This window comes from Macrobrachium nipponense, chromosome 1 (genome assembly GCF_015104395.2).
Source record: "Macrobrachium nipponense isolate FS-2020 chromosome 1, ASM1510439v2, whole genome shotgun sequence".
In the NCBI taxonomy this organism is placed as follows: domain Eukaryota; kingdom Metazoa; phylum Arthropoda; class Malacostraca; order Decapoda; family Palaemonidae; genus Macrobrachium; species Macrobrachium nipponense.
This window is the reverse complement of record NC_087200.1, coordinates 3613817-3678816: the sequence shown is the minus strand read 5'-3', so window position 1 is coordinate 3678816 and position 65000 is coordinate 3613817. Positions and strand designations below refer to the sequence as shown.

At 40.2% G+C, this 65000-nt stretch overlaps 3 protein-coding genes across 3 annotated transcripts; all 3 read left to right on the top strand.

Moving 5' to 3' along the window:
* The first annotated feature begins 9356 nt into the window (after nt 1-9356).
* LOC135220365 (uncharacterized) lies at nt 9357-38354 on the top strand. Its single transcript, XM_064257583.1, has 4 exons — nt 9357-9405; nt 10526-10658; nt 25617-25782; nt 37941-38354. The coding sequence occupies exons 1-4, from the start codon at nt 9357-9359 to the stop codon at nt 38352-38354; spliced, it is 762 nt and encodes a 253-aa protein (XP_064113653.1).
* Nucleotides 38355-38508: 154 nt separating this feature from the next.
* On the top strand, nt 38509-39081 carry LOC135220364 (uncharacterized). Its single transcript, XM_064257582.1, has one exon. The coding sequence runs from the start codon at nt 38509-38511 to the stop codon at nt 39079-39081; it is 573 nt and encodes a 190-aa protein (XP_064113652.1).
* A 2522-nt stretch (nt 39082-41603) lies between these two features.
* On the top strand, nt 41604-43033 carry LOC135220363 (nascent polypeptide-associated complex subunit alpha, muscle-specific form-like). The gene is made up of 2 exons (XM_064257581.1): nt 41604-42005; nt 42257-43033. The coding sequence occupies exons 1-2, from the start codon at nt 41604-41606 to the stop codon at nt 43031-43033; spliced, it is 1179 nt and encodes a 392-aa protein (XP_064113651.1).
* The last annotated feature ends 21967 nt before the right edge of the window (nt 43034-65000 follow it).

Below are 65000 nucleotides of genomic sequence, written 5' to 3'. Positions count from 1 at the left end.
CCACAGTTCATTCACATCCTTTTTTGTAATACCACAACTTGCACCCAAATCAAATGTCCTTTGTCTGACTTCTCACAGCACGTCATAAAGATACTGAAAAGCAAAGTGGTGATAAAGCACCTTTTCTTAGGCACTTCAACACCAAACTAACTACTCTCCCGTTGAAATACGGCAAAACTCCTCATTTGCATCGAAAAACTTTTAAACAACTTCAAAAGCATGCATTCTCAGCTCTTGCCACATTGCATCTGGCAGTTGAATTATAAGTTTATCTTCTACCCCGGACATGCTTCGTACAGCTTTTTCCCATTGCTCTCAAACTTCTCATGATGAGCATTTGGTCCACACACACTTTTCCTTCTTTGAGACCACACTGCGCTTCCCTTGTCAATCCATCTTCCATTCTTATTTTATAACATAAAGAATCGTTTCCATTCACCTTCCATGGTAATAAAGTAATACCATGCCTCTGTAGTTCTTAGTCACCTTTATTAATTACTCTTTCTGTTAAACATGGGAACACTTATTCCAGTTACCCATTCCTTTGAGACTTTTCCCTCATCTAGTAATGCAGTTGTAAAGGATTTCCATAAAAATCCTCTCAGGTTCTCAGGATAGCGCTTTCAAATTGGCACTTTTTTAAAAACAAAATAATATCGTTGTATTAAGAAATTAGCAGAAAGGAAAATCAGTGTTCATTCTTATTTCCTTTTAATGAAAAGAATAAGTGATAAGATCCAAACTTATCTTGCATTAAATTATAGATGGCATAGTCATTCTTATATAAAAGAAACACATACACACACACACAATCATTGTGAAAGAAACTATTGACCGACACTGAACAAAAAACAATCGCCTACGAGACTTCAAACAATTATTCGACAGTAGGACAAGTGCTAGAAAATCATGATATCCACTATCGATATCAACTAAACATCACTGGAAGAAAGACTATATAAGTGGTCCCTAGTTCCCTTGTCAAAGCCACTGCACTAATAAATAATCAGAATTATTCACTGATATTCCCACAACACAGCAGTACAAGTGTGTCAATGATCTTGTAAGTTAAGCTCCAACTTTAGCAGCAGAAATTTCTGATGAACTTCAGACATCAGGTAATCAGAGGCTGTTCGAAATCCTTCTATATTCCCAAGGACGAATGGGACTTCGGAGTATGTAGAGGGACACACACACACACACACACACACACACAGCTGTCACCTAAATAGGGAAAAAACGTCAGTTATAGAAACCATAAAAAGACACGTAACATTATTCTTCAACATACCTCCCCGACAGTCATTATACACGTTAGTATCATTCAGCAAAAATCAATCAGTTTCGTACAAGGAATGTACTACTTCCTACATTTGCTTGGGAATGCTAGCCAGCCGCTTGGTAAAATCTGAGAGGTTATTATCAGACCAAGATTTGCCAAGGTTGAGAGCCCCAGCAAATCACTGATAAGGTATATTTTTTTTTCCATCACACACTTAAATTCCATTCAGTTATAATTTTAACCTGTTCTGTCGGTTTCCTTACATCCTTACCAGCCACTTTGTACTAACCTCTTCCACTCTTGCGCCACTCAAAAGTGCCGTCAAGGAAACATCAAAATGCTCAGTTAACTATTCTGCAATTACCAAAAAGCCTCCTTTGCATTAAATTTTGAGAGCTATTTGTTCATATTCTCTCCGGTAGTATCATTATTTACCTAATTTTTTTTCCCATCGCCATTCTGATGTATGTCTGTACATTCTCTTCTGCCATACAACGACATCTGATACAATCTCTTCTCATCTTTCACAAACACTGCCTAATGATTCTCTGACTTCATTTTGGAATTTTACAAACTATGCATGTGTTCTTTACGCATCATCCACCTTTCTCTGATATGCAGTTATCTTTTCAGTCTTATCAAACTTAATCTTTGTGATCATATTTAGAGTAACATTTTGAGTTCTAGATTTACAACCGAAAATTGTATTTTTTTCATTTTTCTTCATACAGATTATGAGCTGATATCTCCAGTTATTCTTATGTCCTTAAGCGTTGGGTTTTCCTCACCATTTTCTCTTCCTTGTTATCGTTAAGAATACTCTTATGTGGGAACGATTTATTTCAACAGTTAAATCCCTTTCCAAACACATTTCCTCAACACGCTTTCCAGTCTTGGAACCCCATACCAACTAACTATACCAATTGTTTCTCTGTCGTATACCTTTGCAGCTAATTTTACATAGAACCAACACTTTTTCCTTGCTCTCCGAACCCAGCCAGGCAAAATTCTCTCACCCTCAAACTCTCTTTCACTCATTCTTTTCCATTTGTGAGACATATAAACTTATTGTCACGACCGTTTCTCCTTGACACTCTACTTGCTCATGTTTTGCTTTCTTCGCTTATCCACAGTTTTTCTGACACAGGAGCTGTAACCCGTTATATAGCTCTACTTCTCCCACAGCAACCGCAGACACAAGTACCTGATGCCCTTCCACCATTGAATATATATATATATATATATATATATATATATATATATATATATATATATATAGATATATATATATATATATATATTGTGAGTGCGTGTGTTGGCGCACGCTTATACTAAATTGCCTGCATAAATTGAACGGCCGAAGCCTAAGTGCAAATAAGAGTTATTGAAGTAAATATATTGAAGATGCACTGTCGTATTACCTTGACTAGAGGCAGAAAACAGAAAATCTAAGGCAATGCATATCAAAACATGTCAATTAATATTGCGAATGCAGAGCATAGAACATCCCCAAATAAACTTTGACGTGATTTAGAAGCAGTAGTCTCACACCAGATGCCATAATCGACTTCAGATGAACGCCATAGCTGGGATCAAAAGAACTTTGATTGCTGTCACACATTTTTAAGATGTATTGATACACTTAAAGCTCTTTGATAAAATAAGAGCACCACCTCTTTACGTACATCAATGATGAATGTAGACCTCCCAGTGTGGTCGCATGGCCCTGTTCTTTTGGCTTTTAACAGGTCGTATTTCCCGCTTCCTTTGATGGAGTGCTCGTCGGTTTAGGGCGCGTTTTGACAGCCTCCGTCACAAACCCACAAGTTTATTGCAGGCCCGCATTTTACATATTCACTTTTTACTTAGCTATTGTGATTATATATATATATATATATATATATATATATATATATATATATATATATATATATATATATTATATATATATATATATATATATATATATATATATATATATATATATATGAATAACTTGATCACGATGTATATAAAACGTGATGCTATGTATAAATAAAGGTTTTTTGCCACGAAGGAAAAAATGAAAAAGCGTAATACATATATAAAGTATATATATATATATATATATATATATAAATATGCAAATATGCATAGGTACATACATGCAATGTGGTAACAATAATGAAGAGCCATTGGTTATTAAGAGCAATAATGAAATGTTTCTGTAGACTAGTAAGAATTTTCCAAAATTTTTAAACAGCTTCTCTAAACGATTAATGTACCGTTTTATATATATCAGGGACTAAAATGTTTTCACTGAAGACTATCGCCAAAACTGTGCGGTGCATCACTAGATGTTATTTTGAAAATTATTTAGTAGAAAATGAAATTTGTGATTTGCGTTGCCACTCGAATCATTCGTGATGGTCAGTCATTACCTTTGGTGTGCAACTTAATCGTGTAGCGTGATGACTGCCTGAAATTTTTAGTTCTCTAATGAACTGTGTTGTTGTGTGTGTGTGTGTGTGTGTGTTGTTATGTACTTGGTGGCTGATTTAAAAAAAAATGCTCTTTTGATAATCAGATATTCAGGAAGTTCGCTGCAAATCTCCGTGCCAGTTACGGAAGACAGGTAACAGTCATATCTTCTTTCAGTGCGCCCTAATAATAAGTTATTTTTCTCATCATTAAAGCCCCATTGAGTCGAACCATAGGGGTCCCTTATGGTCAGGGAGAGATGCAGATTTGAAAGGGGTGGCTGCAGGGTGTGGGGGCTAGGGAGGGGTGGGGATGAGATATGTTGATGTATCGGGGTTGGCTTTGAAGGTAAGGCGGAGGTGTAGGGGAAGAAAGGAAATGTTGAGGTTATTTGGTAGAGTATATCGAGTATATATGGGTATGAAGAGGGGCTATCTAGCGCTGCATTGAGTGTGTTGGTGAAGGGGAACACCTTTTAGCGGGATGGTTAATGCTTTTATAGGGAAGGAGGAGTAGCGGAGGGACTCGCTGATGACCAGGGAAGCGGTGGCGTCGAGACAATCATGAGTCACAGAAGCCAACCAAGAAGGTGAAGACAGCGACAACGACTTTCATCTGTCTTGCTCTGGGCTCCATAAATCTCCGCCATCATAGAAGGCTGACAGTCTGAATTCCGCCTCGTCTCTCGACTCATTGTTTTCTGATTCGTTGGTCTCCTCGCTGGGTATTTTTCGTTTTCATTCTCCACTTCTCCAGCTTTGGGGTGACAAGGTAGAGTTGTATCTGCGCGCGCAGGCAACCGGAAAATGTTAACGATGATGCATAGAATTATTTTCGTAGTATGATCACTAGCATGTACTCCTGCAAGCATATAATCAACCAAGCCAAATATCAGAAATGTTCTGTAAATATCTTTATAGCATACATATTATATATATGAGTAATATATATATATAATAAATATATAATATTATAATATATTATTAATATTTTTATTAATATATATATATATATAGTTGGTGGTGTGCTGTGTGTGTTGCATATATATTATCGGTGTGTGTGTATTGCATTATATTGATTTTGTGTGTTTGTGGTGTACATGTATGTATATAAATATTATATATATATAATATATGTATATTATATATATATATATATTTATATATATATATATCCTATATTTATATAGATATATATTTATGTGTGTGGTGTGTGTGTGTATGCATTATATGTATGGTGGTGGTGTACATGTATATGTATATAAATATTATATATATATATGTGTATATTATATATAATATATTATGTTTAATGTCAGAGGTTTTTGCTGATATTATCTCTTGCTGTCAGTAATATAGAAACAAGTTAATTAAAATATCTGCTATATATTCAAGGAGGGGTGAATGAGGTCGAAAAGTCAAGAATGCGGAAAGCATCATGTAAAGAGATAAGGAAGACGCAAAGACACCTTGAAAAGACAAAAACGAGTTAGTTTCATTCATGCGTTGGTGCTCCCCCGCCATTAGCGTGTATTTTCCTGACAACATTTCAGCTGAGGAACAATTAGGTTTAATGAAATGTGCTCGTGTCCGTCCGTCCGTTTCCCTGCGAATCTTTGAACCGTTTATATATATGTGTGTATATATTTTATATTATATATTAATTAATAATATATATTAGATATATATATTTAATATAATATTATAGTTTAGTTGCCGGTGTAAGTCTACTTTTGTAATACCCTGATAAACCTTTCACTTGGAATTTTTTCTTGTGTCATGTATTGAATAGGAACCTTTTAATTTATGGTTGACACTCAAACACATTTTTTGCACTTCCTACCCTAAGTTTTCTCATTTTATTTTTTTATTGTTATATAAATATTTCGACATCTGTTGCGATGAGAGTGCACACCACAAGAGAATCTTAATGAAAGCCTCATAAACTCGTATCAACTCTAACATTCGAATTTACTCTCCATTTATAGCCATATAAACTAGTCATTTAAAGTCAGTTTTTCAATCTTTAAATGTCAAGTTATATTCAGAGTTGGCTGTCGATTATCATGCAGTCATGTTCGAGCTCCTGAAATGTTCTATGTCCAAATGAAGAATTCATCTGTGGGATGGAATGGGTTTAATGTATAGGAAAACAGATTATTTATTAGTAAAATAAAATAGTGCAGACTAGGGGTATTAGAATAGAAATACAACAAACACTATATGCCTAGAAACAAGGATTTTTCAACTTTCGGTTTAAGGGGCCATAAGTCCTAATGTTGCTGTTCACTATTGATATAATTTAGCATTCTTAACCAGCTTGCTATAAATCTTATGAATTTTAGATCACAAAAAATGAAGACAGGTATTGTTAAACAGCAAACAGGGTATAATATTCATGGTGTTGACACTGCATCGTAGATTTTTTTGTAGGTTGACTGGACACGTGGGTGCTGGTTTCCTGTTAGGGCAACTAAGGAATGAGTACTAGCCTGTCAGTCTAAATATTTAGAGATTGCAGTGTCTCTCTAGGATTTGTTGGGCTATGGACCCCAAGAATGCTTGAGGACATCTTGCTTATATGCCATCAAATCTCCATGGAGAGAGGGAAAGAGCAGACGGGTTGGTGGGGGCGGGGGTGGAATTTATTTTGTTCGTAAAGTTTCTTAATGTCTATGAGGATTTCGTGAGGTATTGAATCCAAAAAGGCCTACACTCACTTGTTCCAGGGAAGAATGGCACCAAGAGCAGAAAAATCTATGGCTAAATTACGGATTGGTATGGGCAGTCATTCGTCATGCTTTCTAAATTGCTTATAATCCTATCATTTTTTATCTAGGCTGATATAGATAGATAGCAATTTATTGACCACATCATATACAGTTATTAAAATTACAACCTCTTGAATATGGTCCAACAAAAGCACATAACATTGCACATAGAAATATTTTAGAATAAAAAAAGAGACACATTATTTAATACTAGAACAATTGAAGCCAAGTTATATCATATTATCAGTAGTTTGATATTTACAATTAATGATGTTGACGTATGTAGTTTTTTCTGATCATCTGTAGATGAGGGCAAAGTAGCAAGAAGGAAATGTCCAAAACTGCCTATTTGCTAATTATCCAAGGTGTCTTTTCGGCACCTATTGTTGGCTCCCGACTGTCTTCGTCATCTTTAGTTTCAGACTTAAAAAGAAGTCCTATTATTGTCTTAATTCATTGCTATTGTTGCTTACAGAATGGTAAGCACAGTTATCAACTACCAGTGCCTTCTCAAAGCAGTCAGAACTTTCTTACTACCTGTTATGTGCACTTTTACTTCTAATTTTGAATTAGAGAATAATTTCAAATAATGGTTTTTACTTGATTCTGTTACTAATATGATTTCCATATAATGTGCTTTCACGTACGCTTTCATAAGAGTCATGTGCTGACCCTTTAAACTCTATGGCGTAAGTTCAAGGCTGTGAGCAAATCTACAGACACTTTAAAATGGTCGTAAAGGAATTTGATAACCTCAGTATTGTAGACAAACATCCTTAAGTAACCTGTATAATCCTCACCTACTCAACAGGTCCTAGTAAGGTTTTATTTTTTATTTTTTCGTTTAAATGTGGTCAGTAATCATTCAGAAAAGGTGCCTGAGCTGCAGTGTCCCCTCGAAGGTGTCTCTTTCTTGTCTGTCGAGACTGAAGTAGCAACTTTTAATTGTATCGATTTTGATAGTAACTACTGAACGGTGATTTAATCATCGTTTAGGTGTTCCTCTGTTATGGGAACAAGAAAATGGTTTTTTGTGTCAATTTCGCTCAACTTCTTCTTTTTTTTTCCAGCATCTTGTATAGGCATGATGGTTCTTTATCGTGATATGTGGTATACATTTCCTTCCCAGTCCACGTTTAAATTTATTGCAAGGACTTGCTTTGTTTGGATATTTTGGGACAACCTCTTAAGTGGCAGTACATTTCCTTGGAATAAGGATTAAGTTCTGTTGTAAAATCTCATAAAACTGTGAGCCAACATGCCCTCTTTGCATGCAAGTTTGGGCTCTTCATTATCTTGGTAACCACAGCATGACATGTATATTACCACAATGCATACAAATTCCTTTGTAAAGTAGTAATACCTTTAGAATAAACATCAGTTAGTGAGGTTATCAGTGTGAAAAATGAGCTTTCAGTGATTAACTGTGACAATAATTTGGCTGTAGCTAACAAGCAAACCTCTAAAAATTATGAAAACAAAGTCAGATTATCTCACCGTTTGCATTTCTAAGGATGAAGTTTTGGGAATGCCAAGCCTGTGCTTGGATTCTACTTGTCATTGGGTTCATGGCGATTCATTAGGTGTATCTTCATTTTTCTGCCCTCAATCAGAGGGACCAAAGGACCTCAGGGAGCAGGAAGAAAACTATTGTGCCGGCTTTGTCTCTCCGTCCGCCCTCAGATCTAAAAAAAAACTACTAAGGCTAGAGGACTGCAAATTGGTATTTTTGGTCATCCGCCCTCCAATCATCAAACTTACCAAATTGCAACCCTCTAGCCTCAGTAGTCGTTATTTTATTTAAGGTTAAAGTTAGCTATGGATCGTGCATCTGGCAGCACTTTCCCGAGCCATAGGACGCACTCTCACTCTACGGCATCTGGTGAGCAGCTGGAGACCTGCCTGTCATAGTTAGTGGTTTAATACAGCATTATACAGTTGTACAGAAAACTTGATTGCTCCCATATTTTACTTGTAGTTATAGTCAATTACAAACTTGGTAGTAAGTTCTCTCTTCGTCTGTCACTTTTGATCTCATATCCAGATATCAGCCTATCCAAGGAAGGCCGTATCATTGTTTTTTAAATTTACAATTGCAAGGACGCTGCACATCCCTGTGGACCCAGCTCTGCTTTGTGGTGCACAGCCATTATTTCCATCTTGAGGTTTTGAGGACTGTTTTCTAGATGGCTACGTTTTTGGTTTGTGTCATCATTAGTCCTATATCATTAGTTTTTCAGGCATTCCCTAACCATGTTCCTGAGTACTAATAACTCTTTCTTTCTCTGGAGGCCAAGAGATTCGTGCTTTGGTCTTCTTCTTTCCCATCGTTATCCCTACATCAAGGGGTCGGTTGCTTGATGCGCCTTCTTCACTGCCTTCCTCACAACATCATAGTTTATTCATGGCAAAATGGTTTTTACGACCGCATGCCCTTACTGTTACCAACCACAGTTATTGGCGGTGGGCGTAGCATTTTACTAAAAAGTAAGACTGCAAGGCAACAGTTTTCACAGTTATTGGCGGCAGGCCTAGCCTTTTACTAAAAAGTAAGACTACGAGGCAGCAGCTGTCCTCTTAGTCGCTTTTTACGACACTCAAGACCTATGGTTGTGGTATTCTTACAGCCCTGCCAGACTCATGCTTTGGTATCCATCTCTAAATGACAGTCCAGCTTGATTAAGAGAAAGGAAGAGCCAGAGTCTGAATTATTCTTAACCTCGAGACTTACCAACATCTTATAAAGGGATCGTACCGCTGCGGCTGTGCAGTTTAAAGTGTCCAGATTTTGCGACCTAATAAATGATGTAGGAAAGTCTAGACCCTTTCCTTAATGCACGGATTATGGATATCATTCTGACGTCCCCAAACAGACTACAGTCTCAGACTAAAGGTACTGAGAGGCCACATTATCTCCTTGTGAGATGTCTCTTATTTATCTTATTATACCCCGGGATAGGATTGTCTTGATGAATTTACTGTGTTTAGAAATATTTCTTAGTCTTACATCTATATACTCTGAATATCCTTTAGTCAAAAGTTTTTTAAAAAAAAAAGGCGGTTTTCATTCTTTTTACTCATAAAAAAAGAAAAAGTAAGCTGGTGTTTCTTGTTGCTCAAAGATAATAAAGATACATACTTTTTCGTTACTGCTACTCATACCTAACATAAACAAACCCTGAACACATGTTTCAAACGGCCTCTTTAGTTCATGTAGCAAAGGACGTCACCTTTGTCGATAGATTAGTAGAGAAACGAACACAACCTTGACAATAGGGGTCAAGCCTTCTATGGAGCCGACCCATCCATCTCAATCAACTGCCATTTCTGGCAGCCATTCATTCGAATCGCCTATTTTTAGCCGAGGAAGGACTGGCTGATTCTCTCTCTTCTCTCTCTCTCTCTCTCTCTCTCTCTCTCTCTCAGGTATATTTACAAAACGCATTCGTTTTTGTTTATTAAGATGTTTCTCCCACCGTCAACCTCGATGTGTAGAACATAGGATAATCCCACATGAAAAATTATTTCAAAAATCTACTCGTACGATTTTTCTCTTGGTTTTATGTCATTTTTCGTTCGATCTTTCGTTGAGACTTTTTCCCTCTCTCACTCTTTTCACTTTAACGTGACATGCTTTATAAACTTTTCAGATCATTTCCATGACATCTTTAAGATTTTCGGTGTCATCCTCATAAAGGTTTCCTGGTGTCGGAGGCATTATTATCCTTATAAACGGGACAACCAAGAGGCCCTTATGAAATAGTAGTAAATCTCGTAGAATAACTCCTGTCAGGTCATAACTCATCACTGCCGTGACCATCACAAGCAGCTATTACCTAACATTATATGATCATCGTCTTATCTCCTGTATGTATCCTGTCCAACATTGCTGATACTCATGCTTATCATTATCATCATGAAATATTATATATCTTCATCTAATGATGAGGGTTACCAAAATTAAAAGTAAATATTTGGTGTATTCTGCCTTCGATGACTGTTACGATAAACAGAATTAGCGTATTCATCATCATCCATTTGTTATCACAATCACCATCTTCGTCAGTCACGATTAGACGATACCATCATCATCATCGTCATCATCATCATCGTTGCTGCAGTTTTTATCTACGTGAAGGTTCAGAGGTGAGAATTAATTCCTCCCTCTCCTCATAATTAACACATTCCTTCCACTCCCCCCCACCTCTGCATCCCCCTTCTCTAATCCACCTTCTGTTCCCCTCACCTTCCTCATAATCCTCCTCCTCCTCCTCCTCCTCCTCCTCCACTTGCTGTAGCTCTCATACCAACCTTAGAAACCCCCCCTCCCCCACCCCTCTCCGATTCGGCCTTCCTATAATTAAAACTTTTCCAATTACCGGAAATACTAGTGGCTTGATCCCCTCCCTGTGGCCTTCCTCCTGAACCTTCCCCCTTCTTTCTGAAGGGAATTTTGTAACTTCTGGATTCCAGACGTCCTCTTGGGACCCAATTCATTACCTGCAAGTAGTAATTAAACACAGGTGAGAGCCACATCTGATGATAGATTATGAGAAATAAGTTTATTCTTTTTATAGTCGAGTGCTGTTTTTCCTCTCATTGTTTTGACTGCAGTTATCCTTTGGTCTTGATATCATCTATTGTTTCCGTCTTCACTTTGATGTCTTTTGATTTGTGTTCCGCGGAAAACGTTCCCTCTTTTGTAATGCTGGATGTGATGGTATGTGAAACGCATTGCCTTCATGTTGTAGCATTTTTTTTTTTAATGTAACAAGTGACAGAATAACATTTTTGATTTGTTGAATAATAGTTATATCTGAACTTTCGTACCATATTTTTATTGTTCTTGTTATTGTTTCAACTACAGATGTGAGGTACAGATGTTTAGAATAGTCTTCAAGTGAAATATTCATGTTTAAAAGACGAAGCATCAATTATCCGATCTCGTCCCACTGCCTGTAGGTGCGGTCTAAAAACCGGTCATTGTAGGAACCAAAACGCCGCAGAATATTCCAACTGCCTTACGACTGCATTCACGACCGGTTCCTTTTGAACGTTGTTGCTTCTCGATTCATAAGTTAAAAAGGTGAAAGGTCAGCTTTTAAACTGTTCAGTACGCCCATCCTCTCTCTCTCTCTCTCTCTCTCTCTCTCTCTCTCTCTCTCTCTCTCTCTCTCTCTCGTTTTGCAGTGTAAATGTCAGGCATTTTTCCTGTTGGATGTGTATAATGGATTTTTCAACGATGCAAGCACAATAGGGTTTGAAGAAGACTAAAGTTTTTTTGTCCATTGTATCAAAAGCACCTCTTTTGCTTCCATTGTCATTGCTTCTAGGCGGTGGTTTTGGTTGTTTCTACGCTACGCAAGGTTTTGAAAGTAATTTATGTAAACAAGTTTGACCGTTGTGTATATGTTTTAGTATCTCTATAACTTGAATGTAAGAGTGCGTTAGGTTTTACCGTTTTAACATTCTATTGTTGGGAAAGGGTTCCCTTTTCCTCGTGTTATTAAATCACGAGGGAAAGGTATTAGTAATTTTCTTTTTAAAGCCTTTTTTTTTGTATCAGTGAACATTATCCCCTAGGAGGGGTTGCGTTTATGCAATAGTTCCTACTCCATTGACTTTCTTATCTGTTAGAGGAAAGAAGGAAACTACTGTCCAGAAAACGTACACAGATTCAAACAATACACAGTTTACACAGGAATAAACACCGTTAACGTAGTTTGAAATAGTGTTCGAGAATATTACCGTACATACAAATCCGAGCTCAAATTCTTTGTATGTAACTAATTTTTTTTTTCAATGTAGGGGTATATTTCAAGTCTCTGATAAAGCTTGCCTTCTTTATTAGGTATTGATGTATTTTTCATTTAAGAGATTTTTGTTCCTAACATATTTTACTTAAAATCTTAATTTTGATGTGTAGATAGAATTACATGACTATATAGTATATATATACATATATTATATATATATATATAGTATATATATATATATATATATATATATAATATAAATATATATATATATATATCATACATATAACTATATGTACACAGGCAGTCCCCGAGTTAGTGGGGGTTCCATTCCCAACAGGGGCGTTGTAAGCCGAAAATTACCGTAACCCAAATCATCATAATCATAATGTGATAAATAACAACAGGACTGTAAGTCCAGGTTACAGCTCGATGTAAAGCAGGTTAACAGTGCAATGAGCCAAACACCTTAAGCCCGGAATGACTTAATCATAACTGGTGTAAACCTTGGGACTGCCTGTAATTAGAAGGGCACAGGATTAATAGCAATAATTGTAATAGGCGAGAAGCCTGGACGATGAAGTTTGAAAGTGGAGAAAATAATGGGGTGTGAGCGTAGGTAAAGACATGAACAAAATGGGGATTCCAACAGCTCAGTATGTATTTTGACATATATGCAGACATTTATATGTTAGATGGATGTAGCTGTGTACTCATAAACAAAACATATGTATAATGTATAGTGTATATGTGAATGCGTATATGGAGATCAATAATAGGACACATTTTCACTTGCAACATTAAGTGTAAATCTCATCTTTAACGCTTTTGGAAATTTTAGGTTTTCTATAATGTGACGTCCTTTAAAGAACACCCCGAGATTCCCTGGAGATCGAGAATTGCAATTGATGGCTTCCCTCCGACCACAGAAATTCGAAATTCTCTGGCGGTTGGGTCAGCTCTTATCAATGAAGCCAGTTAACGAATTGCTCTCTCTCTCTCTCTCTCTCTCTCTCTCTCTCTCTCTCTCTCTTCTCTCCACACACACACACACACACAGAGTGAACTTCCTCGTTGTGTTGCAAGTATCGTCGATAAGTTTCTGAGAAATTCATTCAAGTTCATGTTGTGAGAAGGTGAAAGTAATTAAATTTTTTGGGAAGAGGTTATGTCTGAGAATTAAGGAAATTACTTTTTTAAAGTTGTGTGATTGCTTCGTCCGGACATACATATAAATATTTTTTATAAAAGCGCAAACATTTGTGCACTCACGAAATCTTCTATATAAAAGCATATACACGAAAAACCACACACACACACACACACACACACACACACACATATATATATATATATATAATAAATTTAAAGAGGAATGTAGAATAATTTGTTATTCAGAGAAAAGCGTTGACTATCTAAACTATCTAAACAGTGTCATTACAATAAGCAGTGTTATGCCGGTGATGTGGTTTAGTAACCGTCAGTACAGAACCTTTAAGCCACTAGTCTTTCTGTAATTATGCAGACGATTTTAACATATCTTAAATCGCAAGTAAATCCGAATGTTTTCCATTACTTCCTAGATCACCTAGCCATATTAAAAAAACACAAATAGTTTTGGATTTTGTCGATAAATTCCGCATATGGGTTCATTGTGACGTAGACCTAAAGGTGGTCGTAGAAAGTAAAAATTGCTCTGGTAGCATTGTGGCAAGAGTCGACAGCCTGTAGTTGATTTGGACGACTTCCTTCCCAATTGTGAAGGGAGTTGAAAACAAAACCTCAAAAGCAAATGCTCTTTGAAATTTTTGTTTGACTGTACCCGATATTGTCCCACGTCAAGACAGACGAGTCTTCAGCAAAATGATAGTTGATCGTTGAGGACCACCCTTGGAGACACAGCGGTCGTTAGACAAAGTGAGGCTCGTGCGGCTGGGTAAACTAAAATGTTGCCGTTCCTCCCGGTTTGCTGAAACTTCCAACAAGCTCCCAGTCAGCAATTCTTTATACGGGCTGCTCTACGAGCAAGAGCCCATGCTGGCACAAGGCCAGCTTAATCTCAAGCAACAACAACAGTCAGCAAACTTCACCAGAGACGTCTTCTTGTTGTTCAAAATAATAACCTTACGTTTCCAATAAATCCTGTCTGTCACCGGTCCGCTAGGGAGATGTTCACAGTAAACTGCCTACAGACTTTGCAATTTATTATATCAGGCGAATTGTGTCCAGTCTGTCCCTCAGACTTCTAGAAATAATAGCAGCCCGTTAGAGCAAAAGAAATGATAAACATTGGAGCGAGAACAAGATCAGAGTGAAATGGAATCATGGGAAAAAGTGACTTACGTAACTTTTTTCACTCAGAAAAAATCAGCCTTTTTACTGTATCTTCGCCAGTTTTTGTAATTACTGCTATTATTGATTTGAAGTTCGACAAGTAGGTCAAGTATTTGGTTCAATTTCATGGATTGTGTGTAGTTTTCTGTTGGTATTTTTTTCTAATTTGTAGCATAAAAACAAAAAAATTGAATTATTTTTTACGGAAATTGACCAAAAGGTATGCCTGATATCCAACAAAAATGATGAGATGATGTGATAGATGAGGAAATAATGTTTAGGGACAAATTCGATAATTACATCAGGACGAGCGACAACTCATTAGATTTGGGGAGGTTAGGGATGTACCTGACTTTCTTTGAGAAGGCCGATGGGGCGGGCAACCCATTTCCTTCATCTTTCCCAGGTCTGAATGGAAAAGAAAACTGAGTGGGGAGAATAAAGATGGGGGCTTTATGTATTTCCCACCTTTCATTTGAAGCTGGTGTTTTTGCCTGTGACTCGCTAAACAACTGGTTCTGTTCTATCGTCTCCAGTCTCAGCCATGAAATTTAATTTGGATATACGGACAGGTATTGCCTGTTGGGTTAAGTTCTAGACGGTAGTCTTGCCGTGCCTCTACGCCATTTGAGTATTACTAGTACTCTGATTATATTTAGATAAGGTTAACTCATTCGTTCGATTGACATTTTTCTTTTTGAACCTTCAAAATGAAGTGTTAGCATAATGACTTGTAAGCTGTAAAATTTGCTACGTAGAATTATACTGAAATGCCAGTCGAACCATGCCAATACCAAAAAACATGTTATCAAGATATTGGCACTCCGCCCTATAATCCATCTCTGAGGTGGGGTACACCGCTCTCTTTCCAGAGCCTAAAGAAAATAAAAAAACACGGACATCCGGCCTCTCAGTCTGGAACGAAAATCGAAATTCAGGAAAGGATGAACTGAACTTTTTTTTTTTTTATTTTTTTTTTTTGGAAAAAAAAAAATGTAAGAGTGAAATATTAACGAACAACTTTCCCTTGGAACCAATCCCTCAGACGTAATTTGGGGTCAACAGAGAAAAAGCTCCCATCACTTTTTTCTTCAGTTTCTCTTCTTATTCCCTTCACTTATATCACCCCCCCCCCCCCCCCAGGGCAGGGCCCCCCGCCCTGCCCCTTCGGCGCCTCTACCCCATCCCTTCCTCCATGACATTTTCCGAGAGTAGCGAAAACTTTATACGACCCCGTTTATGTGAAAGGTCCTTCAGGGAAAACAGGAAACGTAAAATGGCGACTAAGTTTCGCGCAGCAAGAAAGCAAGATATCGCTCACCCAAACGGTGGTTGACATAGCAGATGGGGCTCTCGAGAGGTAATGACTCTGAAATGGTAACGTATGGCTGTTGAGAAGGATAATAATGTTCGCCCGGTTATCATCGTCTATTTTTTTTTTTTTTTTTTTTTTTTTTTTTTGCACATATTCATCAGCCACCCACTTTATCTTCATATATATATATATATATATATATATATATATATATATCATATATATATATATATATATCGAGCTACAATGTCCTTTAATATCTAATTCGCTCTACTCGGAATTAAATATATTTTTCATATATGCTTAACCGAAGGGGAATTTTTTCTCGATAATAGATTTGCCTGGACCAGGGCGCGAACTATGGATCCTTTCAAAACCCAGGAACGTCAGTGAAGCTTTTCCTACTACACCACCGCGAGAGGTTAAAAAGTTCATGTCGCCTCTCACCCTCATATACTTCGCGCGCAGGTAATTAGTTGGTTTGGAGACAACATCAACCCACACCTCGACTCCGGTAGTGTTTGTAGTGCTTTTGACAGCACGTAGCCAATCTATAAGTCATATCACATTTCCGTGATTCATATACATATATCGAGCTACAATGTCCTTTAATATCTAATTCGCTCTACCTCGGAATTAATATATTTTCATATATGCTTAACCGAAGGGGAATTTTTTCTCGATAATAGATTTGCCTGGACCAGGGCGCGAACCTATGGATCCTTTCAAACCCAGGAACGTCAGTGAAGCTTTTCCTACTACACCACCGCGAGAGGTAAAAAAGTTCATGGTCGCCTCTCACCCTCATATACCTTTCGCGCGAGGTAATTAGTTGGTTGGAGACAACATCAACCCACCTCGACTCCGGTAGTGTTTGTAGTGCTTTTGGTCCAGGCAAATCTATTATCGAGAAAAAATTCCCCTCGGTTAAGCATATATGAAAATATATTAATTCCGAGGTAGAGCGAATTAGATATTAAAGGACATTGTAGCTCGATATATGTATATGAATCACGGAAATGTGATATGACTTATAGATGGCTACGTGCTGTCAAAAGCACTACAAACACTACCGGAGTCGAGGTGGGTTGATGTTGTCTCCAAACCAACTAATTACCTGCGCGCGAAAGGTATATGAGGGTGAGAGGCGACATGAACTTTTTAACCTCTCGCGGTGGTGTAGTAGGAAAAGCTTCACTGACGTCCTGGGTTTGAAAGGATCCATAGGTTCGCGCCCTGGTCCAGGCAAATCTATTATCGAGAAAAAAATTCCCCTTCGGTTAAGCATATATGAAAATATATAATTCCGAGGTAGAGCGAATTAGATATTAAAGGACATTGTAGCTCGATATATGTATATGAATCACGGAAATGTGATATGACTTATAGATTGGCTACGTGCTGTCAAAAGCACTACAAACACTACGGAGTCGAGGTGGGTTGATGTTTGTCTCCAAACAACTAATTTACCTGCGCGCGAAAGGTATATGAGGGTGAGATGCGACATGAACTTTTTAACCTCTCGCGGTGGTGTAGTAGGAAAAAGCTTCACTGACGTTCCTGGTTTGAAACAAGGATTCCATAGGTTCGCGCCCCGTGGTCCAGGCAAATCTATTATCGAGAAAAAATTCCCCTTCGGTTACGCATATATGAAAATATATTAATTCCGAGGTAGAGTGAATTAGATATTAAAGGACATTGTAGCCTCGAATATAGTATATGAATCACGGAAATGTGGGATATGACTTAATATACTATAATATATATATATATATATATTATCTATATATATATATGTGTGTGTGTGTGTGTGTGTGTGTGTATATATATATATATATATTATATATTATATATATATTATATATATCATATTATATATATATATATATATATATATATATATATATTTATATATTTACATATATATACATATATATATATATATATATATATATATATATATATATATATATTTATATCTATAACATATACATAATATATATATATATATATATATATACATATGTATATATATATACATATATATATATATCTTATATATTTTATATATAAAGATGACGGTCGGAATAAGTATATTCGCTATAGAGGGCGAAACTACTGGACCGAATTGAACCAGACTCGGACATATATGTAGTTTTTATAGGGGATTTTTACCGGATATCCGGATATCCGGTCATTATAACTTCTTTATAGTCATTCATAGAGTAAAAAAGAAAACATTATTCTGATAGAACTTCTCACGAGAATTTCCAATTATGCTCTTACTTCTCTTCTGCGATGAAAAATAACCATGATATTAGGGGATGGGTTAAATACATTTTAGTTTTACCAGACCACTGAGCTGATTAATAGCTCTCCTAGGGCTGGCCCGAAGGATTCAATATTTTTACGTAGTTAGGAACCAATTGGTTACCTAACAACGGGACCTACAGCTTATTGTGGAATTCGAACCACATTATATCGAGAATTGAATTTCTCTGGTTCCGCGTTGGCCGAACCGAGAATCGAACTTCAGACCGCAGGATTGGAAGCCGAGCGCGAAATTCACTCGTCCAACGAATATTCGGCCGGATGTCCGGCCATGCTAGCGTCTTTAATATTAGTTTTAGAGGGAAAAAAGACAATATCCTGATAATACGTTTCACGAGGATTCCAAATATGTTCTTGGTTTTCTTCTAAGATGAACAATAACGCTCGTGTTACGGTTCAAACAATGCCTGCCTACGGTTGCCGGCCGCCAGGCGCTAGCCGCCCTGTATTATATATATATTTAAAATGCCCGGTGTGCTGCTGGTCGCACGAATCTCGAAATGAAGCAACTTTGTGTCCGGTTAGTACTGGATGAGTGACGGATCAAGAAAGCTGTCGGCACAGAAGACCGCAAAATCAACGGTGGGTCAGGTTCATGTGGTTAGGATACTCACAGGTATTGTTGCCAAATCAAGGTAGCGTGTTAACGGATTTACTTATCATCTTCCTTTTTTTATTCGTCTGTAAAGGGAGGTTGACTTGTTCAGAAAACCAGAAAGGGGCCGAGGTCCATTTTGTTAAAGTTTGTGGAATGGAGATTGAATTTCAATGGAAATATCTCATGAGCTGAAAGTGCTCTACTAAGTATACAGAAATGTATTAGATGTTTCTTTAATGCTTTTGCGTACACTATATATATATATATTATATATATATATGTATATTATATATATTATATATATATATAGATATGTATGTATGTATGTATGTATGTATGTATATATATATATATATATACATACATTAATATATCACTAATTTTGGAAATGTTATTGCCGTAGGATCAGTCTGTTTGCAGGATTCTGCGAAAACTAAGGAACGGATTTTGTTGATATTTAGTGAGAACATACATTGGGACCCTGCTCATGATGATTAAGGTTTTTTTTTTTTTTTAGAATATTTCAAGAGTTTCAACCACTGAAACTTGGCAGATGTCTCTGTACATATAAAATTGAAATTGAATAGACCGTGACGAAGCAGCCTTCGCTTTTTACCGAAAGGTTTCTGGCGGTATTTAATTTGCTCAATAGAAACTTTGCTTTTTAACTTGCGTGGCGTTCTCTGCCTCGAACTGAAAGCGCTGTGTACTGATATTAAAAAACAATAAATAAATAAAAATCCCAACATCCTGATAATGAAGAAACTTTGTCGCATATACTAAATAATGAAAAAAAAAAAAAAACACACACAGAAGTAAGCAAGCAAAACTTACTGCATAGATGTCAAGCAACAAATGTTGAGGCTGTGATGCTTCACATCCTGCAGGAGTTGTGTTTGCCTGTTCGGAAACCTGAAATCCTGCAGGAGGTTGTGGCGAGGGTCATGCTCCCCTGAGGTAAGAAGAAGGTGGATAAGTTGCAGGGGTTCCACGTCCCCTGGGGATGGGTTTCAGAGAGCTAGGACCCCCTGGGGAGGGGAGGGTACACCTCATCAGGTATTCCCGTGGAGTCGATGCTGCAAGGTGTCCTTCTGAACTCCTCCGGGAGGAGGAATACCAGAGCCAAGGACACCTCCTCCCATCCCCCTACGCAGACTCCTCCCCACTAAGTGACCTAGACCCTACTCTCCTCGTGACCTAAGATGATCTCGCATCATATCACGTACGGGTTGTAATGACCCGGAATACAAAGTGAATTTTTTTTTCATTCTTCATCCAAAGGGATTTTTTTCTCTCTCTCTCATTAGGATAAGGAGAAGGAGAAGGACTGGGACGTAGCCCCTTGGTATCACCCTCCTACCTCCCTAATACCTTTTTTTCTCAGTTTATGCGGTTTCTTCTCCTTTTCCCTGAAGGGAGACGGCATTTCAGGGTCCTAAAAAATGCGTTTTATGAGACCTAGAATTGCAGTTAATTAAAGGGTTAAGCATTATAGCCAATTTTGCTTTTTATTTAAATAATAACGATTTTACGTTTCCATTCATTAAAAACACACATGTATCTATACACACACACACACTTATATATATATATATATATATATATATATATATATATATATATGTGTGTGTGTGTGTGTGTGTGTGTGTGTGTGTGCCCGTGTGTATGTATGTATATATGTATTTACTATATACACATAAGTGTTTATTTCGACTTGCTTGTCTTTGTGTTTGATGGGTACGTGTGCCTGGTTCTTTTACCCTTTTGTACTGGTTTTCGTTAAGTTTATGTATATAATACCGATGCTAGTATTCGGAAGACGTATATACTACACTCACGAATGTATATCAACTTTGGTAGAAATAAGAATGGGACGGCTGAAATCTTTTATTATCGGTATCCCGGTGACCTTTGGCACCAGGCCTTGCACCCGACCAGTATTCCCCCTTCAGCAGTTTTGAACTCGAGTTGTGGTTTGGTTAGCGGGAGAAAGGGAAACATTTCAGCGCCGGTTATGACGTGGTAGGAAGGAGAGAGAGGAGAGAGGAAGAAGAGAGGGAGACGATGGACGGACCGAGTGAACCACTAAGTGAGGGAGAGGATAATCCAAAGAGATGAGGAGGGAGAGGAGGAGATGAGAGAGGAGAGAGAAGAAGGGTAACCGAGAATGCGGGGCGAAGTTGTAATGGATATACGAGCATTATAAAATTATATGTATTTGCCCTTGATGATTCGTTTCAGATATTTAAATGGAGTCATCTCAAAAGTCTACGGCAGATGGAGGGTGTCCAGGGGCTTGGTGATACGTTCACCGATTCTGGCTTTGCACGGTTATAACTGGAACAGCTGTGGCTATCGCCTGAACCCTGTTTCGTAGTCAGATTAAACGTTGTTTGCTGGTTCAGTTTGTGAATATGATTCCCCATATGGTTTGTGAAATACCAATGCGATTTCATTAACTTATTTATTCTGGAATATTTAGAAAAAAATTCATCCATGTCTCAGAAGACTGACTTGGGTGTATGGTAATGGACTTTAGCATTGGTTTCTTCATTAGAATTATTTATCACTCTATGGAGGTGGAAACAAATCCAGTCTGTGTTGACCTCTGTGGAAATAGGAAGAAAGAAAAGCGATGAATTCAAAGGCGCTGCTTTTCACCTCCTCGATGAATTCTGGCTGGGGGAACACTTCAGGGGGCAGACACTTCTGGCATTTGAATGTGGAGCTTGTAAAGAAATTTTATTTTATTTAATGAAACATTTTCCAATTTGTAGTTTTACATTTTAGAAGAAAATTAAAATATGTATACTTTATTATGTATAGAAAGAAACGTCTGTGTAATATGTGAAAGATTGAAATATATATCGTAGGGATTGAAAGGATCTTGGCGGTCTGCCATGTTCACTTGTTCATTTGTGTTTTACTGAACTCTCCCCCTGACGATATTGTTGTTTTTGCTTCATTCTGTTTTGCGTTGCGTTCACTTTTCTTTTGTCGTTGCTTCCTTCATTAAATGATTTTGTCTTTTCTCACTCGAACAGCAATACAGCAACTGTTAAGACCCGAGAACCTGTCAGAAGCGTCATTATGCTTCAAGTATTATTACCCCCAACAAAGAGGTCATGTTTTTTAATTCGGTTTGTTTGCTAGTATGCTTGCGTGCGTATCTGAATTTGTTTGTTTGTCTCTTTTCCACAGGATGTAGCAGAAAGGTTGTCTGGATTTTTACGGAAGTTTGGCCAAACATGGGCCTCGTGACTGACAAAAAGTCGTCAGATATTTGGAAAAAGAAATGCAGCTTTTTTGAAGAAATAACCTGTTGGGGCTGAGCTTAACACTTTTGCTGTCTCCAAACACATTTTCTCCTCTCTCTCTCTCTCTCTCTCTCTCTCTCTCTCTCTCTCTCTCTCTCAAGGAACCAAAACTAACTGCAACATTACCGTAGATTTTGGTAACCAAATTTGGCCATTACCACTGCAAAGAAAGTTTCTCTGAAGGTTATGTCTTCTCTCAGACGGCAAAATTTCGTTTTTGATCCTGATGACAACATTTCATTTTTGATCCTGATGACAAAATTTCGTTTTTGATCCTGATGACTGTCCATGACGTTTGCGCTATCAGGGTGTTGTTGTCTCTCTCTCTCTCTCTCTCTCTCTGTTATTATTATTATTATTATTATTATTATTATTACAATGGTTTTCGTCGAAATGCCCTTTGTATTAAGTATTAAGGTAAAATTCGTTCATTTAGGCTATTCTTCCAACATATATGCTTCCTCATTTCGAGCGCGCGCGCACGCGACACACACACACACACACACACACACACACACACACACACACACACACACACACACATATATATATATATATATATATATATATATATATACACACACACACAAACATATTTGGGGATTACTTCAACCTTTCAAGTTGAAGTCATTCTCCACATATAGGGAAAGATGTTTCCATATTTGTGGTTTAATATATATGTGGGGGGGGGGGGGAGGTGTCTGTGTACTTAAAATGTATAGCTGTCGCATACGTACTGTTAAGTACAAGTAAATTCTATAAAAGATGTGGCAGAAAATTTCATACAGCTCGGTTTTCGTTCTCATGCAAAGAAAGCGAGAGGATCATCTAATATTTCGGGAATTCTTACGATGTCGAAGAATTTTTGGCGACCAGAGAGTGAAAGTTTATGAATGCTGACTCACAGGGGAAATTGAAATCTTGTCGTGATAAAGTTAATACAAGATCTGAGGCCAAGTTCATATTCTCTCTCTCTCTCTCTCTCTCTCTCTCTCTCTCTCTCTCTCTCTCTTTGCATGATTGCATGGTTATGCATACAAATATATTTTAAGCCCTCGGCCTCTTTCTTATGGAAGGGTAATTCCAAGAGACGTGTCCATTTTGTTTATATCTATCACTCCATGTATATATGTATATATATGAAACGATTTTTATCACATCACCGTGATTTTTATAAAAGAACTAAGCTAAAAATATCCTTTCATATCTAATTATCTCTACCTCGGAATTAATATATTTTCATAAATGTTAATCGGAGGGAGATTTTAAAATTGATAAGAAATCCGCCGGCTCATGGACTCGAACCACGGAAACCAAGAATTCAGGACGTATATATATATATAATATATATATATATATATATATATATATATATATATATATATATATATTAAAAACGTATGTGCCTGTGTTGTGTGTCTGAATAATGGCATGCACTTTGTGCTAATGTGCATATTCCCTATGCCTTGTGCACATGTAAACGTTCTTATATGTATTTTTATTATATACTTTCTCCTCCTCAGTATACCTTTTGCCTACGTATCTCTTAAACATTTATATATCTTATAGTATGATATAAAACTCGGTGAATGTTTGCTTGCATTCATCGGGAATTTATTGGGGTCAGAGAGGTGGCTTACACAACCGCCTTACGAATGCATTAGCGAGCCTGGGAGGAGGTGCCGTTGTAAAGACAATGCTTCCACCAACCAATTGATCTTCTGACCCCCTACGATTGAGCAAAGGAATTGTCTTGTTGCCTTCGGTTAACATAGATTGCAACTAGTTTCCAGCCGCTTTTACGGCGGTTACTGCTGATCTTAGAATTGCGTGGATCCACAATCTGGTAAAATTAGCTCTGAAGTCAGAATGCGAAGAGAAAGTGATTGATTGATCGAGTGATTTTGGTCTAGAAGCTTGGCGTGAGCAAGACAGAGAATGTTGTAAACGGGATAAACCGCTTCTAAGAAATTGTTATAAGATTTTAAAGACGAGAGTTTTTATTATTAAAGATTCAGTGGTTCCGGTATGTTGCGCAAAGGCTTAGATTTTATAAGGCTTTCGAATACATTTGCTGTATTGCTGCATGTGAAATCTCACTGATCAGCAGTAAACCTGAGGTAGTTATCTCAGTCCAACTTTTTTCTTTAGCTGCTTGTGTGTCCTCAAAGTTGAAACATTCGGGAATGCATTTTAGTCTGTTTGTTTCATGCAGGCGCCATATTGTTTTACCATATTGGTCGCCTGTCAGCGCAGTGCCTTGCATAGTAAAACGTCTTCGTTTCATTGACAAGAGGAGTTGTTGCCTTTATGCCAACACAGAGTCTTGCTCATACAAACAGCATGTAAAGGCAAAGAACGTTAAGAATGTGAATCATCGTTACTGCATGTGGAATGGAATGTAATGCATAATCTTGAAGAATGCCGACTTTCTCCTGAGTCTACAAATAATGCGATTCTCATCACTTGATTTTCAGGTCGACAACACTTAAATCTCGGTGGTTTTCCCCAGAGACGACTGACTCGACGACCTCTTCGGAAAGTATTCATCATTTTCATACCTGTTAACAAGAGTCACGATTATCAATTTGAGCCGTCAAGGAAGTCGCAAATAACAAATTGATTTTTTTATTTCTTTTTAACCGTCATCGAGGTCAGTAATCTCTCTCTCTCTCTCTCTCTCTCTCTCTCTCTCTCTCTCTCTCTCTCTCTCTCTCTCTCAGGTTTTAGACGCAAAATAATCGGTTGTAAAGTTTTGTCTTCACATAAAATGCTCGAAATGCCGAGAAACAGTGATACTTCACCTATAATCACAAACTGATTCATTTACCGAAGCAGCGAACATTTGCATTTTTCACTCGCTGTTTCTGACCAGCAATCCCAGAAATTAAATCAAATTTACTGGCTACGCTGTGAAGTGTAACAGCTTTAAGCAGTGTCTGCTTGATTTTTGGTGTTTGTGAGTATGTTTGCTTGCGCACGCATTGTGATTACGTCTTTGAAACGACACCTCCCAGGAAACTGAGAATATGCGCAACTTGCCATCTTCCGAGTCAAGTTCTTCAACGCTGCTACATGATGGAAACGTAGACGGTAGTTAAACCTCGTTTTGGTCTATGGAATCGTTGAAGGGATCCCATTCTGACCCTTAAGACAGGGGATGTAAGGATCGGAACCGTAGGAGATTGTGGTAGGTGTTACGTCCCCACGGTGGACTTGATTTCCTGCTGAGCCAACCAGTTTCACAATTCGCTCGGGTTGTGAATTTTTCAATCTTATTCAGACTGATAAGAATATGTAAGGGATAGAACTCTCTCTCTCTCTCTCTCTCTCTCTCTCTCTCTCTCTCTCATCAGTTTGTCTAACCGTTTCTCTGATATTGTAAATCTAGTACTAGCTGTATTGAAATCGATCACTTTAATACGGTTATCAGCTTGTTTTCTACCTCCCCAGATCTAAAAATCAAATCATGCTCGTCACGTATGCTCCAAAGATCCCTGCCTCCTCTCCCCCGCCCCCAAACCCGTATGGTTCACCTGACCTGTTGACCCCAACACCTGCTGTCCTTTTCGAGTTTATTCCCATTCCCTGCCTTCCCCCTTGCCCCCAGCGTTCTTCAGTACCCACCCGCTGAGTCCTATAGTCTTCATGACCCCCAAGTTCAGTTCAACCGCCAGTGGATCTTCTTTCTCACCTGTGTGTGCCTCCCTTAGGCTCAGCATCACACTTCATATGTTCGGCTCTGTATTTCGTTATCCAAAGGTCGGTACAACAAGGAAGCTTTTGGTGTTCATGAGCAGGAGTCTATTAGAGGGAAAAAAATAGGTGGAGTCTTTCAATGGCAAATAGAAAGATTCGAGTTTTGAAAGATACTTGCCCTTATCATATAGCCTATTGTATATTACTAGTACAGACAAACTTTTTAAAACTTGTTCTCAATCACAACATTCCAACTCAAACTCTAAGCCCAAGCGTATATTTATAACATTCTACCTCATTCCTTAAATCTCAGCGTTTCGTCTTTGGTTCTGACGTAACTCAGATCTGTTTTCTGGCGAAAGTTATACGAATTAAATTAGACCAGAGATTAGGTATTATATTCTGCCGCTTGTGAAGTTGATCCGGTGGTTCATATTCGTGAGTGGTTCTTTCCCTCAGCTGACCATCTTTGGCATTTTTCCCGACAACGTCCATCTTTCAGTATGCAGGTCTGTTACTCTATTCGTGCATATGTCCATATCTTGTAACACCTCCCCAACCCCCCTTTTTTCATTTCTCCCAGCTATAGACTATACTCCGTTTTTTTTCATCTGTTCATCCGGCTGTGGTGTTTGGGTATGGTAACACTGCGTCCCGGGCTTTAGATAGTTACGCTTTGTGTAAGTTTTAGGTAAATAAAAGAATGTCTGGGTGTACATTTGCAACTGAAAAGTGTTTTAATAATTTACTGTATGAATTACACCGTTAATATTCGAAATAGGATATTATTATAATCGTTGAATGTAACTATGTAAAGCCCGGGACGCAGTGTTACCATACGCAAACACCACAGGCGGATGGACAGATGGAAAAGAAAACGAGTATAGTTACAACCATAAGATTGCCCAATCCCTCGACCGTCACATGAGCGACAACAATAATAAGATATGGAGCAAAATATATAATTTGCATTTTCTTAGTGCGCGCTCTCTCTCTCTCTCTCCATTCCTTTCGATATGACCGTCAATAAGGCTTATCGTGATTAGTAGTTCAAGGTTTTTTTCGTTACCAATTTCTGGAAAGGAGTTTCATTTGGTTCTCATGGCTGCAACCGACCAGAATTCGGTTTTAACCCGATAGAGCTACAAAGAAATCCATTAACTTTTATTTCGAAATTTCTATTTAGCCACCAATTGTATATGTCCTTTCGACACATTCGCCCCTGTCTTCGGGCGTACTGCCCTCAGTCAAGGTACCCATTTTGCCTGCAACGTGTTTATTGCCTTTCCTTTTTACGGATTATCTATCTACGATATTTCTATACTTACTTAGGTTACTATCGCTTGCACTTGTTACATTATTCATTTTTTTTAATAGTAGAATGCCATGGATTTATATAATATATATATATATATATATATATATATATATATATATATATATATATATATATATACAAACGAGTATATATGTGTATGAGAGAGAATTTCTATCACATGACCGTGTCATTTTATGATTCACAAGTATTTAGCTACAAATGTCGTTTAATATCCAGATCGCTCTACTTCAGGAATATCACCGAAGGTAAATTATAAATGGCAGACTGTTTGGCACCTGGGAGATTTGTCAATACCTACTGACGGGCGTTCGAGTCTTCCTGATACAGAATCCTTCTTCAGTTATTCCGGAGTAGAACAAATTAGATACTAAACGACATTTGTATCTTAATATTATAAATCTACATATATAGTACGTACTAGCCGGCTCCTGGCGGCGACCAACCGTAGGACGGCATTGTTTGAATCGTAATAACATCGTTATTTATCATCGCAGAGGAAATGTAAGCGCATATTTGGAATCCTCGTGAGAAGTTCTATCAGAATAATGTTTTCTTGTTTCACAACGATTAATAATAAAGAAGTTAGCATGGCTGGATATGCGGATCAATACGGCACCTGGGTGTAAAATCCTATCTCCTATAAAATCTACATATATGCTCCAACTTGGTTCAATTCGGTCCAGTAGTTTCGCCGGCTGTAGCAAACGTACACATATACGTACATACATACATAGTCCAACTGTGAGCTATATACTATATAAGATGTTTTATATTATATATATATATATATATATATATATATTATATATATATATATATATATATGTATATATATTAACCACATTTAGGTGTTTTATGCAGATGATGGCCTAAGTGAAGACAGGCCTTGGAAGAGAAAGGAAGGAAAGGGATAATCTTGTAGAGAAAGAAATGGAAAATTAGGGAAATGGAAGAAGGAAAGAAAGAAGTAACGAATGATTCGGAAGCTTCCACGAGCCGTGGAAAGCATGAAAGTTGAGAGAATTCCAAATCTTTGATGTTGGAAAAAGTCAGCGAGCTAAGCATCCTGGGATGGCTGTCCAAGAAGAAGTGATGCGATCTAGTGGTCTGTCGGTTGCTTCGTGGCCTCTTTAATTGGGAATCAGAAACTGTATAGGTTTTACTTTTTTTATCGCTTTAAATAGTCGGTAGTAATCTTGGACATACAATTTCTAGCTAAGGTTATTGAAAAATATTCTTAGATTTAACTATAAAAATTCTTATCTATTGAGAAAATAACATTGCCATGAAGTAGTAAATGTAGTAGTTATTATTATTATTATTATTATTGTTATTATTATTATCATTGTTGCTTTTTTCTGTCACAGTCATCCTTTTCGACAGGATGGTTTTTATAGTGTAGAGTTCCGGGTTTCATCCTGCCTCCTGAGAAGTCCATCACTTTTCTCACTATGTGCGTTATTTCAAGGAGCACACTCTTTTGAATGAGTCCTGCAGCTACTTTGGCATCTAGTTTTTCCAGGTTCCTTTTCAGGGATCTTTGGATCGTGCCTAGTGTTCCTATGATTATGGGTACAATTTCCATTGGCATATCCCATATCCTTCTTATTTCTATTTTCAGGTCCTGATACTTATTAATCTTTGCTCTATCTTTCTCTTCTGTTTTGGTGTCCCATGGTATTGCGACGTCAGTGAGTGATACTTTCTTCTTGATTTTGTCAATGAACGTCAAGTCTAGTCTACTAGCGCGCATCACTCTATCTGTTCTGATACCATAGTCCCAGGGAATCTTTGCTTGATCGTTTATTATAATTATTACTACTATTATACAGGGTGATTAAAAAAGAATGACCCTATTTCATGATTAAATATTTTATGAAGGAAAACTAGTAAAAAATAAATCTTATAATACAAGTATTCTACTAACAGTCAAGTTTTATTTCACATATTACAAGTGCTCAATATGGCCACCCCTTGCAGCACGAACAATATCAATACGATATGAGAATTCTTCCCAAACACGTTGAAGCACATCAGATCAATTGAGTTGATCCTGTTGTTATTCGATGTTTCAAGTTTTTTAAACACACGCCATACCGTGGGTTGAGGAATGCACAGCTCACGACTTGCACGGCATGTGGATTTAATTGGGCTTCGAGTAAACGCAGCACGGATTCTCTCCACATCTTCCTCTGAAGTGCGCGGTCGCCCGGGACTTTTGCCTTTACACAGACACCCGCTCTCTTCAAACTGCTTAAACCACCTTCGGATGTTCTTAGAAGAAGGAGCATCGCAATTGAATTTCGCTCTGAATGCACGCTGCACTGTAATCACTGATTTAGTTTTGGCAAACTCAAGAACGCAAAAAGCCCTCTGTTGACGGGTCGCCATTTTTTTGCTGTGGCAGCGTCACGTGGCAATTATAGAAAAGTTGGAAATCTGATCTTTCAAACACCCACTCCCTCATTCTGATTCATACATTTACTTACGAAATATTTGATCATGAAATAGGGTCATTCTTTTTTAATCACCCTGTATATTTCTTACTTGTAGTCGGAAAAGGACCACAGGCGCAATCGTGAATTCTGCGAGCTACATACGTTACGGACTGTAGTATTTCCAAGAAAGTCGAATAGGACTTTCTGTTTCTATTATGAAATGCTTGCTGTACAGTTTTCATCCTGATTATTTTCTTATGCTGAAGAGACCCAAATGGTCATGGTTTTCCATATCAATCTTTGCCACCACACAAAACGAAATTCTGTTAATAATTTTCTTCGGACGTTATGGCAGACCAGTTCCTTAAAAAGGGAGGAATTGAATTATTCAGGAAACACGATGACATGTTGAAAGCTCACAACCTGCAACTGGATAATGTGGGGATCTCATTAAAATTGCTGACTCTCGGATACGCGATTTCCTCACAGTCTGGGAGAACGAGAAACCTGAAGTGGCGGGTGTGATTAGTCGTAAGTGAAGTCGGTGGGCTCCCGGGACATACATAGTACGCTCATTATCTATCTATATATCTGTCTGTCTATGTTTATATTTATATGTGTATGTATAGATTGTATATCCCTTGTACAATCACGTTATTCGTAACAGTAATACCTATATATATATTATAATATTAATATATATAATATATATATATAGATATATATATATACATTATATATACGTATATATATAATAATAATATATATTATATATTATATATATCATATATTATATATATATATATATAAATAAGAAATATATAGGCCATGGTATATCTTAATTATTTATATCGTATATTATGTCTTTATATTATCCTATATCCTATACTCATTTATATATATATATATAATATATATATTATAATATTATATTATATATATTATATATATTTAATATATAGGTATTACTGTTACGAATAACGTGATTGTACAAGGAAAAAATAAAGTAAGGAAATTATATATATATATATATATATAATATATATATATATATATATGATATATATAATTTCCTTACTTTATTTTTTCTAAGTAGGCCACGGGAAAACTGAAAACACCGATATTAGTTCAGCCGAATACGTAATGATAATGAAAAAATGCCAACCCAACAGATCCGCCACTTGAAAGATGCAATGTTTAGAAACAATTCAGTGATACCAGAACCTCGGGGGAATTTCAAAGCTTTTGCGGTACGTATGCGACTAATAATTTTAAACTAAGGAAAGCCAGGATAATTGCTAGACCATGAAAATCACTTTGTTTTGAACCCTTTGGTTGTAATGTTCAGTTGTGAGAGTCGAATAAACGAAGATTTCCGCAAAATGTTACATTCGGAGAGTTTACAGTTCTGTTGCAAGTTCCATGAGATGATCATTTCGATATAGTTATGTGCACTGTTACCAGAATCGACTTAAATGTGGTTTCCTTTTTTTTTTTATTTCGATTTCGTTTTCCATTTACTTTTCTTCCTGTCATTTGTATAACCACTTAGAAATTTGTTGTCTTTGTTATTGGAAATTGAATTTTTCCTTTTTACTTTGCTTTTGGTTTTCTCCGCACTAACTGAAAATTTTGGTTCGTTTCCAGTCGAGTCGTGACAAATTCATCTCGTATTTACTCTCATCAGTAGTTACCTGTTTATCAAAATCGAATGCATTTTTTTTTTAAATATATCTTAATTCCTGTCCATGAAGTTATACTTTAGAAGCCACATCTCTTTGTCAGAACACAAATCTAACCTATAAAAGCATGAAAACTCAAAGCCGCGGGGAGAGGGAGAGAGAGAGAGAGAGAGAGAGAGAGAGAGAGAGAGAGAGTTCCCGAGTATGTCTGGCTAAAATGTCTCCAATCTTATGCAGTGTCAGTGCGGTGCAAGAATTTCCTCTTAGCCATGCGAAAGGTGTCATGGCGGCTGCAAACTTTGATCCCGGACGGTGGCAGGTGTCACAAACTCGTTTTTCTCGAGTTGTGACACTCTCTTGCAATCTTTTTGGGCGGCCTTGCGTCTCCCCCGAGTGATCTTTTCGGTCTAGAGCGAACTGGGTCTAAATTTTAGAATTCATAAGTTTTATTTACAAAATAGAGATGTCGGGTTGTGTGGATTTTGTTATATAGGTATCTGAGTTTATATGCATTGTGAGTTTTGACTTTTGAAAATGTCACAGCTTTTTTTATTTATATGTAAGATTTTTTTAACACTTGATGGCAAGCCGGTGGAGAAACGTGTTTTTTGTAGCTTTGTTTTAAATGTCAATATTAATTTTGTACTGTAGGTTTAAAGCTGTTTTTCAGTTTGTTTGCCTTCCCTTTTTTTAAAAGTTATATATAGCTTTATGGCTTTTAATTCGCTTGATTATTTTATTATCGGTTCTTAAAGGTTGGGAAAAATTTGGCATTTCAGCTCTTTTGAATGTAGTATATTTTTAAAGGAATGGGAATAGATGTATTTCACATGTTTCGGATATTGACAGTTTATACTTCCTTCAGTTTCAGCAATTTTTATTACTTTGAGCTTCATTCTTACGATCTTACCTCTTTTCAAAAACAGGCAATGGTAGGTCCTCGTTTGGAGGGGCCGTTGAATATATATGAGTATATATGAATATATAGAATATATATGAATATATATATATAATATATATATATATATATATATATATATATATATATATATAATAAAAAGAGTATGGCCAGCAGAAACTTCAGCATTTTTTCGTTAAAACTTTATTTTCATCGAACGCCTACGTTTCGGGATACAAATCCCATCTTCAGGGCTAAAAACAAGGAAAAAATTAAAATTCTATACATTAAATCAGACTAAAATGGGGCACAGTAATAAATTATGCTATTTAAAAGAAAATATATATAGATTAATTAACAATATATCAGTGAAATTCGAATTTTATATAAAAGTAAGACGGTAACTAATTGAATAAGAGATCGACAGTAAAAAGCAAAGCTACTAAGTACAATGACACTTCAAAATAAATAAACAAACAAAACACTTAAAAAACACAAACCACACGTGAACAACTAAGAAAATTACGTTATTACTAAAAACAGGAGAAAAACATTGAATCGTAACAGGCAAAAAATTTCTGTTCATGATTACAAAAGGAGAAAAATTAAGGAAAAAAAATATATATATATAAAGGCAGACACAAAGCAAAAAATAGCGAAACGAGAACTCACCGGTACAGATTATAGATAAAACTGAATTATTATTTATTTTTGACTAAAGGGGAGAGACAAATACAAAGGCGAGAAGGTAGAAAGGGCGAATGGTCTATTAAGTAATGTTCAGTTGTACAGCAGTTGAATGGTTGGGAACAAATTTCTTTAGCTTTTGTCCGTTGGTTTTTAAACTTAATGCATGCAAGACATTATTGTGTAGAGCTTATAATGTGTCATGCAACTGGGTCAAATTCCATGAGGAAGTAGTTTTCTTGCAAAACTATTTTAACAGAAATTGCTATCCATCCCACCTATTTGAGAAAATCTTGAGAGAGTTTTTAAATGACATTGTTAAACCGAAAGCACCCACTTTTAATGTACCTAAAAAAGAACTGTATATATCCTTCCCTTTTTGTTCAACATATAAACTTGTAAAACGAGAGCTCACCGTCGTACTCAGCAATATGTACCCAAATGTTAAATTTAATTTTATCTTCAAGAACCCCATAAAAATCAGAAGTCTTTTCAAGTTCAAGGACACCCTACCGCAGTTGATGCGATCTTCAACGGTATATTTGTTTACTTGTCCCAAATGTAATTTGGGAACCTATGTCGGTAATTCGAGTCGGCTGTTGAAGGTTCGCATCGACTGCCATCGGGGTGTCAGTCACCGAACAGGAATAACTTTATCTAAAAGAAAGAATTTTATGCAATACGCAACCATGCAATAAAATGTAAACATAACATTCAGTACAATGATTTTAAAATCTTATCCCAAGCAATAGATAACCGGTCATTACCCATTCTCGAGTCCCTCTTCATTAAACAATTGTCACCAACCCTCAACAACCATTCAACTGCTGTACAACTGAACATTACTTAATAGACCATTCGCCCTTTCTACCTTCTCGCCTTTGTATTTGTCTCTCCCCGCCCTTTAGTCAAAAAAAAATAATAATCAGTTTTTTATCTATACTTCTGTACCGGTGAGTTCTCGTTTCGCTATTTTTTGCTTTGTGTCCGCCTTTATATATTTATATTTTTTTTCCTTAATTTTTCTCCTTTTGTAATCATAAACAGAAATTTTTTGCCTGTTACGATTAAATGTTTTTCTCCTGTTTTTAGTAATAACGTAATTTTCTTAGTTGTTCACGTGTGGTTTGTGTTTTTTAAGTGTTTTGTTTGTTTATTTATTTTGAAGTGTCATTGTACTTAGTAGCTTTGCTTTTTACTGTCGATCTCTTATTCAATTAGTTACCGTCTTACTTTTATATAAAATTCGAATTTAACTGATATATTGTTAATTAATCTATATATATTTTAAATATGCATAATTTATACTGTGCCCCATTTTAGTCTGATTTAATGTATAGAATTTTAATTTTTTCCTTGTTTTTAGCCCTGAAGATGGGATTTGTATCCCGAAACGTAGGCGTTCGATGAAAATAAAGTTTTAACGAAAAAATGCTGAAGTTTCTGCTGGCCATACTCTTTTTATTAAAGATCCGACTTTCTAGAAGCGACAATGCCATTCATTATATATATATATATATATTATATATATATATATATATATATATATATATATATATATATATATAGCGTGTGTATATATATATATATATATATATATTATATCATATATATATGATATATAGTATGTATGTATGTATGTATGTATGCATGTGTCCTTTGACCTGGGTAACGGAATGTTGAATGAAATGCATAGTTATTGATTCCAGAAATTTGTGTTTGAATCAAATGTTCCTTTAAGGCAGTATGTTTAAATCTAATTTTCTAGTGGCACAGTGACCACCTACTTTTCTTTATATCTTATTATTTCATGAGACAGTCCTAGTACAATATATTCAGATCCGCAGGGTAAATGTTGAAACCTATCGTGTGTGTGTGTATATTCACCTGAAATTTCGGGTGCCTAATACATCTATACCCCATCTGCTTATATATGATTTTGAAGCTCTTCGAGATTCATTATCAGTGGTGACTTTTCTCGAATGTTATTCTGCGTCTGAATTTTTATCTTAGCGAAAATTGTCGTTGTATATTAAGTGGGTGTACTTTTTGTCTGAATTTTTACGAGACACTTTTGTGCTGAAGACACCAAAGAGGATTTAGACAGAGTCGAAAGATAATATTAGTTTTCAGAGCTGAGGTTTAGATGGGACTTACTTACCTGTTGTATTCCCCCGAGGTATATCGTACTTCGGTCAGCTAGGGCTCAGTTATATAAATTCTAAGACGATCTTTTAGTAGTTTGTTTGATTATTATACATCAACATTGCTGTTATTGCTGGTATTAATACTGTTGAAGTTCTATACAATAATTATAATTATATAATCACTTATAATTATTAAAATTTTTACCTTATTCCTTTTATTGTCATAATTATTAAAATTTTAACCTTCTTCCTTTTATTGTCGTAGATGTGTTTTTTTATACATTTTTTTCAATATTTTTATGCTGCTTCCGTTATTCATCGAGAAACAAGTTGTCAAGAAGAAGGTGACCTTTAAAGTACAGGAAATGGCTTTATCGAGAAAACAAACAGCCTTCGGGAATGGCAAGTTCCTAGAAGAGGAGTGTGAGATATAGCTGGGATGCCGTACGTCTGAGAGAAAGAGAGAGAGAGAGAGAAAGCAAACATCCCTGGCAAATAGGGTGTTGACAGAAGTGACGATGCGTTTCGATCTTCAGTCGTATTCTAGTGTCGGAGTTTTTTTTTCTACTTCTTCTTTTATAACTAAAGTTTTAAAGAGTTCAGATTCGAAAAGAAAATATATCTAACAAGATTTTCCTTTGTCGGAGAGAAAACTAGTTAATGTCACATTTACGAAGATGCTATTTTCGGTTTGTGTTCTATTTGTGCGTGTATATGTATTATATAATCATATCTAATATATATAATATATATATATATATATGTACTATATAGATAAATAATTTTATTGTACATATTTATATATACTAATATATATATATATATATATAGATATATGTATATAAGATATAATATACAGACTTATATATATATATATATATAATTTATATCTATATATATATATATAGCCAAAGCCACAGGAAAAATAAAGGGAGTAACAAGCGCTTTCGTGTTATTTCAAAACATTTTCGAGGTACAATGCTAAAAATACAGAGAACATCTAACTAAGTATACATAAAAGCTGAAAAATTTGAAACACAAATATTCAAAGTCCGGTTTAAATGAGTACAGCAGGCACAGAACAGGTCAACAGGTGATTAAAATGAAACTACCTTACAAATCTCTTTAACAACAATGGGTCTAGTTTGTGCTACATACCCTGACTTACATTCATTAAGTCACCGTGATATTTAATAAAAGCAGATTCAATAACATTTCTACGAATTATATTATTACAATATAAAACAACTTTTGCCTCTTCGCATTAAATCATATGGTTAGAATTATTAATGTGTAAAAATAAAGCATTCGGCATTTTTCCAGTTCTCGCGCTGTATATTGTTTAATTTTTGTCTCCTGTCCCTTCTTTTCCCTGAGGCCTTGTCTCAGTATATTGTCACGCGCTATTTAATGACATGCATAGAAAGATAGATAGATAGATTAATCAAAGTTCGTCATGTAATTAGTAAACGAGCTCATGCACATGTAACTTACTTATTCATACATCTTTGTTAGAAATTTCCCGCTGTCCCTCTCACCAGTCTTGCAAGTATTCCAGTGAAAATGTCTGGCTGTAATGAACGAGTTCGCGCGAACACTTACTGAGATATCACCGATGAATTGTCATTTCATGCGAAGTCTTGATACTCAGAAACCCAGACCGGCGTCAGATCGTCCCATAACTCATTCAGTGTCTGCCTGGTATGTGCAGCCGTAAAGTGATTTTGGACCAAATTTAGGATCCAGTTTTTCTGCAGAAATGATCTTGTTGGCCTCTGTTCGTTTGCTTGTTTAGAATGAGAGCATTTCACTTAGCCTTCAAGATTATAGTTTTTGGGAGATTTCCCTCTCATCAATAAGAATATCTAAATACTTTTCATTGTTTTTGTGGGGAATACGGCAAAAGTGAACATTTGTCACTGAATGACTGGCCCTAATTTTATTAGTTGAATATTGTGTTTTGTTTTTTGTTTATTTATCTATCTATATTATTAAATTATATATGTTTTGAGAGAAGCGAAACGTAGGATGACGAACTAGTTCAATCTTGTACTATATTATTTGCCACACCTGTTTACTGTTCATCGGTTTTTAATAGTAAGTCAATGGAACGGTTGACAGCTGTGTGAGAAAAGGTTAGATAGTAATGTATAAGATTGTCCTAGATATGAAGGAAACTTTGGAGTTTGAGAATGGAGATTGCTTTATGGTGAAAAATCTCTGCTAGTTTAGAACTCTCTCTCTCTCTCTCCTCTCTCTCTCTCTCTCTCTCTCTCTCTCGTCTGCCAAGAAGTACTCTTATGCAAGATCTAGATAAACAAGTCTAACACTCGTGAGCGGTAGCAAAATATGACGTCACTGACGCCCGTCTTGCCTCGTTGTGGTACTACATCTGCCTTTGCTACAGGAACCTAGTCAGTCGGCTTAGTTTGAAATTGCACTTGGAAGGAAAAAGGTTCTTGGTTTTCATTGCTCAGTTTACGGTTGTAATAACTAGGAGTATAACATCAAAGGGCAAGGTATAAGAAAGTGAATTTTAAAGATCCTTTTAAAAATCCACGCGCAGATAAGAGTGTATTTGCATTTGCGGATGCGCCTCACATGATCAAGTTAATAAGGAACAATTTTATGGAATATAAATTTCACACAGAAAAGGGAGATTTTATTTCATCTGCTTCTGTACAAGGAATGTTGGATAAAACAGCAAATGAATACAATTTAACACCAAAACTGATTCAAAATCACTGTGCCACGAACTCAAAGGCAACATGTAAAGTATGCAGCCCAGTTAATGTCCAAAACATGTGCACTAATGTAAAGCTTCTAGGAGAAAAAGGTCTGATTTAATCCCAAGAGTGGTTAGTGACAGATGTCCTGGGACCCGTAGCGGGTGTCACCCACCCGTCCCAGGACACATGGCGGGGCTAGCCCGCCCGTCCTGGGACACATGCCTGCTCCTGGTCGCTCATCCCGGTATACATGGCAGGCCTCGGCTGCCTGTCCTGGGACACGTGGTGGTTCCCAGTCGCCCATCCCGGTACACGTGGCAGTCCCCGCCCACCCGTGGCAGGCCCTGCCCACCTGTCCAGGGACCTGTAGCGGGACTCGCCCGCCCATCCCGGTACACATGGTGGTCGCCCGCCCGCCCATCCTAATAGTGGCCCATACCGGTCCCCCCTTACCTTACCAGTCCCAGGAAACGTGGCGTGCCCCGCCCGGCCATCCCAATACCTGTGGTGGTCCCCGCCTGCCTGTCCCAGGACCCATAGCAGGCCCAGCCTGCCCATCACGGGACCCGTGACGGACCTCACCCAATTGTCCTAGGATACATGGTGGGTATCGGCCGCCCGTCTTGAGACCCATAGCAGGCCTCGCCCACCAGTCCCAGGACATGTGGTAGGCCCCATCTGCCGGTCCCGGGACATGTGGCAGTCCTTGCCCGCCCATCCCAGGACATGTGGTGGGCCTCACCCGCCCATCCCAGGATATGTGGCGTGCACTGCCCACCAGTCCCTGGACACGTGACAGGCCCCACCTACCAGTCCCGAGACACGTGGCGGCCCTCGCCCGCCCGTCCCAATACCTTGGCAGCCCCTAGTCGCTTCTCCCAGAACCCGTGGCAGGCCTCACCCACCTGTCCCGGGACATGTAGCAGTCCTCACCCGCCCATCCTGGGAAATGTGACGAGCCACGCCCGCCTATCCCGAGACACATGGTGGGCCTCGCCCGCCTGTACCAACCCCCGTGGTGGGCCCCGCCCGCCCGTCCAGGGGCACTTGGCGGTTCCCCCAGCCAGTCCTGAGACACGTGGCCCACTCATCCCAGGACACGTGGCGGGGCGTCACCCACCCGTCCTGGGACCCGTAGTGGGGGTTGTCCGCCCATCCCGGGACACATGGCAGGCCTCAGCTTCCCGTCCCGGGACATATGGCGGTCCCCGGCCTCCCATCCCGGTACACATGGCAGTCCCCCCCCAGCCCGTCCCAGGACCTGTAGTGCGACTCGCCTGCCAGTCCTGGGACATGTAGTGAGCCCCACCCGCCAGTCTCAGGGCACATGGCGGGCCCCGCCTGCCAGTCCCGGGACACGTGGCCTGCACATCCCAATTCCTGTGGCGGGCACCGCCTGCCTATCCCAGGACCCGTGGCAGGCCCCGCCTTTCAGTCATGGGACCAGTGGCAGGCCTTGGCCACCGTCCCGGGACACTTAGTGGGCCTCGGCTGCCCATCCCTGGACACGTGACGGTCCCCTGCCACTCATCCCAGTACCCACCCGCCCGTCCTGGGACCCATGACAGGCCTTGCCCACCAGTCCAGGGACACGTGGCGGGCCTCGTCCGGCCGTCCCAAAACCTGTTGCAGGCCCTGCCTGCCTGACTCAGGACCCGTGGAGGGCCCTGCCTGCCCGTCCAGAGACCTGTGGCGGGCCTCACCCACCTGTCCCAGGACACAGGGTGGGCTTCGGCCGCCTGTCCTGGAACACGTGGCGGTGTCCTGTTGCCCTTCGCAGTACACATGGAGGTCCCCGCCCGCCCGTCCTGGGACCCATAGCGGGCCTCGCCCGCCAGTCCCAGGACACATCGCGGGCCTCGCCTCCAAATCCCGGGACATGTGCCGGGCCTTGCCTGCCCGTCTCGGGATACGTGGCAAAGGCCGCCCACCCGTCCCGGGACATGTGGCAGGACCCACCTGCCAGTCCTGCGACACATGGTCCGCCTGTCCCAGGACACATTGCGGGCCTTGTCTGCCCATCACAATACCCATGGTGGGCCCCACCTGCCTGTCTCAGGACCCGTGGCAGTCCCTGCCCGCCTGTCCCAGGACATGTTGCGAGCCCCGCCTGACCGCCCCAATACCCGTGGCTGGCCCCGCCTGCCTGTCCAAAGACCCATGGCAGGCCTTGTACGCCTGTCCCGAGACACATGGCAGGCCTCGGCCGCCCGTCCTGAGACGTGGCTGTCCCAGGCCACCTGTCCCGGTACACATGGCTGTCCCTGGCCACCGTTGGCAGGCCCTCCCCGTGTGTCCTGGGACCCATAGCAGGCCTCAACCGCACCGTTCTGGGACACTTAGCTGGCCTTGCCTGCCCGTCCCGGGACATGTGGCAGGCCCACCCATGGCCGGCCCTGCCCGCCTGTCTCGGGACATGTGGTGAGCCCCAACTGCCAGTCCCAGGACATGTGGCGGGCCCCACCCAACCGTCCCAATACCCATGGGGGCCCCCACCTGCCTGTCCCGGTTCCCATGGCAGGCCTTGTATGCCCGTCCTGGCACACATGGCAGGCCTCAGCCGCCTGTCCTGAGACACATGGCTGTCCCAGGCCACCCGTCCCAGTGCACATAGCTGTCCCTGGCCACTGTTGGCAGGCCCTGCCCTTGTGTCACGGGACCCGTAGCGGGCCTAGCCCGCCTGTTCTGGAACACTTAGTGGGCCTCGCCCGCTCGTCCTGGGACATGTGGCAAGCCCCACCAGCCCGTCCTGGGACACATGGCGGTCTTTACCTGCGTGTACCAATAACTGTGGCGGGCTCCTCCCGCCTGTCCCATGAGTCTTAGCAGGCCTCGCCCGCCAGTCCCAGAACACATGGCAAGCCCTGCCCGAACGTCCCACAGCATGTGGATAGCCCTGCCTCGGCCACCCCACCCAGTATGCGTGGCGGTCCCCGCCCACAGGTCCCAGGACTCATAGCGGGCATTGCCCGCCAGTCCTGGGACACTTGGCGGGCCTTGCCCATCTGCCCTGGGACACATGGCTAGCCCCGCGCAGCTAGGAAACGTGGTGGGCCCCACTCGCTCATCCCAGGACCCGTGGCGGGCCTCACCCACCCGTCCCGTGACACATGGCTAGCCTCACCCGCCCTTCCCATGACACGAGGCGGACCGAACCTGCCCATCCTAGGGACCACCACGGTCCCCTGCCGCCCATCCCGGTACACATGGCGGTCCCCTCCCGCCCGTCCAGGGACCTATAGCGACCCTCCCCCACCAGTCCCAGGACATGTGGCGGGTCCCACCTTACAGTCCCAGGACACGTGGCCGACCTCGCCCGGCCATCCCAGGATACGTGGCAGACCCGCGCGCCTCTCCTGAAAGACATGGCGGGCCTCGCCCACCCATCCCAATACCCGTGGTGGGCCCCACCTGCCTGTCCCGGGACCCGTGGCGGCCCTCGCCTGCCCATCTTGGGACACATGGTGGGCCTCAGCCACCCATCCCCAAACACGTCCCCTGAACCCACCCTGGTATACGAGGAGGTCACCGCCCGCCCGTCCCAATACCCGTGGCGGGCCCTGCCTGCCTCTCCTGGGACCCATGGTGGGCCTCGCCCGCCCTTCCCTGGACACATGGTGGGCCTTGCCCTCATGTTCTGGGACACGTGGCGGTCCCCTACTGCCTGTCCTGGTACACATGGTATTCTTTGCCCTCCTGTGGCGGGCCCCACCCTTCCCAGGACCCATATCAGGCCTTGCCTGCCAGTCCTGGGACACATGGCCAGCCTCACCTGCCAGTTCCGTGACATGTGGTGGCCTCACCCGCCCGCCCCATGACACATGGCTAGCCTCACCCGCACATCCCGTGACGTGTGGCGGGCCCCACCTCCCCGTCCTGGGGATCACCACGTGTCCCAGGACACGTGGCGATCCCCTGCCGCCCGTCCCAGTAAACATGGCGGTCCCCTCCTGCCTGTCCAGGGACCCATAGCAGCCCTCCCCCGCCAGTCCCAGGACATGTGGCGGGTCCCACCTTCCAGTCCCAGGATACGTGGCGAACCCACGCGCCCTCTTGGAACACATGGGGCCCCCCCACCTGCCAGTCCCGGGACACACGGCAGGCCTCGCCCAACCATCCCGATTCCCGTGGCGGGCCCCTCCTGCCTGTCCCGGGACCCGTGGTGGCCCTCGCCTGCCCATCTTGGGACACGTGGTGGGCCTCAGCCGCCCGTCCCCAAACACGTGGCGGTCCCCTGCCACCCACCCTGGTACACGAGGAGATCCCCGCCCACCCATCCCAATACCCGTGGTGGGACCCGCCTGCCTATCCCATGACCCATTGCAGGCCCCGCCTGCCTATCCCGGGACCCATGGTGGGCCTCGCCCGCCCACCCCTGGACACATAGTAGGCCTCGGCCTCATGTCCCGGGACACGTGGAAGTCCCCTGCCACCCGTCCCAGTACACGTGGTATTCTCCGCCCTCCTGTGGCAGGCCCCGCCCTTCCCAGGACCCATAGCAGGCCTCGCCTGCCAGTCTCTGGACACATGGCCTTCCCCACCTGCCAGTTCCGTGACATGTGGTGGCCTCACCCGCCTGTCCCAGGACACGTGGCGGGCCTTGCCCGCCCGTCTCAATACCTGTGGTGGACCCAGCCTGCTTTTCACGTGGCGGGCCTCGGCCGCCCATCCTGGGACAGATGTCAGGCCCCAACTGCCAGTCCCAATACCCGTGGCGGGCCCTTCCTGCCTGTCCCAGGACCTGTGGCCAGCCCTGCCTGCTTGTCCCAGGACCCGTGCAGGCCCTCGCCCGCCCGTCTCAGGACACACGATGGGCCTCGCCTGCTCCCAGGACACGTGGTGGTCCCCAGCTGCCAATCCCAGTAAACGTGGCGGTCCTTGCCCTCCTGTTGGGGGCCTGCCCATCCCAGGACCCAAAGCCAGCCTTGCCCGCCAGTCCCAGGACACATGGCGGGCCCTACCTTCTGATCTTGGGACACGTGGCAGCCCTCACCCACCCGTCCCAGGACACGTGGCAGGCCTCGCCTGCCCGTCCCAATACCTGTGGTGGGCCCCGCCTACTTTTCACGTGGCGTACCTCGACCGCCCATCCCAGGACACATGGCGGGCCTCGCCCGCACATCCCGTGACATGTGGCGGGCCCCACCTCCCCGTCCAGGGGATCACCACGTGTCCCGGGACACGTGGCGATCCCCTGCCGCCTGTCCCGGTAAACATGGCGGTCTCCTCCCGCCTGTCCAGGGACCCATAGCGGCCCTCCCCCGCCAGTCCCAGGACATGTGGCGGGTCCTACCTTCCAGTCCCAGGATACGTGGCGAACCCGCGCGCCCTCCTGGAACACATGGGGGCCCCCCACCTGCCAGTCCCGGGACACGTGGCCCGCCTGTCCCAGGACACATGGCGGGCCTCGCCCAACCATCCCGATTCCCGTGGCGGGCCCCTCCTGCCTGTCCCGGGACCCGTGGCGGCCCTCGCCTGTCCATCTTGGGACACGTGGTGGGCCTCAGCCGCCCGTCCCCAAACACGTGGTGGTCCCCTGCCACCCACCCTGGTACACAAGGAGGTCCCCGCCCACCCATCCCAATACCCGTGGTGGGACCCGCCTGCCTATCCCAGGACCCGTTGCAGGCCCCGCCTGCCTATCCCGGGACCCATGGTGTGCCTCGCCCGCCCACCCCTGGACACATGGTAAGCCTCGGCCTCATGTCCCAATACCCATGGCGGGCCCCACCTGCCTGTCCTGGAACCCGTGGCGGGTCCTGCCTGCCCATCCCAGGACCAGTGGTAGGCCTCGCGTGCCCGTTCCTGGACACATGGTGGGCCTCGGCCGCCCGTCCCCAAATATGTGGTGGTCCCCTGCCTCCTGTCCTGGTACACGTGGAGGTCCCCGTCTACCCATCCTGGGACCCATAGTGGGTCTCGCCCGCCAATCCCAAATCACATGGCGGGCCCCACGTGCTGTCCCAGGCCGCCCGTCCCGATACATGTGGCGGTCCCTGGCCAGCATTGGTGGGCTCCAGCCGCGGGTCCCTGGACCCGTAGCCGGCCTCAACCGCCCTTCCCGGGACATGTGGCGGGTCTCGACCACCTTTCCTGGAACATGTGGTGGGCCTCGCCCACCTGTCCCAATACCCATGGAGGGGCTTGCCCACACATCCTGGGACCCATGGTGGGCTTTGCCCGCCCGTCCCGGGACACATGGCGGGCCTTACCCGCCCATCCTGGGACACAGCGGGTCCCATCTGACTGTCCCGGGACATGTGGCAGGCCTTGGCCACCCATCTTGGGACCCATGGCTGGCCTCACCTGCCTGTCCTTTCAATTCTTCTGAGGCTTCTCTGAATCTTCTGTGTCTTCTCTTGGCACTTCATGAATCCTACTGAATCCTCTCAATTCTCCTGGGGCTTCTCTGAATCCTCTGCTTCTTCTCCTGGCACTCCACAAATTCTTTCATTTTCCTCACAGTTTTTCCTCCCATTTTCCTTTCCCTTACAGGAATCAATAAAACTCTAAGAAAATATTTTAACATATTTATTTCTGTTCAAGTTCAATTTCCTTCAAGGATGAACAAAGCAAACTTATAAATAAACATCTAACTTTCCATACAACAAACATTCTCCTCAAATTTTTCACATCTGATCCGTCTGTGAGGCCAGCCAGCGCAGACTTGATTATGCCATTCCTTGAAGATAGACAGTTGCTCCTGCAGTTTACAGTTGTCCTTTTCCTGGCGTCTGTAGAGGTTCTTAAGGTCGCACACCAATTTCTCCTTCACTCGTCACAGCTGGTCGTTCCATTCGCCCTGGACACCTGTCTTCCTCTCCAGCGACTCCAGGCGACGATTTCGTTCCTGTTGAAGGTATGTCAGCTCGTTCCTCTTGAGTCTCGCAGCCTGAACTTCACACTGGAGTCCACACTTTTCCTTTGAGGTCTTCCACTTTCTTCTGCAGGCGCTGGAACCTGACCTGTAGGACTTACCTGTCGGATTCCCGCTTTTTGGTCCTTTCTTTTTGTTCCTGGATGAGCCTCGCCATCCGCGCCGCTTCTTCAGTCTTTAGCTGCAGGTCTTTCTCCTTCTGTCATAGGAGATTCTCGAGCTTCTCAACCTGGCAGTTTGCCTCTGCCAACTGCATTGTCTGTTCCCTTATCCTCTCACATAGGGCATCGTTTCTCTGCCCAATTTCCTTCGCGTTCTCCTTCAGCTGCTGATTTTCTTCTGTCATCTTGAGGATCTTGTCTTCCAGCTGCCATTTCTCCCTCTCTCGTGATTGTTCTCCTTCAGAAACAAGGTTTCAGCTTCGAGCGAGTGGGCCCTATCTTGCCAGGGCTGCTGCTGCAACACCTTAGCGATCTGGATCACACGAGTGCGTTCTTCCCTTCCGCCGGCCTTCTGAATCTCTTCATCGCAGTCGAGCCTCTGTTGCCGCTGAAGAATTATCCTACCCAAGTTCACCTGCTGCTCTCTCTGGCACTGGCTGGTGTCTCACAAGGCCACAATTCGTTCAGTTCCTTTCCCTTGGGCTGTTCAGCTCCACCATCAGGAGTCAGGAGGAACCTCACCAGTGAATAGGCAGCCACAGATAACAAGATGACTATTCCTGTGTTAGACTTCTCTCCGTATTTCGAACAACATCTGCACAGCAACGTCCTAACAACAGCTGAAGTGTGTTACCTGCAGGCTGCAGAAGCCATACCCAGTTTCTCTCTCTCGATCTATTGATTTTTCCTTGATTTTCTATATTTTACAAGAGATATTTCGATTTATCAAAATATAGCAGGAAATAATCTGAAGGATTTTTAATTATGCCTTGTCTCTTAGTGTTATAAATTGCTGAAATCAATCTCTCTCTCTCTCTCTCTCTCTCTCCTCTCTCTCTCTCTCTCTCTCTCTCTCTCTCTCTCTCTCAAGTTTTTATGATCATTAGGGATTTTTTGCAGTACGTATCTTTTCTGTCTGCTCTCTCTCTCTCTCTCCATGGGATTTTTTCATCTCATATATTTAAATAAATTTAAGGATTGTCCTTCATTTACCGTTTTGTCTCTAAGAAAAAACAATACTAACTGCAGGCGGGCAATTGGAACTGAGGAAAAAAGGGCCACTTTTTTAAGCTAAGTTTTATTTTTATTGAATTTTACAAGATAACTAAAAGATACAATTCTAAATGAATTAGCCGAGACATCAAGAAAATTAATATATATATTTATATATAATAATTAACTACTCAACCATAATGGTTTTCAAAAAGTATAAGTAAGTTTTAAGATTTTAAATTTATATCATATGGATACAAAGAAAAGATCAAACGACATTTGATTATATTAATTTTTGTCCTATATAAAAGTGAAAATAAGATATAAAGGAGTACAATTTTATTTGAACATAACTCGTTCGTAAATTGAAATGCAACATAGAAATAAAGTAGAAAATCCTAACAACCCCATTTCTATTTAAGGCCAAATGACACTGGACTCTATTTGCGATTGACTCGACGCGACGTGACGTCATTCGATGCATTCGGTGTGAACAGTTTCTTTCAAAAACCCATAGAAAGCAGTGTTAAACCGTGGCCACCGGTTAAACTGGGTTGGCGATTCACGGTGAGTCATGAAATACTAATTAGCGTGACTCGACGCGATGCGACGCATTTGGTGTGAACCACGGTCTAGATACAACAGGTCAGCCAGCGCGCAGCTTTGGGTGTGAAGCTAAACTAAGAATACGCTTATTGGATATTTTCATGAAAGCCGATGGAGGTGTAATGTCTATTGTGACCCATTTTAGTCAGGTTACCTTTCTTTGGTAGCTTAGTCATCATTTCCAATTCCCAATCATCAGGTTTTGTATTGTCGCTGCATTATCTGTAAAGCAGACTAGTTAGTTTAAGAGGTGTCGTACCAGTTTCAACTCTAAACATCCTTATGGTGACTCTGTCATAACCTGGTGTTCTCCCTCTCCCAAGTGTCTTTATTATCGATTGGCTTTATAAAATGCGAATTCATTCATGAGCACATTGATATCGTCAGTTTCTATATATCAGTCACACTATTCCCCTCATATCTCTTATTATTCATAAGGTCAAAAATATGTTCTACCTAGCTGATATTTATTATTGACCCCTCCCTCCTTTCTACAAAAATTTTCCTCTGTTTTTTTTTGTTTTATTTACTCATGCTTATTTCATTCATCATGCTGTGGGCTACCCTAACACCAGTGCCATTCCCTATATCATGGGACAAAATAAATTCATTCTCTTCCTTTGCGTCTACGAAATTCAAAAGCTTACCAACCAAAATTCAAAGAAAATACCGCCCATTTAAATTTACCTAGTTATCGGCCCACATTTTATTTTAGTTATACTATCAGAAGTAACCTATGCAAAAATTGGTGTTAAATTTCTGTATTCGATACCATCCCTGGTATACGTATGTGTTGTAAAAGTTATACTTGGTTTATATGATACTTTTAACAAGCGCGTCTCATAACGCAGAAGGCTGTGTTTTTCATGACAGGATGTCGTAATACTTTGTTAGTCTGATGACCATTAAATGGACGTCAACAGCCGTGCGTTCATTTGTAAAAGAATCATCAGTTAAATAAGAAGGAATCAGCGGTGTGTTGACTAATTCTATGATCCAGGTTCAGCCACAATAAACGCTTCGTTAAGCTTTAAAAAATTTACAAACGAACATGGCATCAGAAGATGTAATATCTAATAGTTTGTGACGGAAGCCAACAAAACGACTCTTGTAATGACCCTACCTCATCCCCAAGACCAGACAACCATTCCTGTTCCCGAGTATATAATCCTCTAATGGACAGCCTTTCATCACAGGAAATACACTTACCGAGAGGTAGTCTGCCAGCCATATAATCATTAACTAAAACCTCCTTTGTATTTATTCCATTCTCTCTGAAGAAGGAAACTGGGGCTTCCGGAAAACTAACTTGCTAATTATATCTCTTACCATTACATTTACGGTACTACTGCATTTTGTTTAACATGATTGTTCATCATTAATATTATTATTCTCTATGTCGATCCGAGCCGTTCTTCGTAATGGGGGTAGTCCGTTATTGCATTCCATCTGTTACAGCCCCTTTAGTGTGCCTATATTTATGTCGTTTTTATGTATCACTTTGTAATTAAATTCTTGTTGATGCCAGTAGAAATTAATTCTGGGTTATGATCTCGTCATTTACTTTATTTTGATGCTGGAAACATTAAACTCGACATTATTTATTTGATTAGAGGCTCAGGTAATAGGATTCCATTTTTAAAGCAAATATTCGATAACGAGTATATTATATTTACTTGTGTATGGAGTAAATATAGGAACCAAACATTTGATTATTTATAAGCATTGTCTTGCAGCGTTTCACAGGATAATCTAATGAGAGTTTTGTTTTATTTTTAATAAAAAAATGTTTTCTTTCCTTTATAACCTGCATACGAGGAACATTTCTGTCGATAGCGTTTTCTCTTAGGGGAAAATAAGAAGATACAGAGAACTAAGCTATATGGATGCCTTAGACTGGTCGTAAATAATGATTTATAAGTGTATAAAATCTCAGCATGGTACTATCTGTTCCTTTAGCCACAATTTTGTAAGGCGTTGGGGCGGTGTGCTCACCTTTTTCAAAAATTCTCCGAATATTCGAGGGTATTTTCAGCTGGAAAAGGGATTTAGCATCTGCAACTCTATTGAAATTTATTTTAGACACAGGTCATGTTTTTGGGTCCAGACCTCCATTTGCGAATCCTGTCATGATCGAATGGAACTGAGATTTACCTCTGTTGGATGGGAAAGATGCGTTGACGTTGTTTCTTTTGTGCTTCAGACTGCCAAACAATTTTCTTTTTTTATGGCGAGAAAATAAAGTTTCTGGCGCTGAAGTCGACGAACCTGGGCTTTGAAAAGTTCCTAAACTGTAAGGTGAATTGTGTTACATTCTCGGATGCCGACTGTGTCATCTCTCGAAAAGTTTAAAAACACCTGTCAGATGCTTTCGTTCATCGTAAACAGAGTTAAACGTCGTTGTCGAAGAGTGTTTTTCAAGTTTATCAAGACAATATTGATTCTTGAGAGTAACTTCAGAAGCCGTACGAACTGAATTCCAACGAAAATACAGCGAGAAAAGACAAACGTGGAAGGTTTAGGTGTCAGCAGTTTACAACAGAGGGAGTAATGCCCTAAGTGAACAACTTAATTATCGTTTGGGCTCCTGTAACATGAAATGATGAAACTCTTTTAGAGAGAGAGAGAGAGAGAGAGAGAGAGAGAGAGAGAGAGAGAGAGAGAGAGAGAGAGAGTGTGTGTAATGTGAACTGCTTGCAAAGCAAATGATTTCGACTCCAGGTATCTTAAACTTCAAAAAGAAAGAATTTCGGTTACAGTTATTCAACTGGCGAAATTTTGCAACATCAGTATGCAATATAGAAAACCATCAGTGTCACGTGTTTATAGCTTGAATTCTGAGTCCTGTAAGTATTGCGAGAGAATGCATTTGCATTCTTTGGTTGATTTAATGTTATCTGACGATCTGTATGCCGATCAGGCACTGTCCAATGAGTGTGTGTGATTAACACCCTTAGTCGTGGTGTAAAACAATAGCGGACCGATTTGGCGAGTGTAAAGTGTAAAGAAAAAAATTCTTATGACCGGTTATAATTATTAAATAATTTTAGTTGCGAGTATAATAAGTCATTAGGTACATAGGTAAGATATTGGGTATACTTGTATGTATATTCAGTTTGATTGGATTTTATTTTAATTCGTTTAATATAATTTTACATTGATAAAGTACTAAGGTTTCTTTAAGTTTTTTTTTTAATATATCAACAAATGCAAATATGTACGTAGATATATAGTTAGGATCAGAAATATAATCATCCGAAAATGAATTATAATAAATTACCAGAAGAGCAAAGACGGCATTCTTTCGAACAACCGACCAGAGGTGTGTCACGTCACCGGCCGCTCTGAGCAGCCACTAGGAAAAAGAGGTTGCGTCCGCGACTTCCTTCGCCTGTTCCATCCTCTTTCGCCAGTCACGACCTCTCCCTCATGTGCTTTCGAGAGTAAATGTTTACACGCCTCGAAAACCGCCAAGTCATTCGTCCATGATTCAATACTGGTGAGGAGGAGTTAAGCAATCCTCTGTATGTCAAAGGTGTGATATTGTTTTCTAGGAAAGTTCTCAAAATTGGTGTTATCACAATGTCCACACACACATATACGAGTATATATATATATATATATATTATATATATATATATATATATATATATATATATATATATATACATCGAGCTACAAATGTCCTTTAATATCCAATTCGCTCTAACTCGGAATTAATATATTTTCATATATGTTACCCGAAGGGGAATTTTTTAGTTGTTAATAATTTCGTCCTCCTGTGGGTTCGAACCAGCTCCCAGAGGGACTCCAGTTCTCCTCAGCTCTCTGGGCGCTGGGTCGAACCCACGGGAAGACAAAATTATAATCAACTCAAAAATTCCCCTTCGGTTAACATATGAAAATATGTTAATTCCGAGGTAGAGCAAATTTGATATTAAAGGACATTTGTAACTCGATGTAATTATATGAATCACGGTGATGTGATAACACACGCACACACACACACACACATATATATATATATATATATATATATATATATATATATATATATATATATATATATATATATATATGTGTGTGTGTGTGTGTGTGTGTGTGTTATCACATCACCGTGATTCATATAATTACATCGAGTTACACACACACAGACACACACACACACACACATATATATATATATATATATATATATATATATATATATATATATATGTGTGTGTGTGTGTGTGTGTCTGTGTGTGTGTATACTGTTAGGAAACTTCTCGTATGCCTGTTTGTGTAGACAGATATATAGTTATAAACATGTAATATAATAGTCCTGGTGGGTCACCAAAGATACTTTGCAGCTACTCTGCCCTTATAGGCATCAAATTCATTGTCTTGAGAATTACCAGCCCACCTCTCTGTATCTTGGACCGTTGTATGTCATGATTTTTCTTTATCTTTTATTTTGAACAGTTTCTTTTTTTGGGTAACCCTTTTATTTTTGGCAAAACATTTTCTGTCGAGTTTAATTTTTTGGTGTAACTTTTTTTTGTGAAAGGTTTTTTCGTGTTGACGATCCTTTTAAGATATTTTCAACTGTTCTTTATTTCATGTTTGACCTTTGTCATGTTTTTCGATTCAACTTTTTACTTTGATACCATCTTTTTTTTTTTTACATTTTTATTTTCTTTTGGTTATGCGTGCCTTGCTCGTCCACTATTTGAAATGTTTTAGTTTTCTCTTTAATGTTATTCGTAGTTGCTATTTTATCCTTTGTAATAAAAATAATAAGGCTGTCTTCGTTAAAAAATATAATATCGTAACAATTCAATCTTGAAAATGTTTAATGATGCATCCTGCATATACTTCGTAATTCAAGTGACGCAGGAATTTTTCAGAAACAAATTTCCGAAGAAAAGAAGGTAGCTTTGATTGGCAGGATAACTCGTCTTGAGCAGGACAAGTTCCTGGTCTACGTGAATTATGAACATATTCTTGCAAGCACTATTATAAATTGATTATTGGTGGGAACGCTATTTTACCTTTCATCGAGAAAAAAAATAAATAAAAACTCATTTGCCCAACACTATTTTTTTATTCCTCCTCCCTCACTCACTTACTCACTTTAGATGCTAAACTTCATGTCCTTCGTTTATTTTTTTTCCTCTTCTTCCGTTTCTTTAGCGATTCCAAAATTACCAGGTAGGGACTTCTTAAATATTCCATGTCACATATGCATTAGTAACCTCTTCTCACTCTTTCGGGTGACCATTTTTGTTCTACCTGATCCAAACTTTAAGTTTTCCATAATCTTCTTTTAGTCATTGTGAAAATATGTTCATTCATTTACCATAATTGCTTATTCAGTGAATGAATCGGTGATTATGGAGGTTTATGATCAAGTGATAGAATTTGTACATGGTGGAGCATTCCTACGGCATTGAATTAATGGAAGAAGCAGGTAGACTCGCAAAATGTGACTTGATCTCTTATTCCTTTCCTTTTCTTTAGGAAATTTCTGTATAAGATCATGCTCATACCATGTTCCGAACTCTTTCAAGAACAAACCGACTTCTTTAACTTGCTGACATTCAGATGGAAGCTCCTCCTGATTATCTTATCATTACATTACTCCTGACCTTGGGATGTCAAGAACAATGCAGCAGAAGGTCAAGGGTCACAGGCAGGCAGGCCATTTATCCTCCTCAGTGGCACCGATGACAGGACAATTTCATTCGGCATTGGTGACCACATTCCCCGACGGCAACAGGCTGCACATAAATCATCCTTCCTGGCAATGCCATATTTCATGCGATCGTCTTCCACTTATTTTTTCTTTTAATTTGCTCAAGATGTCCTTTCCTCACTCCTATACATTTTCATCACTTTTTGTTAACATAGTTTACTCTCCCATTTTATATCTTTCATAATTTTTTTTCATTTTATTTGCTGTTTTATGGTAATAATAATGCTCAGTAAAGCAAAGATTTTGATAAAGATAACTGACTTAACTTCCATAGTCATTGAAGGTTTCTTACTCTTACACATTTTCATTTCTGTATAAACATAATTTGCTCTCCTTTATACCTTTAATTTTTTATAGGGTGCTTTAATTGTAATAATAATACTAATCAAAGCAAAGCTTTTGATAATCATAACTGGCTCAACTTCTATGGTCAGTGAAGGCTTCTGGAGAAGAATGAACTATTCTCACGGATGAATATATAAAAGCTGCTGTGACAACTACATCCTCGGAATGGTATTTTCTTTATTATTCTTATTCTGTTCGTAAGTATCTACCTTCGTTACATATAAGGCGGAAGACATCCCCTCTCCACTCACCAGCCTCTCTCTGCCCCATCCTCCTGTCCTCCAACTTTAGCTTTCTGTGATGGTTCCCTTGTGGGTTTTATTTATCTATCTATCTATTCATTTATTTATTTATTCATTTTGCATGTACCAGCCATATTCAAACGGTTGACCTCAGTCACTTCGAGGAGAATTATTTTAAATATTTTATCTTATTAGAACCTGTATCGTTTGTCGTCCTTAGCTTTTCGACACAGAAGCTTTTCATATATAATAATAGAATAACGGCCGCAGATGCCTGCGGTTAAAGCACTCGCCTTTCCGTCGAGAAATTGATTGATTGATTGATTTGTTAGTTCTTACTGGCGTGCTCGGGCTCGATTTCAGGGGCAGCGTACGCGATTTAAGCTTGTTCGCATTCAGTGCCTAGAGATTAAGTTGACTGTGGTGGGTCGTAGTCAGAACTTTCATCAGTTGTTGAGATTCGAAAGCAGAAGAGACATAGAGGTGAAAAGAACAATTATTATAATCCCTCATCCTAATAAATGAAAGGAATCAAGATCTTTAAGCAAAGAGGAAATGGAAAAGGAATTTTAGATTTTGACAATGCTGTTAATTCCGACAGCCCCATCCTCTCTCATTATCCAATCACTTTATTTGCATAATCATTGGGCTTTCATGAACTTCGGATCCTAAAGGTGCCTTGTTGATACGTTAGCTGTACCTTCAGATAAAGATTATGACGATGTACACTGATTCACAGAAAACAGCGTGAAAATGGGGTGCTAAGAGACGGTTGGGATAAAATTGAATCTTGTGCAGATAAAAGTAAAGACGATTAAACGGATAATCAGCAGTTAACGATGAATCTTCGAGAACCCAGGCAAAGTGAGGGCAACATTGATTACATCGCAAATGGCTGCACCTTGCAAATAGTCGTTTATTTGGCTCCAGAAAATACCAGTTGTGTTACTAAATGACTGTGATTTACCTCTTGGGAAGTAGCTGAGTTTTACTTAGGAGAAGTCTTTCGTGTCATTGGTGTTAGTGTACCTTAATACCCTTTTCGCTTACTCGGGGAGTAAGCCTTCAAACTACTTTGTGGTTGTTCTTGTTGGGGAAGTAGGAAAGGTCTGTGGAAAGAACCGAAAAAGATCTGAAAAAAGGTGTTTCGCGTTGAGTTCAAGATACAGGGATTTTAGGGCAGGGTAATGGGCATGTTAAACATTACAGAAAAACTATTTCTAATAAAACATTGAATATTTATTTTAAGTTTCGTTGGTGAAACATGGCTTTAATTGTAGGTTTTGGCATGTTTTCATTTACGTTAAAAGTTAGGAACATGTACAATATTTACAACTTATGCGTTAGGAGAAAATCTTTCACGCATCCCGAGTAAGCTGGGGGTCTGATCAGCCATAGTTTTTTAAACTCCATTGAATAACTCCATTAAGGTCCCCATGCGATTCTTGGTGCCTTAGAAATAAGCAATGGCGCTAGATTCCTGGAATATTGTATAGCTAGAATTCACGATCGTGTCTCTCTACTCCGTGAATTGGCGTCAAACGTTTCAGCAGATGACGGGCAAACGTGGCTGTGACTTACTCTTCTTCCTAGAAGCCATTCTTCTTAAAAACCATTCTCCTTCCTAAAAACCTTCCTTCTACCTAAAACCATTATTCTTGAAAACCATCCATCTTCCTTAAAAGCATTTTTCCTAAAAACCATTCTTCTTCCTAATAACCATTTATCTTCCTAAACACCATCCTTCTCCTATAAACCATTCTTGTTCATTAAAACAATCCTTCTTCCTATAAACCATTCTTTTCCTTATAATTCATTCTTCCTAAAAACCATTCTCCCTAAACCCCACCCTTCTTCCTAAAAACCACTCTTCCTAAAGTCCATTTTTCTTCCTAAAAACCATCCATCTTCCTAAACAACATCCTTCTTCCTAAAAAGCATTCTTCTCCCTAAAATACCATTCTACTTCCTAAAAACCATCCTTCATAAAAACTATAGTTCTTCCTAAAAACCATTCTTCCTCCTGAAAACCGTACATCTTCCTGAAGAACGCCCTTTTTCCGAAAAACCATCCATTTTTCTAAAACCATTTTTATAAAAACCATTCTTCTTACTAAAAATCGTCAAATCGTCCATCTTCCTAAAAACAATTTTTCCTAAAACCAATCTTCTTCCTACAAACCATTTTTCTTCCTAAAAGTCATCCTTCTTCCTAAAAACCGTTCTTCTTGCTAAAAACTCTCCATCTGCCTAAACGAAATCCTGCTTCCTAAAAACCATTCTTCTCCCTAAAAACCATTCTTCTCCCTAAAAACCATTCTTCTTCCTAAAAACCATTCTTCTTCCTAAAAACCATTCTTCTTCCTAAAAGTCATCCTTCTTCCTAAAAACCGTTCTTCTTGCTAAAAACTATCCATCTGCCTAAACGAAATCCTGCTTCCTAAAAACCATTCTTCTCCCTAAAAACCATTCTTCTTCCTAAAAACATTCATTCTCCTAAAAACATTCTTCTCCCTAAAAACCATTCTTCTCCCTAAAAACCATTCTTCTCCCTAAAAACCATTCTTCTTCCTAATAACCATTCATTCTCCTAAAACCCATCCTTCATAAAAACCATAGTTCTCCCTAAGAGTCATTCTTCCTCATAAAAACCATGTCTTCCTGAAAAACACCCTTCTTGCTTTAAAAAAAAAATTCTTCTTCCAAAATACCATCCCTCTTCCTAAAAACCATTCTACTCACTAAAAAACCATTCTTTTTCCTAAAAACTATTCTTCCTAAAAACCATACTTCTCATTAAAATCCATCCTCTTTCTAAAAACTACAATTCATAAAAAACCATTCATCTCTAAAAACCATCCTTCTTTCCTATCCAAATCTTCTTCTTCCTCCATAAAAATCATCTTCCATCTTTCCTAAAAAACTGTCCGTTCTTCCAAAAAAAAAAAAAAAATAATAATTCTTCATAAAAACCACCCTTCCTCCTAAAAACCATCATTTTTTCTTAAAACAATTCTTCTCCCTTAAAAACCATTCTTCCTAAAAAATAATTATCCTTCTTCCTAAAAAGCATCCTTCCTTGTTCCTAAAAAAAAACCCCCATCCTTTCTTCCCTAAAAAAACCCATTCTATCTTCCTAAAAACCCTTCCCTCTAAAAACCACCCTTGTCTAAAAACCACCTATCCTCCTAAAAAAAAATCCTTCTTGCCAAAAAACATTCTTCTCCCTACAAAACATTCTTCCTAAAAACCATTCATCTTCCTAAAAAAACCTTCCTTAAAACCATTCTTCCTCCTAAAAACCACCGATCTTCTTAAAATACCACCTTCTTCCTAAACACCATTCTTCCTCCTGAAAACCATCCCTCTTTCTAAAAACCATCCATCTTCCTAAAAATCATTCATCTTCCTAAAAACCATCCTTCATCCTAAAATCCATATCTTCTTTTAAAAAACCATTCTTCTCCTTATAAATCATTCTTGTTCCTAAAAACTACCCTTCTTCCTAAAAACCATTCTCTCTAAAAAAAAAATCCATCTTCCTAAAAGCCTTACTTCCTAAAAACCATCCATCTTCCTTATAAAAAACCCTTCTTCCTGAAGACCATTCTTCCTCCCAAATACCATCATTCTTCCTAAAAACCACCCTTCTTCCTAAAATCCATTCTTATTCCTAATAACCATCCATCTCCCTTAAAACCATTTTTCTTCCTAAAACCATTCTTTTCCCTAAAAACTATCCTTCTCCCTAAAAACTATTCTTCCTAAATACCATCCTTCTTCCTAAAATCCATTCTTATTCCTAAAAACCATCCATCTTTCTTAAAACCATTTTTCTTCATAAAATCATTCTTTTCCCTAAAAACCATCCTTGTCCCTTAAAACTATTCTTCCTAAATACCATCCTTCTTCCTAAAAACCATCTTGCCTAAAAATATACATATATATATATAATATATATATATATCTATATTATATATATATATATATATATATATATCTATATTATATATATATATATATATATATATATTATATATATATATAATATATATATATAGATATATATATATATATATCTATATATTATATATATTATATATATATATATATATAGATATATATATATATATATAATTATATATATATATATATATATATATATATACATATATGAGATTTAAAGAGGAAAGTATGTTTAATTTCTAATGCGGCTTTAAAGGTATTTTCACATTCAAAACTTGCGTGAAATTAACCTAAGCTATATATATATATATATAATAAAAGAGACGAATGAATAAGACTATGATAAAAGTATTTAATAAGCTACTGTAATTTCTCCGAAGAGAAGTGTCTTGAACCGAGCAGCACCTCGTATTTCCTGCTAATATCTTTTTTTTCGCTTTCATTTTCTTCAACGATGGTTCACCGTGCACCTATTTGGTGCCTTGGGGTTTCAATTACACAGAGGAATAAATCCCCTGTGAGGAACAGGTGGTTGGCCACCGCCGTGTGAATACAACATGTGGTATAGTTTGTTTTGCAGGACGAGAGAGAACATTCAAGGGAATCTTTATTATTTACTTTTTTTGGCCCTGGGATCACCAGCCATCTGGAACTCCTTCTTTTGGGATATTTAATTAGTGTGCTTGTAAGTGGACAAAAGTGTAAAATGTGCTTTTGATTAAGAGATTGCACGGCACCTACACTTAAAAATACAAGCAGTCCATTGGATCATAGTTATTAGTAAATACTGGGGTTTAGTAGTAATGCAAATCTAATAGTACTGTCAAAAATTGTGATACATGATATTTTTTTATATAATGTCTGAGACTTGTTCTTTTGATTAGTGCAATATTTTACTTGTCTAATTTATTTGGATTAATGCATCTGTTGTTAGTTTAATAATGAATCGTGCATCATTGTTTTATTGTTTATATAGAAAATTATCAATATAGACTTTAGTTAAGACTTGCATCTCTTTTGTAGATCAGATTTTGCGGAAGTTATCTTTGCATTTTTATTATTTTGTTTTACTTGCTTCTAAATTGAAGCTGCATTATAATTATACCGTTAAGAGATTACAAACCTGCGGCATGTCGTTTTTCATACTGTTTAATTTTTGTTATCTGCACAACATTTGCATATCTATTTTTACCTCTTACAGAGAGAACACGCTTTTATTAGACCGGTTTTTACTGTCGCTGAGACCCGAAAATAACCGAAGCTGCGATAGAGGTCGTAGCGGTGCACGCAAAGGTATGACCTTGAAGCAGCCAAGTTTTTGTTTTAACTTTGCCTCGGAGGCAAGGGTATGTTTTTGCCTTTTTAGCTGTCAGTCTGTCTGGAGGTTTGGGAGATTTCCCTTGCTCTGACGTTTATGTCACTGCCGTTTTCACTGTTTTCCGTTTTTGGCCCCCATCAAGAAATGAATATTTCACTTTGTTTTCTGGCTAGAAATTGTGGAGCTTTTCTAGATAGTGACCCCAAGGGCTTTTGGGGGTCGTTATCCAGGATTAATATTCCTTAGGGGTCATTATCTTTATGATAATTACAGTCTTTTTTATGTTTATACGGTAATCCCTAACGTGCTTGTACTAAACGTGCCGCAAAGGGGGATACATACCTGGGGTTCATTGTCTAGGAAAGATCCGAAATTGTTTTACATGTCTGTCTTTGCGGCTTCATGTTTTCTCTCATATTTAGATGCTTTAAAGGGTAGCGGTTGAGGGATTAAGAGTATATCTTGGTCGTGAAAAGCCAATCATCCAACAAGTCTCATGTCTTCTTTCTGCCTAGATGTTTGCTGTTTACCTTACTTATAGTCTCTCCGTAGGTTCATCTGTCATTTTGCGATTGCTCTACGTAGCTAATGATTCACCAAACTATCACTCTTTTAAGCTCAGACATTTGTTCCACGAGAGGACAGTTTCTTCCATGACTGAGGGACCTTTCCATTTTAACAGCAGCAGTAGTATCCTGGCTAAGGCACGGGCTTTCATATAGACTGTCACCAGTGAGCTACAGGACCCTTCTAAGAGTGACCAATGGACGCCTTTTCTGTGTCTCATACGTCTGACAGCTTTATGTACTACGCTTTTCACTCCCATCGTGTTACCTTCCTTTGATATCTTCTAATGATAGCATATATAGTACATAAACAACCCTCATTCTGTGCCCTGTGTCGAGTGACAAATACATCCTGAGAGAGCTAAAAATACTGGTAATAAGAGGGGGGAGACATATTTTTTTGGAAGTATCATACCACCCCATCATCTTGACATCCCGCGTTTTCTTTTCGCTTCTCTAACCTTTGTCTGGCTTTCATCTTCTTCCTTTGGAGCATCACATATCCTTTACTTCCCTAATCTGCTTCTCCCCTCTGAATTCCACTTGTTCTGTGTTACTTCACAAACCTTTACAAATCCGTAATTAAAACTTTTTCCGTCTTTTCATTGTCGCCTTTCATATTGCTGTTGTATGGTGCTATTCTATGAGAGACAAAGAAAACCAACCTTTGTTGTCCTCCCGATACTGAAGCCGTTATGGTTATAGGTAGGGCTCAGGATCATTAGAGAGCTTGAGCCCTTAGAAACGTAGTTTCGTCTGGCCTTGGATCCCTGGTATTGACTAGACCCCGAAGTTGTCCAACTTCTCTAACGACTACCATATGGTGAGGTTTTCGTGCAGTCATACTATACATCCCTTTACTTCATTTGATTTACTTTATTTTCTCTTAATCTTGATATTCAATTCATTCAATTCCCTCTTTTTCACTCTCTTGATTATCGAGAAGGGATGCCATTGCTAGGATTGGAGCTCATTTTTAGAGCCAATAGTAGTAGATGTGGAGATTTCATGAGCTGCTCAGCAATATCTGAACCTTACAAATAACTATGTGATGTTCCCAGGGCAAAGCTGCCCTTAGATTGCGGCACAAAGATTTTTCTGGCAAGACTCTAACCATTCTTTGACATGCCCTTCATTATAACTATAGGCTGTATACTGCTCTAGTTATACTTTAGGATTTAGGTAATGGCAAGCAGTCAAGTTATGTTTTGGTATTCTTCTAGTTATTTTGATGCCATCCTCTTGGAGTATAGCAAGGAGTGGAGGACATTTTAGAATCAACCTGCTAAGATTATTTTTAAGATATTCAGGCAGTTATTTATGGCCAGCTACAATAGTTATGGTACCTCAGGACCTTCAGATAAATCGAGAACCAAAGATGAACATAGAGCAATGAGCAAGGCAGCAGTGTCCCCTTATCCTCCTTCTTTCCCAGCTCAGCCAGTGTCAGGAACCAGGAGAAAACACTTTGTGAAGTAGAAGTACAACTGAAAGTAAATTGAAGTGGTATCAAGTGTTTATGTATGAGTAAGCTTCTTTCAAGAAGTTTTTTTAACTATTTCCATAGAAGATGGAGACACTGACTCATGTAAACTTTTTGCCAGTGCCATCCAAGCAGTGGCAATTTTAGGAATACATCCTAGCTTGACCTAATCTAACTATGGTACTGTGTCATGGGATGCATTTAATTTTTATTTAGGTCTTATCATCGTTTATAATCTCATCTAAAACATAAAACAAATAATCCACACACCAAAAAAATAATTGTAAGGGAAGACAACCAAGAATATCCCTGTAGGTTAACTCTGTTGGTAGAAAGGGATAAATTGTTAAAAATGGGAGAACTTGTTGATACAGTATTAAATGCTTTCCTCCACAAAATTTCTCATTGAATTTAAAGACTAGTACGTGACAAAAGCAAAATAAATGGTTAAGATGAGAAAATACTGGAGTAATAATTTTGTAGATAGTCCTTGTCTTAATCTTTGACTTACTCAATCTGACTGAAATATTAAAAATTGCCTATAACAATCAAAAGCAAGACAGCATATCCTATCCTCTCAAGGATAGTTTTACCTCCAAATGTATGGACATCTAAATACACTTATTAGAAGCAGTGCCATCATTGCACCTCACAAGGTGCACTGTTGGAATTAATAAAGGGTGTTTGCAGCATTCCTTAGATATTAGGATTTGCATTTTAATTGACATTCATCTGTCTTCCTCATTCCTCTTTACTATCTAACTTCTCTTCTTAGGAAAACTGTCTGGTTTTTCCCCAAGGTTCAGCTTTAGATCCTGGTTTTGTATTTTATTTATTTTTTTGTAAATCTTTTATGTTCAGCCTGTCCGATGACCCCATTTCACTGTCGTAAATGATAAATGGCTGAAAGTGTCCCAGTGCTTGGCGTCATAGCTTACATTTCATTATTTTTCTATTTATCTAAATACAACTTGTAGGTGAAAAGCAAAGGGTAAAATTAGAAATTTGTCAACTGCGGTCAGGAGACGCAGGATGAATGTAGCAAACCACTTGCTGTGTAAACAACACAAAAGGCCTGCTGCCTCAGTCGTGAATTGAAGGCATTGCCAATTTGAAAAAGAGATCATAACCTTACGACATAAAGAGACAGTGAGTTTTGCAGAAGCCAAACGAAGAGTAGAAAGGAAATACAGCTCACATGTGCATAGTAGTAGGTCTAGTATTCGAGGAAAATTTAAGAGAAAACAAGCAGGACTAACTGAAGAAGCACAAGCTACAAAGACTACTCCTGTGCCATTTCAAAGAATAGTGCACGAGACTTTCATAGTGCAATAAAGAAGCGACTTCACAGTCGTCCTTGGTTCTCCCGGTAAACTGTAGATCCCCACCATCTGCAGTGTGTAGGAATGAGAAGAAAGTGTGGACGAATTTACACTAAGCCCTCGTTCAGTTACAACAGTCAACAATCAACTAACTACTAATGTTGCAGAAGTAAGTGCTGCCTAGCTAAAAAACATTTTACAAGTGTCTCAAAATCAGATATAGCGTCAGATTGCAAGCGTCATTGAGAAGGACAGAAGTCTCTCGACGTCTCAGCAAATAAGAGGGAATCCTAAAACTCCCCCTTTACTGGGACATGGTATAATGCAACCTTAACAACCCCTACATTGAAACAGTCCCTGGTCCTGTTCAGAGATTATTAAAAAAAAAAATTAAATGCATTAAGAATTATATATGGAATTTTTCGTAACCACAGGTACCCAGCAGAAAGGGAACTACTATGCATTTCAGGGACAGCGAGTCATCGTTTTTCTCAAATATCTTTCAAACTAATCATTTGATCGAAATGGTACTTCGACGCACTGTACAACACACCTATAGCCCTAATTGTCAAATGGTGTTAGTGACGGCGTTTATTCTTGACTTTTAAAGGCAAAGTAGCATGAGTCAGCAGGACTCTATTACAGACTATCGAACTTCGTGATCCCCATCTCTTCCCCCCTCCAGCCCTCCGCCCCCCCCCCCCCCCCCCCCCTAACCCCCCCCCCCCCCCCCCCCCCCCCCCCCCCCCCCCCCCCCCCCCCCCCCCCCCCCCCCCCCCCCCCCCCCCCCCACCCCCCCCCCCCCCCAACCCCCCCCCCCCCCCCCCCCCCCCCCCCCCCCCCCCCCCCCCCTCCCCCCCCCCCCACCCCCCCCCCCCCCCCCCCCCCCCCCCCCCACCCCCCCCCCCCCCCCCCCCCCCCCCCCCCCCCCCCCCCCCCCCCCCCCCCCCCCCCCCCCCCCCCCCCACCCCCCCCCCCCCCCCCCCCCCCCCCCCCCCCCCCCCCCCCCCCCCCCCCCCCCCCCCCCCCCCCCCCCCCCCCCCCAACCCCCCAAAAACCCCCCCCCCCCCCCCCCCCCCCCCCCCCCCCCCCCCCCCCCCCCCCCCCACCCCCCCCCCCAGCCTACCCTTTCCTCCCCCCCCCCCCCCCCCCCCCCCCCCCCCCCCCCCCCCCCCCCCCCCCCCACCCCCCCCCCCCCCCCAAACCCCCCCCCCCCCCCCCCCCCCCAACCCCCCCCCCCACCCCCCCCCCCCCCCCCCCCCCCCCCCCCCAAAACCCCCCCCCCAACCCCCAAACCCCCCCCCCCCCCCCCCCCCCCCCCCCCCACCCCCCCCCCCCCCCCACCCCCCCCCCCCCCCCCCCCCCCCCCCCCCACCCCCCCCCCCCCCCCCCTCCCAAACCCCCCACCCCCCCCCCCCCCCCCCCCCCCCCCCACCCCCCCCCCCCCCCCCCCCCCCCCCCCCCCCCCCCCCCCCCCCCCCCCCCCCCCCCGGCCCCTCCCTTTCTCTCAGTCTTTCTTTACCGCTGTTGTCCTCATTTCTCCCCCAATACCTCTCTGAAATTTACAGTATGGAATGAACTACTGTTCTCCATGATATTTTTCATTACCAGCAGCAGATCATTGGTGAGTTTCTAAAGAAAAGGTTAGCGAATTTTGAATTAATAGCCATAATAACGGTTAATTTTTCCCAACGTATTTGTTTATAGTATCTTTGGCGTGTCCGGTAACACCGTGATGCTGAAGGGTTGTCTGTCGGCTGCAGCACTCGCTCGCACTGTAAGTATCCACTGTGTAGTTGATGAAGACGGATTTTTCATCGCTGTCATGGCCGCCATGTTACTTTGCCGGCGTCGTTGCAGAAATGCGTTTGCAATACGACTCCTAACCATATACAAAATGGAAAAAGCTGACAACAGATCACTAAGGATTAGTTTCAATAGGTCAATGGATTTTCATAGTGCACTTACGCATTATAATATATATATATATATATATATATATATATATATATATATATATAGTATATATTATATATATGTGTGTGTGTGTAGTGTTTATTGTGTGTGTGTATGTTTATGTGTGTACGTATGTGGTAAAAATGAAACGGAAAAACTATCACCGTTGGGAAAGTGTTTAAGATCAAAAACCGTATTCCATTTTCATTTTTATGCACTCATTAAATATTCACAAGCAACAAGTATATTCATATTATATTTATATTATATAAGTGATGAAATTTTTGATAAGCATATATCACTATAGCATTTTTGGCCTGTTGCCGTCAAGGAACAAAAAACGAGCGACTCCTCAATTATGACAGTTTGCAGATGCTGCAAAAAATAGATACAAATCTGTAAAAGACATACAAAAATTGATTTCTTAACTGATTATGAATGAGGCGAACTGGATACCTTATTATAAAAAAAAAACTAAAAAAATAGATACAAATCTGTAAAAGACATACAAAAATTGATTTCTTAACTGATTATGAATGAGGCGAAAACTGGATACCTTTATTATAAAAAAAAAAAATAAAAAATAGATACAAATCTGTAAAAGACATACAAAAATTGATTTCTTAACTGATTATGAATGAGGCGAAAACTGGATACCTTTATTATAAAAAAAAAAAAAACCTTGTATGTTAAATTCCTGAAAATAGGGTAATTGGTAACACTTATATGAATGATGAATAATATCATTCAAGAGGTATGAAACTCGACTCATTTACTAAACTCAGTAGGTACAAGAATTGCATATCGTATTACTGGCGTTAGAATAGTAGGAACTAAATTGTGGTGTGATATGAATAGAGACAACCACATATACAATGATATTATGATAGTAGTTTCCCCCAAATTATACCCCCCTTTTTTTTTTTTTTTTTTTTTTACGGCAATTCACCTGCTGAGCATAAAGGAAGTAGACAAAGCTCCTCCTCCTACCTGGGTAATTTAGGGGAAGTGAGGAAACCTTGGTGAACAGGGTGACGGTCATACACTCTTTAGCCTACTCCCATTTATATAATTTAGGAAAATACAATAACAATAATTAAATGAACACAGATTCTACAAAAAACCAACATTTTTATTACATTCAATTCTACTTATTATATATAATATATATATATATATATATATATATATATATATATATATATATATATATATATAGGCAGGAGAGTGGGGGGAGGAGACGGGAAGGCCAGGGAAGTGGGTTGAGGAAGGGATGAGGAGGGGAAGAGGGAGGGAGGTAGGCAGGAACGACGGGATGGGGATAAAGGACGTGATCGAAAGCATAGGTTGGCAATGCTTGGCAACACCTTGTAAGTCAAGAGTAAACACCGTAACTAACACCATTTGATAATGCGCGATATTACCAAAAATTAGGGCGAGGTGTCTTGTACACTGTGTTAAAGAACCATTTCGATCAAATGATTAGTTTGAAAGATATTAGAGAAAAACGATGACTCGCCGTCCCTGAAATGCACAGTAGTTATTTATTACTTTAACCTTTTACATGCCAGGTAAAGATAATAATAAATCAACGGCAATTTATGTGATCTCTGACAAACCCTAAACTTTCAGGTGCATAGTTGAGT

Coding starts and splice junctions, on each gene's coding strand:
- LOC135220365 (XM_064257583.1), top strand. CDS start 9,357: ATGGATATCATTCTGACGTCCCCAAACAGACTACAGTCTCAGACTAAA. Junction 9,406..10,525: donor ACTACAGTCTCAGACTAAAG/GTACTGAGAGGC, acceptor TACGATAAACAG/AATTAGCGTATTCATCATCA. Junction 25,783..37,940: donor CTTGCCCCCAGCGTTCTTCA/GTACCCACCCGC, acceptor TGGGACCCGTAG/CGGGTGTCACCCACCCGTCC.
- LOC135220364 (XM_064257582.1), top strand. CDS start 38,509: ATGTGGTGGGCCTCACCCGCCCATCCCAGGATATGTGGCGTGCACTGC.
- LOC135220363 (XM_064257581.1), top strand. CDS start 41,604: ATGGCTAGCCTCACCCGCACATCCCGTGACGTGTGGCGGGCCCCACCT. Junction 42,006..42,256: donor AGCCGCCCGTCCCCAAACAC/GTGGCGGTCCCC, acceptor CTCCTGTGGCAG/GCCCCGCCCTTCCCAGGACC.